We start from the raw sequence: 65,731 nt of genomic DNA, 5'->3' as shown, positions 1-65,731 counted from the left end.
GCTCTGCGGACCTGCGGCGGGTGTTCCAGTTCTGTTGGGCGTGTGAGAGAGAGTGGCCTAAAAACCGCTTGGGTCCCACCTGTCAGCTCAAAGACTGTGAGAAACTGGCCGCCCTGCTGTCCAAAGAGGTCATCACCGACCGCTGCAGCAGCGCAAGGGGCTGCCCCTTCTTCAGGGCGTGTCCCACCTGCTCCGCCCTGCTCACCCATAATGGTGAAGGCTGCCCCAGGATCGTCTGCCCAAACTGCAGAAGCCCATTCTGCTTCCGGTGCCTCCAGAGAAGCTGTCTAGGATTCAGGGGGCAATGTTGCATTGTGGTCAACAGACTGTCTGTGCATAACACTCAATAGGAGCAGTCGTGGCCCCGTAATCAGAAGGTTGCCGGTTCGAATCCCGATCTGCCGAGGTGCCACTGAGGAGCCACTGAGCAAAGTACTGAGCAAAGTCTCTTTCTCCTTTTTCTTCTTTTTGATGTTTGAATCTCTGCTTTCAACCTGGATTTGATCTCCCAGGATGAATTGTGAACAATTGTAATTTTCGCCCAGTCTTACAATGTGGTTCAGCAGTGTATACTGGAAAAGTCTTGTGAGAAATAAAAATTATTTTGGCAGTCCTAATCCAATTGTCAGTTTTAACATACTACTACTAATAATAATAACGAGGATAATAACATCAATAACAACCATAATTATTATTAATAGCGGATTTACTGATTTTATTTGTATTTCTAACACTAATAACGTAATTGCTGGTTTTTTAGTCTCATCAGCAGTTTAGCAAAAGGCAAAAATCACACCACCCAGAGCCCACGGACCCACGTCCACGTCCGCGGTACAAATGGAACATTTTCTGTATCTGATGGAAAACCTGCTAAATGAAGAAAAGCAGGGAAAACGAATACAGAGAAGAAGAAGGAGAAAAAAAGCGAAAGTAAAAGGTTTAATATTTTGTAGGGACTTTCCAGTCTATTCAGACACCGGTCGACTGCGGACGTTAGAAGCTTCTGTCTCGAAAGGTACTGACTTTCATCCTCTTTCAGCTCTCTTTTAACTTATTAAAATGCGGTGAAGCGGTAATTATAACACGATCGATAACACAATGAATGGCGTGAGTGAGTATAGTAAAAAAAAAAAAGATTGTTTTATGCCTTATTCTTCACAATTTCTCTAGGAAATAAGTACTGTTTTGATATCCTAAAGGATTGGGACCATGAGCTCCTGCCCCAAAGAGATTCAGGTAAACCACGTCATCGTGTCTCTTACGTCAGAGCCGCCGTGACGTCAGCAGCCTTTTTTTAGCGATCACCGTCGGAAGGAGTAATGCTATTAAATTCTATTTCTGGGCGTAAAGTTGCTTGTGATTTTTCCATCGGTCATCAATGTGAACCTTAGTAGAGGAAATGCCATGAACAAAAACAAAAAAAAAGTTTGCCATGTAATGTAATGTAACTGAATGTGAATTTCTGTCCCATGCCACAGTGTCCATCTTGTCTGCAGAGTGAGGTCAAAACGCTCGGTGGCCACCGCACCCTGTGCCGCCGCTGCTCTAAATTCAGACGGCGGGTGTTCCAGTTCTGCTGGGCGTGCGAGAGAGAGTGGCCTCGCAAGGGCTGTCCGGGCGACACCTGTCCCCTGCCAGGCTGCGAGCTGCGCGCCGCCCTGCTCTCTGGAGAGGTCATCACTGACCCCAGCAGCTCTGCGGTGGGCTGCCCCTTCTTCAGGGCATGTCCCACCTGCAAGGCCCTGCTCACCCACAATGGGGTCGGCTGCCCCAACATCTCGTGTCCCAGATGCTTCACTGAGTTCTGTTTCCGGTGCCTCCGGGAAGACTGTTACGATTCTGTCTATTACGATTCCGAGGATGAATACGAAGATGAAGACGTTGGTGAACTTGACCAGTCCCGTGACGTCTGCCGAATTGTGGATAACAGCGATGCAGTCCGGAGCCTTGGAAATTGAATAATACATCGATAATCCTACATAGTCAGTTTGCTCTTGACCACTCAACACTTCTGTATAATTTCAATTCCATTATCAGGCCTGTTGTGATATTTTTAAAATAATTATTAAAAACACAGATCTGGGTAAATATAGATATGTCCCAGAATATCTGATTATTCCTCATCCTTACTTACTTCATTAGAGTTAACTATCCTACTATCCTACTGATGCTCCTTGTGACACCTTATGACTGGTGGGTGGTAGTAGCCTAATGGGTAACACACTCGCCTATGAACCAGAAGACCCAGGTTCAAATCCCACTTACTACCATTGTGTCCCTGAGCAAGACACTTAACCCTAAATTGCTCCAGGGAGACTGTCCCTGTAACTACTGATTGTAAGTCACTCTGGATAAGGGCGTCTGATAAATGCTGTAAATGTAAATGCTGATTATACACTGAATTAAGAACAGTTCCATGGTAGAGATTAAGCTAAACTTTGCCCTTTTAAGACTAAATGTTAGACCTGAAATACTGTAATCCAGCAACAATGACAAATCTGTTTAAATGCTGTCCTCATCTGTCTTTTATTAAAGAAAGCACATTTGAACTTTTTCTTTTCATTAACAATGTCGCTAACAAGTAATGGATGCATATAGAGCCACTTCACAGTAAATCACCCATCATGCTGGTGAAGATTTGGGCAGGTGTGCAGTGTAGTTGTGCCGTTCAGCTCCACGCTGGCGAACAATGCGCCAGAGGAACGACTGTATTTCCGTAATGTACAGGCATGCTCAAATTTTACCTACATGCCCGCACTCCGCCTGAAACGGGCAACGGGGAGGAGGTTAATCTTTGGCGGCAGGCCATTGCCATGAATAAGCAGACGGTTTGCTCCCATGTTCTGAGGGTGTTGCACAAAGCTGCTATTTCGGGAAAGGGACTTACTTATCCGTTTGATTCAGCAGCACCAGTTGACTTATGGCCTACCCTACGCACACCTTATGGCAACCTTAATTCCTCACCAGCAACCGCATTACATCTGAAGCTTACACTGGTTCGAATTTAGCTCACTGTGGGCTCTTGACCACTCAGCACTCCTGGTTAGGCATACTTTGACTTTAATTATAAAGTCATAATGTCACAGCTACGGTAATATAGTTCTGGCGTGACTCCTGTCACATGGTCATTAATCAGGAATGCCTCGCATATCAGGTTAAAATCCCCTTCCCAGTGGGTGCATCTCCGCCCAGTCACCTGACGTCCAGGTGAACTGGAACAGGGGCAGAATTCTTGCTCCGCACTAAAGCTGATTTCATTATCTTACCTCAGGACTTCTTAGCCATGGCCAAATTAAGTAATTCACTTTGACTTAGAGGCTATAAGTAAGGAGATGTGGGGGTGGTGGGCAGAGGGAGACTTGGAGTAACAAAAGATGGAGAGAAAGTTTAAAAAAATAATTAATGGCCACAGGCTATAACAATACCTAAACATAAAAAAATAATTATCAGTACATAAATTATGTATAATTGTTTTTGGTGTTTTTTCACATCACAAAAACCTGGCACCGGGGTGTATATACGTTTCATATCCACTATTCATGTGCAACAAATAATAATAATAAAATATTGACAGTGCATGCTCTCTAACCCAGGCTTTCAACAAAGGTGCGCTCAAGACTCCTTGCTTCCTCCTTAATTCCATGCTGTGCACCTTAGCTACATGCTCAGGTGTGACCTTGCTGGGGCGGAGCCTTCGAGCCACTGCCCGGCTGTCACTGTGTCTCACATGCTGCTAAGAGGCTTGTGGGTAGTGGCTGAGTTTAGCATGTCCCAATCTCGCTAATCTGATTAGCCCAACTGGTCTCAATCAATTGCAAGACAGCGAGAAGGTTCAAGCGCACACACACACACACACACACACACACACACACACACACACACACACACACACACACACTCAAATGCATACATATAGAATCCCTGATATGACTGCACTGGTTGATGCTCTCATTTCAAATTCTACTGACAAGATACTGCATTTACTTTCTGTTATAGACCTCATGCATGGTCTTTAGAAGTCACCACCTCCCCTCTCCAATGGCCAGGCAGTGCAGTTGGTCTTAGCCCAGTTCTCTTCGCTCCCAGTACTTCTCCAACTGTTGCTGCCAGTGTCCTTGATTTCGCTGCTCCGGTCTTCTGCGCGCAACACCTGACACATGGGCACATTGTGCTGCCCCAAATAGCTAACAAGGAACTGGAAATGGGCAAATATTTACAGATCACACGAACAGCGCCAACAGATGTTCATCTGACTCACGCAACCTTTGGCCTCCACCACACTATTCTCTCTAAAGGCACGTGCAAATCCCAGGATGTTGACCATCTACCTTTACAGATGTCACTGTGGCTTCTTTTGGAGCACGATACGTTCGGATAATTTCTGAAATTCCGGTGATTCAGCACCAGGGAACAGTTTCCAAACACAGCAATTGTAGTTTAGAAAGCACACAGTCTCCATATACTAATCTCTGACTATTGTCCTGTCACAACATCTCAGCCTTCAACCTAAAGTGTTAAGAGCTTGTTTCTGTGCACAAAATACATGGTGTGTCACAAAATGAATTACATTAAAAGCTCATCTTGTTGTTCATAAAATGTCATTTAGCGTCCAAAATGACTTTTGTCGTGGAGGACACTGAAGATTTGTTGAGGAAAAATGTACACAACAGGAAATTATAGAAGGAAGAAGTTTATTGCAGTTCATGCAGTCAGCCAGAACCACTGTGAACCGATTATGGGGTTCATTCTTTTACATTTCTCTTATCTATTGATACACCCTTTGGTCATACGTTATCAACACATCTGGACCCAATAGGTAGTGGCAAAAAATATGTGTGTTTGCTTAACCTTTCTTCCTGTCTCAGGTTGTGTGTAGCTCAATCTATGTGCTCAGCATGTAAGGCTTATTAAAACTGAGTTTTAGAAGACTGATATTCACTCCCAAGATCCGTGTAAGTCAACTAAATGATAAAGAGTGGAAGCACTCTCATATGTCTCAAGGACATGCATGTGTACAACAATAATTGAGGCATAATACTTTTCAATAACTACAGTGTAAAAATTATATATTGGTGCTCAAACATACCGCATATATTTATATATTGTCCATTAAATATGTACCCAACAAATATCTTATGTATCTGTGCTTCTTCATGCAAGTATAAAGTCAGACCAGAAGAAAAAAGATTTTAGTTTTAATCGCCCAGCTGTCATCATAAATAATTTTTTGTCTGCGAATGACCATGAAGTATTTCAAGCTACCCAGCCATTATCATGTGAATTACCAATGGTCATGTGCAACTTCGAACTGTCCACATTCAGGTTTTGTTCACCTAGCTGCAACATTTGGGCATCCCAAGACTCCCATCATTTACTTCCCCACTTATTAGGCCTTGCTGGGCCCTGTTTTCCCACAACTTCTAGGTCTTGGTGGGTCCTGGTCGGACCCACTGCACATCTTTTGGTGTTTGGGTGAGCTCATTGCAAGTTCACATGGAGTTCTCTTTATAACTAAAGGTCAGAGTTCACTGGTGGACAGAATGATTTTCTTTAGCTTTACAAAATGACTTTTTTGATGACAGACTGCATTTCATTAACAAAAACAACATTCATAGGGCTGAAAAAAAAAATACACTCAGCCCTTTGTCTACAAAATTGCAGGTTCTGATGTCAATTCAGTGCACTAAATGAATAATAGCTTCTGTCAATGAAATAAGCACTTAACATGTGGTGCCCCATACCATCTCCAGTTCCACACTGATCTACAGATCTCTGGGCATACTGGCCTCTGGTACCCTACCTATCCTCAGAAATCACTGTCGTGTTGAAAATGTGCCACTGTCTGTGACACTGTGCCATTGCAATCTTAAAGTAATTAGTTTTGAAGGGTGTGCGCTTGCTGTAATTGGCAGTTTCTCTTGGGCTTAGCCATTCCTGGGAAATTTAATTTGCTTCCCCAGATTGGAGAAGGGAGGCCTTGCCAACACATACCAATGAGGCTGACACAGGAGGCCTAAAGTGGGCGGAGTAGACAGACAAAGGCATGATGAGGTGTTTTTTAGACCAATCAAACAGCACGCATCTTTCCTGGAGTATGTTCTTCCTCCTCTCTTCTTCTGTTGCTTTGTCACTTTTGTCAGCAAGGGTGAAATTTGGTTCGATTGGGTTCTCCTTATAGGTATCTATTTCTGAAGGTTTTCAAGGACAAAAATAACCTATGAAAAACCAGAAATCAGTTTAGATGGTTCTGATGATTGGTGACTTTTGTATTCTCTCCCATGGTTCCTGTGCCAAATTTTTCTCTCATCATCAGCTTCCAGATTTTTTGTTGTATGCTGCACACTTCAACACTTCTGTCCTCAGATTTATATACTCTCACTCTGCACATTCCCTCTCGCTCTGGCCCCAATACTCCTGCAAGGATTAAAGGCTAAAGAAGGGCGAGAAGTCAACGCTTGGACAGCTTGGCCTCCCGCCCCCCTCCTTTCCCCTCCTTCTGTTCCTCCATCAGTCAATCAGTCTTCCAGTAAGATCGCTGGCTTGGAGAAGCTCACCTGTTCTTCTGGCTTCCCTCCTTATGCTCCAGGGTCTGTGGATTGGGGAAGGTCCCAGTCCAATCTCCTAGGAACAAAACCATCACTTTCTCAAGAAATCTGTGGCAAACCAGTGGATTTTGGACCAGTGGATTTTTTTCATGTTTTTTTTTTCGTGCAATCTTTTCTTTGGAATTATTTTTTTGATTTCTCTTGGTTTATTGTTGATTAATCACCTTTGAGCAGAAGCGTGGAGGTCAACCCACTGCTGGAGCTGGATACATACCATGGACAAAGACTGGCAACATGGCCTTCCACTAGTCCTCTATTAACAACCTTCTGCAGGTCAGCATTTAGCCTTTAGCCATTAGCCTAGGGTCTTGGAGAACTGTCATGCAATCTGCAGACATCGTTTGGTGGGCTTTATGTGTTGCGGTAAAAGGATATTGGCCACCAGTTAGCTTTAGCATTTAGCAACTTGATACATATTTAAACATACTGATAGATCATTTTTCATTACTCCATACTCACAATGGAAAAGCATACACTTTGATTGTTGCTGTTTTCAGACATCCTTATGGCTTCTAGTGACTATGGGTCTCCAGCAGATTATCAGAAATTTTTTGAGACCACACTGAGACTGTGCAGCTTTATAAATCTCCCAAATTTCAACGTAGTTGTTCATTTAAATGAAAGAATGCTGGATGCAAGCTCTCTCAGCTTCCCTCTTTTAACTGTGTGTTGTAGTATTGGTATTGTCATAGTTTCCCCAGACAATTACTTTTATCTTCTAATAATACAATAGAAGATAAAAGACATGATTTAAAATGCTCCCACCGCCAAACCTAAAGCCATCCGTGTTAAGGCCTGCAGCCTGAAAGCCTGAGCAAATTCTACAAGAGACCTGACCTCAACATGCTTTATGGCTGCATTAATACCAGAGTACCCTTGGGTTACTTTTTTAGGGTATTGTTTTTTCTTTGTACACTCCATTCTCTCTGAAATTTTTTCCCCCCAATTTGAATTTGCACTGTAATGTAGAGCTGTAATGACTACTCTATCCAGTTGATATTTGAAAACATTAAACATTGTCACACAGGTAAAATAAAAAGTATAGTAAAAAGATGAATGAAATGCCACAAGGCATGGAACATTTTTAAAGTGAGGAGAGAAAGGAGAGCTGAAGATAAAAGAAGGGCTAAGCCTTGCGTTATTTGGCAGCATTAGAGCGAGGGTTAATGCACACAGCCTACCAGATCCAGTTAATCTGCTTGCCCCATGCATGCTGAGAGAGACCAGTGGCAGGACAAGGCACACAAGTTGGCACATCTCTTGTCACAGCAATGGGCATGACCTTGGAACACTGCCACCTTCACCCTGGAGGGACAGATAAATAGAAGGAATCGCTTGATTTGTGTGCAAAGGGTTTATATGTGACCTGGAAGTGTGTAAATCTACCAGCACCTTGTTGCTGTGGCTAATTTTGGGCTAGGAGGAGTGCTCGTGTATGCATCTGTTTGAAGTTTCTGAAAATAGAGTAGTAGAGTTTTATTGCGGTTACAAAGATTTGACATGGTCTCTCGCATTTCCTCCCTATTTTTTGCAACCCTCCTAACAGTGATGACTGGCGGATTCGCGGCACTTCTGGCAGCCCTGGGCTAAGGTCCAAGGAGTGTCCCCAGTGCAAATACAGTGGTTGGTTCCACAACACAGTTGTCCATAGGTCCCTGCCTCCGTCAGCAGCTGAAGTCAACACGACATGGTACCACAGAGAGACTCTAGCTTCCTGTTCAGCCTTTCACATCACCCACGATGGTGCAAGCAACGAAAGGGCAGAGAACAGAGACACAAAACCCAGACAAACAACTCAGGAACTACAGGTGGCTTGCTGAGGGATGTACACACGTCCTCCACACCAGTGCTGAGGACCCATACCTGGTGGGGGTGCTGGTTGATGGTGCCCCTCATGATGGTCTCCTACCTGCCCTGTGAAGCCTGGGGCGCCACCTTCAAGATAGCCATTGTGGGCCCTTGGTCATGCGATCCCATGTACGCCAAAGCTCTGCCAGACATGGCCGCTCGACTTGCGATGAGCCGCATCAACAAGGACCCCTACTTGAGCAAGGGCTACTGGTATGACTACACATTGGTGAGCGAGGAATGTCACACCTCTCGTGCTTTGTCCCGATTCACTGAGCTGGAGGGCTATGCCTCGGCATTCCTGGGCCCAGCAAACCCCGGATACTGCTCTTCAGCCGCTCTGATGGGGAAACTATGGAACAAGGGCGTCCTGTCATGGGGCTGCCTGAATGCCAACATGGATGAAGGGTTATACCCAACCTTCCTTCGCCCACTGCCTCTGTCATCAAGGGTGCTTTTTGCTGTGTTGCGTTTCTTCCGTTGGGCACACGTCAGCATCATTGCGGAGGAGGGTGACCTGTGGGAGGCCACTGGGCACGAGCTGGCAGCATCGCTACGCACCCTCGGCCTGCCGGTCAGCACCGTTGTGGTCATGGAGAAGGACCAGGAAGGCACCCGCAAAGCCCTGCAGACGATTCGGGATGCTGACCCTGCGCGAGGTGAGCCTTTCTGTCTCTAACAAACTCTGATAAGCAGTCTTAATTCAAAATGAACTGAGTTCTCACTTTCTCTTCACTCAGTGATCATCATGTGCATGCACTCAGTGCTGATTGGTGGTGAGGCTCAGTACAAAGTGCTGACCACTGCAATGGACATGCGTATGATAGACCGCGGATACATCTTCATACCTTACGACACGCTGCTCTATTCTCTGCCGTACACCGATGTGGAATACCCCATCTTATCCAATGACACCAAACTCCGTCGTGCCTATGACGGGGTGCTCACTGTCACCATGGACCAGGGTGATCGCAACTTCTACGAGGCCTTCAGAGATGCTCAGGAAAGCTATGAGATTCGCACCAGCACCTCAGCTGAGCAGGTGGGTCAGTCAACCCATTTTCTATCACAGGGTGAAACTAACAGGTTCTTCTTCAATAAAATTAGTGTTCTTCTTGAACACCTTGATTTTCTAAATCTCCAACAGGTGTCTCCATTCTTTGGCACAATCTACAACATGCTCTACTTCACGGCCATGGCGGTGGAGAAGCAGCGGACTAATGTTGGCCGTTGGGTTTCGGGTGACGTTCTGGCGAAGGCTGAGGGCGGTTTCGAGTTCCCTGGGTTCAACCAGCCGCTCTCTGCAGGCAGCGATGGTGAGGGCATGCAGGGCAAGTACGTGGTGCTGGACACCAACGGCAAGGATGGCAAGCTGCAGCCCACCCACGTCTTGGAGGCAGCGCACACCTACGGCAAATTTGGCGGGCTGAAGTACCTCGGCCGCTCCATCCACTTTGCTGGCTCCACACCAAGCAGTGACTCCAACTGCTGGTTTAGTCCATACATCTCCTGCGGTGGAGGTGAGAGTTTTGTTTGTTTTTGCTTTTCCATTCAGGAATATAGCGACTAAAGAGCCCATGTCAGGAAAGGCACTTCCTGCTATGTGCTGATTGGTTAGTTTCCAGGTTTCTGTAATCATCATGCAGGTGTCTTTCAATCTAAGAGGAAGGCTTGTCTTTTGTCGGCTGCTATAACCTTTTGCATCACAAAGTGTTGAATATCAGAAGTACCTTTTTAAGTATAATTTATGTAAATTATTTTCTATCTTGGAGAAGCTGCATTCTAGAAATTATTCCTTTGCAACAACAGCCATGTAAATTAAGGTTTTGTCTGTCCAAAAACAGAAGGACACATTTGTGAGATACATTTGAAGGACCCTCCGAATTGAAAATCTCTTGTTGAGACACTTCTGCCTAATACGTCCAAAGGATGTGGCAAGTCCCTATTTGAGTAATATTGAATGCGCCCACAACTCAGTAGTATATTAAGTAGTTTGTAAAATCTGAAGTAACTCAAATTATCCTCCCTAGCACTGAATGGCAGCCACTCCTGATTATGAATGAAGCAGAGTTTAATAAGCAAAGATAATAATCCCAGGTTGTCTATTCTATTGTTTCAGGTATAAGTGCATTGACTCTCTTCTTCCTGTTCCTCCTGTTGGTGGGGCTTGTTGGAGGATTCGTTCTGTACACGTAAGTAATACCTACATACAGGACTTGCAAGTAAATATAGGACAATTGTAATATTTAGTTTGAAGCCTGTCCTATGGACTAATTTGGTTGGCCTCGTGTGAGTAGTGTTTGCTATGTTTCTGCAGGAAAGGTGGGAAATTTGCCTTTGGGTTCGGTGGATTGGGTGGAGGGAGTTCGAAAATAGTCCTTACTCTGGATGACCTGGTCTTCATCAACACACAGATCAGCAGAAGGGTTTGCAGCCTTTATGTGTTCACCTGAGTCTGTTGTTCTTGATTTCATTATCACACTGGGTCATGCCTTCTCTATGTCTTTCTGCAGAAACTGAATGAGGAAAGTATCCTGAGAAGCCAGCTGGACATAAAGACCCCTCGCCATTCTGTATCGGGCCGCAGCTACATCACCTCCACCCCGGACAACTCCAATGTTGCTGTGTTTGAGGTATTTCTGAGGTTTTCATCAAATTTTTCAAAAAAAATTCCCATGATTCTCCACACCCTTTTCCAAACGTACTAGTATTCAAACACAGCTGACACTCCATCCAACTTGTAATGATGCTGAGGGCCCAATCTTTTCAGGGTGACTGGGTTTGGCTGAAGAAGTGTCCCAGTGGGATTTCTATAGCAAGTGTCAGTGAAGACACCCAGTCAGCTTTTGCCAGGGTAAGGATGTGTGTGTCTGTGTGGGGTGTGTTTAGCACTAAGTGAACCTTGCGGACTTCTGGTTTCAGCTGAGGGACATGCGACATGAGAACCTGAACCTCTTACTGGGTCTGTTCTTTGACTGCGGGATCTTCGGCATTGTGACGGAACACTGCACCAGGGGGAGCCTGGAGGACCTCCTTAACAATGAAGAGATGCGGCTGGACTGGATGTTCAAATCCTCCCTGCTGTTGGACCTCATCAGGGTAGGCGACAGAAAAACAGAGAAAAGAGAAACGATTTCCGGTACCGCTCCAGTCTCCTGAAGACCCGTTTCTCTCCCCAGGGAATGAAATATCTCCACAACAGAGGGATCATCCACGGGCGGCTAAAGTCTCGAAACTGTGTGGTGGACGGTCGCTTTGTGCTGAGGGTGACGGAGTACGGTTTCAACAATATCCTCACGGCACAGGGCATATCCCTGGATGACATGGAACCTGAGGGTGAGAGCCATGCATCGCCATGCATCCAATGGCAACAAGTTGCAGATGACAAATTCCCATTTTTATCATCTGCACGTTTATGCGCCATCCGATGGGAAATAAACGGTAGAAAAGTCTCAGACATGTCCATAATAGGTTAACAGTAGCCAACTCTCGCATTACAGACCTGCTGTGGACAGCACCTGAAATTCTGAGAGAACCTAAGTATTTGACTGGGACGTATCCTGGTGATGTGTTCAGCTTTTCCATCATCATGCAGGAAGTCATTACACGCTGCGCTCCCTTCTGCATGCTGGACATGCCCGCGAAAGGTAAAAGAGTGAGAGAGGGCCAGTGATTTGTGGGGAGAAAGCTGGATTGAGGCTGATTTGAGGTTTGTGTGTGTGAACAGAGATTATTGATAAATTGCGGTCGCCGCCACCACTCTGCCGCCCCACGGTGTCGGTGGACGAAGCTCCTTTGGAGATAATTCAGATCATGAAGCAGTGCTGGAGCGAGGAGGCTGAGAAAAGACCCACGTTTGAGGAGATCTTCAGACAGGTCCGAGCGATACCTCACACATACATTGTAGAATTTACAGCATAACACACACAAGCAGGCTGCAGGCCCCAGACTGGTATCTCATTTAACAAATCAGTTGGGTAGGTTGTGATCATTCTGCTCATTCTTCCACTGCCTGTCAATGTTCTTAATGATGATAGAGGAGACCAGTCAGGAAGGTATGAAAGCTCTGCATACGAAGCCCTACTGCTGATTTCTCTCTACAGTTTAAGAGCGTTAGTAAGGGCAAGAAGACGAACATCATCGACTCCATGCTGCGTATGTTGGAGCAGTACTCCTCCAACCTCGAGGACCTGATCAGAGAGCGGACGGAAGAGCTGGAGGTGGAGAGGCAGAAAACAGATGCACTGGTGGCACAGATGTTGCCCAAGTGAGTGCAAGTTTCCCCACTATTGTCTCTTATTGTATATATTTTTTGCAGCTTTTGGTCATTTTTACTTTTATTTTTCACACCCTGTTGATCAGGTCTGTAGCTCAGGCGCTGAAGACAGGGAAACCTGTGAAACCAGAGCATTTCAGCGACGTGACCCTGTACTTCAGCGATATCGTGGGCTTCACAACCATATCTGCTCTCAGCGAGCCCATAGAGGTAGTAGACCTCCTCAACGACCTCTACACATGTTTCGATGCCATCATTGGCCAGCACGATGTCTACAAGGTGGAAACCATAGGTGATGCATACATGGTGGCTTCAGGCGTGCCCAACCGTAATGGGAACCGCCATGCAGCAGAAGTGTCCAACATGTCTCTGGACATCCTGGCCTGCATCGGGGCCTTCAAGATGAGACACATGCCTGACGTCAAGGTCAAGATTCGCATTGGCCTGCACTCAGGTCAGTTCCCCTGACCCAATGACCAATAAGCGACACTCTAATGAGGCAAACCAGAATAGAAGAGCATGAACACAGAACATGAAGAACATGAACTATTGAGGCATTATTGTACTATTGTGTCAGAGAGTGGAAATCATGACCAGATGAAAAATGCTATTTTTGGGGGCATATATGAATCAGAATTTCTTTTTAAATGTACCCAGTTTTATGTACATTTTATTTCAATATTTTTTACAACCAGGGTCTGCAGGGTGTGTTTTTATAATGCATTTTGGCTAGCTACTTGTCTCAGTTAATTCCAAAAAATTGTAACTTATATTATTGTAAATAATACTTTTTTTACCCATCCTGGGAAAATAGTTGATCATACCTCCATGATTGAATTTAGTAAAAAAAAAATATTAATTGACAGCCCTAAAATGAATATATATGTACATGAACATTAATATATTTATGAAAATAAAGTATAAGTATAAGTTGTTGTGCAGAATAATACATTCCCATGCTATCAGATCCAGGTCTAAACATATTGCACATAATATCCATGACTTCACTGGGTATTATTGGCCTGTGCATTCAGGGTCTTGTACATTCTGTAATAAGTATTTATGCTTGATCCTTGGTGGCGACTGCATTCCAAGAACAAGTGAGATGTCAATCCCAAGCATATTCTGATCATCCAATTAACAGTCCCTATCCAATTAGTGACTGGCGTGCTGTCCTTGACGCCCGGCTAACTCATAGGCCATCTGCCTCATGACTCTGAGAGCGCTACATGCTATTCTGAGGCTTTTCTCTTTTTTTCGGGACAGACTTCACAGAGGTTTTGCATCACATCACAAAAGAACATCTTCTGAGATCTTTCTAAGTATTGTACAGGATTATTTAAAGCACTATTCTTAGCATTGTTCTAGATAAAAATAAATGCCTTGGGGGGTTGCTTTTGTTCTAATGTGCTTTTATTTGTGTATTGTGCATTTATATACTACGCTCTTAATTCTCCACTGTTGTGGACTGTGTGTTTTGACTAGGTCCCGTGGTGGCTGGAGTCGTGGGTCTGACGATGCCTAGGTACTGTCTGTTCGGAGACACTGTAAACACAGCTTCTCGAATGGAGTCCACAGGGTTGCGTAAGTTCAAAAAAAACTTTCTTTTGCAGACACACTAAAGATACAGCCTAGCAAGTAAGGAAGCGGACTCGTAACCAAAGGGTTCCGGGTTCAAATCCCAAACTGCCAGGGTGCCGCTGAGGTGCCCTTGACCAAGGTACCGTCACCACACACTGCTCCTCGGGCACCTTTCGTGGATGCCAACGGCTCACCAAGGGTGATGGGTTAAATGCAGAGGACACATTTTGTTGGGTCATTGTGTGCTGTACTATGATGTGTATCACAATGGCAAAAAACAATCACTTCCATGAGTGCATGGATAAATGTATCTACACTTGTGAACAGAGAGTGTGTGTGCACGCTTAAACGCAGAGGTAAGATGTATGTGTGAGTACGTGTGTGTGTGCGTGGCCGTACTGAGAGGCTCAGAGAGTTTTAAGGTGAGCTGCTCTCCTCTCGCCTCTAAGGCTATCAGCAGAATTAGACAGAATCTCTTCAGAATCTTTAACAGCAGCATTCTCCTAAAGCTGCTGGCTTCTCTCATCTCCCTCCACCAGCCAGAGAGGCACAGATGTCATAAACGACGGCTGGAAATACTACACGTTGACCCATTCTGGGCAAATGTTGTTATACTGTTTACTGAAACTACAAGATAAGAAATAGGATCCTGTGCTTCTGTGAGCCACATTCAGTACTGAGCAAAATGTTACAGGTTTTTTTTTTCTTCACTAACTCAAATAATAACGATTAAAAAATCGTTTAAATCGATTAAAATTAGTGAAATTGGTAATAATATTGATGTTGATAGGCAGAGATGTGCTAGAAGAACTGGGGGTTGGTCTCTCACAACTCTAAACTAATGACTGATCTCCTATAACCAAAGCTATACAGATGGAGAAAAATATTGTACTGCTGCTCAGAGAACATAGAAGGGCCGAGTCTCCTTCTCTACATGCATCATGTCATTGTTTCAAGAAAAATATGGACATGGCATTATCAGAAATCCTTATCCTGACAGGTCTAGCACACATACGCGATCGGTTCATACTGCCATCTAGTGTCTCATCACCAGCAGCACCAGACAATGGTGAGGAATAAAGGTTCACAAGCGCTGTCCTCCCAGCATGCCGCACCTGCTAATTACATAAATTAATCATTCAGCAAGTTGAGTCCATTTACACTTTTCACTGTATTTTTATGTTATGTATGTAAGTATTTATATTCATGTGTATGAGTGTGCATGTGTGTGTTGAGAAAAAAAAAGAATGAATTTAATTAATAATGAATATTTCCATTTTATATTGGCTGGTCTGCCCCCTGCAGCTTACAGAATCCATGTCAACCAGACCACTGTTGATGTCCTAAACGCTCTACAACTGGGCTACAGAATACATGTCAGAGGCAAGACAGAACTCAAGGTACCCCACACTTATACCCCACACATGACATTCGCTGACATTCACATTCATGTTAATACAGCTTTGTCTGTCCTGCTGTCCATTTTCCAATCTTCTGCATTCAGGGTAAAGGCTGTGAACAGACATACTGGTTGGTTGGTAGGGAGGATTTCACGAAGGCACTGCCCATACCGCCAGACCTTACTCCAGGGTGAGCACTGGATTCTGTGCAGAGAATGTGACTCTATGTCACATTGGCCACTGTTTGTTTTTATTGAAGGAGAGAAAATATATTATACACAACATACTTACAATTCTAAATAATTCATAACCACTTTCATGTTTTTATAGCCAAAAACTGTGAACACCAAAAAATCTTGTAGGTGGGCGGGACAGGAAGGAGCCACTTTCTTTTTACAGCCTTTTTACTCACAGTGAAAATGATTTGTACAAGGAGGAGTGTACAAAATGTACAAAAATGTACAAAATTATGTACTTATCTTGCACATTAATTATATTAATGAGTACGTGGATGACCTAGCATTTAAGGAAACAGACCTGTAATTAGAAGGTTGCCACTGAGCAAAGCACACTGCTCCCCGGCACCATTCAAGGCTGCCCACTGCTCACTAAGGGTGATGGGTTAAAAGCAGAGGACACGTTTTGTTGTGTTGCTTTCTGCTGTGCTGCAGTGTTTTACATTGACAATCACTTCACTTTCATCAAGTATAGAACATCAAATGCATAGGGGATCAGAAAGACTAGCGTGTATTTCCTGCCAGAAATTACGTTAATCTCACCAAAATTCCTCCAATATACAGAATCCTTTGAATCCTTCTTCTGAATGTTGTCACAGAAAAATAATTATTTTATTTTATCCAACAAAACTGCAGACATTAGAAAAAGTTGTTTCCCATTACACAATGCAAATGTGTTCCCACAATTCCACAGATATTTGTAGGTTGTATTCCCATTCCCATTTGTTTTTAATATAAAGTGAGGCCTTATTAGCCAAGAAAGCGCTGTCACATTTGGACACAACCTTAGAACAGCTATGAGATGCATAGGCCAAATTGGCTGCTGTTTAACCCCATGCCCGTTTCTCCCCATTCAGGGCCAGTAACCATGGCATTAGTTTGGATGAGATTCCAGCAGACAGAAGGCAGAAGTTCCTGGATCGGCAAAAGCAGATGGGCTGAGAGCCTGTGGTATGGTCCATTTCACACAAATCCTTTCAGCACAGAGGCTTCATGGGTCACCCCATTTATAAGGACACTGCACAAGACACTGCCTTTCTGTGGCATGAAGTACAAGAATGCATTTTTTTTTTTCAAACAGTTGAACTGTTTTTGTTTTGTAAGCAATACTTTCAGTGAACTGTGTGTATAGTATTCATTTTTGTTGAAATTCGCCATTCTGCCATTAGGTGGCAGTACATCTTACACACAGTCCCTTTAATGTTAATGCATTAGGCAGTGGGTGGAAACATGAGTACTAATATCACCTGCGTGAACTTCCTGGGGTGGGATACCCACTCCCCCCAGTGGTCATAAGTGTCAAGTAAGGAGAAAGGGGAGGCGGGGACCCCCACTGCCCTGTCCCTTGACTGAGTCTCCACGGGGCAAGAAGGGGCCATGACCACGACCCGCACCGATGCACCACTTCCGGCCAGCAGAATGAACATGGAACCTTGGAGATTTGCTCAAGGAATCCGACAAACAAGAGCAACACCAGAATATAAGGAAATAAAAAGAGCGAAAGGACACCTTCTTTAAGATGTGAATAAATGCCCATGTAGTTGAGAATTAATATTTACAGTATATACCTTTACAACAAAATATTCTGAAGCATTATTATTGTAAAATGACATCACAAAGATTTCTTAGCTACTCGAAACTGAATTTTATGATAGTAGATCACGGACCAACGATGAATTGAGTTTTGCTTCTGTTGCCTGCACTTGAATCGATTATCCCCAGTCTAACTTCACCTAAATTCAATCTACCATTCCATTTTCCAGAACTGCTCTTAAATTTTTCGAAATGTTCTAAATTTTCGAAAATATAAGTCCTCTAGCCATCTTAAAATTGCATGCATGGTTATTGGCAGAAATAGGTGACAGTTGAAAAAAAAAAAGAAGAAAGAAATTGAAGATGCTTTATGAAGTCAATATCAGTGTCGTCTGTCTTAAAGGGACGATGCACTCATCCTTTTTCTTTAACGTCTCCTTCACAGACAACCTGTCAAGCTACCATATCAAACCGGGATGATATATAGACGCGTTCCTATTTAAATACTTCACCTCTTTTTATAACGAATTGCATGTGTTCCTGGGAACCCTCTCCTTTTCGGGGCCATGGCTGGCTTGTATATATGTGTCGTTTACTGTGCACTGGGACATGTGCTGAAACTGGACCACCGCAGACAGTTATGTGAGCATGTGTGTAAGGAGGGCATGGGCGCCACCAGTGACACCCTTGGGGAAACAGTGTGCGCACCTTTGCTGCTGTGTGTGTGAAACACGTGTGGAGCATCCAGGTCCATGTGGCAGAAAATTTTGTATTCTAGCTAGAACTGAACCGTATTTCCTGTCCAGACATACTGTTACATCATTTGCTCTGTGTAAATAAATACATGAATAAATTATGGTTTTAGTGACATGTGTGCTTGTTTCCATGCTAATTCGACTTGTATCTGTTAATATATTAATTAGACAAAAACTGTGAACCTTGCGCAGCGGTGCATTACATTTGTGTTGGGTCCTTTTTTAACCAGATACTGTGTAAAATAAAAAAAAAAAAGTGAAGTGATTGTCACATGTGATACACAGCAGCACAGCACACGGTGCACACAGTGAAATTTGTCCTCTGCATTTAACCCATCACCCTGAGTGAGCAGTGGGCAGCCATGACCGGCGCCCGGGGAGCAGTGTGTGGGGACGGTGCTTTGCTCAGTGGCACCTCAGTGGTACCTTGGCGGATCGGGATTCGAACCGGCAACCTTCTGATTACGGGGCCGCTTCCTTAACCGCTAGGCCACCACTAGGCAATGTCCTAGTGCCCTGAGATGAAAGGGAACACCCCAATGGGTGATTACTTATATGACAATCATTAATCACTTAATTGTAAAAAAGAACAAGGCAGTGCTCACCCATCATCAGAGTATGGGTCCTTGGTAGAGATATTGATTAAGGGAATGACTGGGAACTACTGCATGATGTGCAGAATATTTACCTTATCATACGTTATCTTCTCGAGTCAATCAAAAAAGTTGTCGTCAGAAAAATCATAATAATACAATGAAATACTGTATGAAAAAATCTAATTAATCTGTGGTGGCCTAGTGGGTAAGGAAAGGGACCTGTAATTGGAAGGTTGTTGGTTCGAATCGCCGAGGTGCCACTGAGCACATTTCGTTGTCTGCACTATGTGCTGTGCTTTCTGTGTATCACAATGACAATCACTTCACTTTCACTTTATTGAATTAAGTCTCACATTTCCGTATGTCTCACACAGCACAAGGCTTGGTTTCAGAAATTCACATTTTATACACATTTTCACTTTTGCTCATTTTTAATGTCTAAGAAACATGTAGTGTCAAACCAATAATGTCCACAGTGAAATGTGTCATTTCAGTCATTGCTGATTCCCAAAACTCATAAGCCATAGTCGCTTTTAACAAAAGACATATTATACACATATTACAAAATAATGACATAAAGACCCAAATAATAAACATTGGTGAACTATCTGGTGGAATGGTTCTTTTTTCTTTTTTTACCAAAAACATTTGCCAGAGCAGTTGGGTAAGTGTGATCTTTTTAATTGTGCACGTGTCCACTCTGATGGTGACCTGTGATTAAAACGTCGGCGGATTTGATGGTGATTCATCACGTCAGACACACCGCAGACGCGCTGAATCGCAATTTGACTGGAAGTAGGACAGCGAGGCCCCGCCCCGTTCCCAGCTGCGATTCGCCGATTGGGCTGTTGCGCGGGCGGTGGGCGGGGCCAAGGAGTGGCACGAAGCCTTCGGACGCAGCGATTGGCCAGCGGCCCCGTCGCTCACAGCCGGAGAAGAGGCTTCCAGAGCCGAATCACATTTAACGCATTAAGCGACTGTTTCTCGGCGACGCGCAGTCGAACCGGCGAACGACGTTTCTCGTCTCCTCCGCCCCGCAGAAATGAGAACGTGCCCGCGCGCGCGTCCGCGCTGCGTGACCACTGCGTGAATGGCATCGCGACATTAGTTGTCTAACGCTATGAAGAGGGTGACAATCTCGCGCTCCACGCCCACGCAGGACCAGCGATAACAGGTAGGCAAACAGGTAACGGCGATAGCAAATTACAATAAGGATTGTAATTAATTAACACACAGTATGCTCTCTAACATGACGTGACGTTGAGGTAACGTTGAGGTAATGTTCTCGTATTGTTCTCTAACGTGCAATGCTTTGGATTCATTGTATGAGCAGCGTTGTTATTAAACGTTTTATTGTATATATATTTTTTGACAACCAGGGCGTGAACGTTGTCGCGCCGTAAACTGTTCCGCCGACAGTGGCGGTGATGACGGCCGCTCGGCGCGGGTCTCCGTCGGCGCCGCGGACGTTTCGTGCGTGTCTATCGCCGCGCCGCTCGACTCGCGGTTGTGGCGCGGAGGGCGGGGCCAGCCCCAATAAATAGGGGGGGGGGTGCGAGGAAGACAACAAACCCTGGAAATGTAGGCCACCGCGCGTGACCCAATTCCTGTCTCTCTCTCTCTCTCTCACACACACACACACACACTCACACACACACACACACACCCACACACCCAGCCTGAGTGTGAATGTGGAGCACGACTCCTGCCCGCCATCACGACTCGGCACGGTTCCAGGGCGAGTTCCTCTGTGTTTCACCGACTGCCAGGCCGTCTTCAGGAGATGCAGCAGCCCTGCACGAGGATGGTCACATGCATGATTCAGCACGGCCTCGGTGATGTGAATTTTTAACACCTACCTGAAAAAAAACAACTTAATTTTTCAATCCACTACCTCCCCTGACGTTTTTTTTTTTTTTTTTTTTTTACGTCTGCGCTACCCACACGCGTGACAAGTCTGCTTTTTGGTCTCGCACCTGTGGCTGAAAACCATGATCTGCATCGAATAAAGCACATCCGTTCGAGTGTGGGCGGCCGCGTCGGGTTTTTAAACGGTATCAAGGTTCCCCCGGGCCGTTTTTACTGCGCTGTGTGACTGATGTTTTGTATTTTTGGGCCTTTGGCAAATACGATCAGTTGGGTTCTGACCTACTTTCCTCCTTCGCTTCATACCTGCGACTCTATTTATATCCCTGACACAGGGGTGCGTAGAGCAGCTCGCCGCACCTCGCGCCGGTCTCAGTTTCGCCGTTCGAGCCCGGCGCTCTGGCCTGGTTGCGTTCCCACACGCTGGAGGATCCTCGTGGGAATACGAACAGAGACCATTCCGGTCCGTCTGACTCTTCGCCCCTGGATAAGGAGTCGGATTGCGGTGCCCTCCTTTCGGGGTTTTTCCTCTGTTCACTTGTTGAGTAAAAACACCCCTTCCTTTGTCTGCAGGAGTTGGACAACATGAACGACAGGAGCCGCCTCCCGTCGGGCGGGCGTGGCGAGCCGGCGCTCGCGCCTTCACCGGTCCAGCGGGACTCGGAGGCGCGCAGGGCCAGGGCTCGCGATCAGAGCGACGCGGTCAGCTCCACGCCCGTCAAGGTGAAGAGGGAAGACATCTCCGACGTGCCTCGCAAGGTGCCCAAGTTCCAGTACGTGGACTTCCCCTCCTTGCACCAGTGCATTCAGCAGCTCACCGTGCCGCCGTTAGAAAGCTGGCTGGCGGGCTGTCCCATGAGGCGGCCCTCCGGCCACGCCCCGGCCAGCCCCAAGGAGCGGGTGCCCAAGTTTCAGTATGTGGACTACCCCTCGCTGTACCACTGCATTCAGCAGCTGTCGGTGCCTCCGGTGGAGAGCTGGAGCCCTGGTCTGGCCGGGGGCGCCGCGGTGGGGGAGAGGCGACCCTCTCAGCACGGGTCGGCCAAAGAGGAACCAGAAGGTCAAAGGCGAAGGCGGGTTTCCGGCCAAAATCCAGGCCCTAACGCAACCTCCTTTAAACCACCGCCAACACGCCAGGGAGCACCTTCACAAACCACGACCACCAGAAGCACCAAGGACGAGGAGGCGGAGCCTCGGACACGCCTGGACACGGCGCCCGGTGCGAGGGACAGGCAGCGGGTGTCTGTCATCAGTCTGCACCCAGGCCTAAAGCCAAACCCAAGCCGGCCTCAGCCGCCGGCCAGGCGCTCTGGCGGCTCCTCACAGGCGGTCCGGAGCGCCGCGCTGGACCACGCCTGTCCGTTTTGCCAAAAGATGTTTGCCGATCCTGAAGAGTTGAAAATTCATCACAGGACCCATCGAGATCAGGCTTAAAACGATTGTTAATTGGCTGACATTTTTCCCGCAGTTTAGCAGTTCAGAGCAGGTTCCTCTCCTGTTGGTCGCTCGCTGTGTACCTAAACAAACATTTAAAAAAAAAAATTATTTTATAATTCCATGTAAATACTGTGCCTCGCACAGCGCATTTACATTTCGCAGTAGGTGTGTGAGACACTCTTAGCTTTTAATATTCCCCCTCCATGGATGGGATATATCTACTATCGTTTTTTTTTTTTTATAAAAGGGTGGGCGTGGTAGGCATTAACAAACGAAGTGCAGCTAACAGAGACGGCCGTGCGTTGTATTCCACTCATAGTCCAGCTCCAGGTGCCTAGAAACTGTGGCTGTCGCTCATGCTGCAAGAACACAGTGTTCTTTATCATCTTAAATCTTTTTTTTTTTTATTTTAATCCTTTGTATTCAGTTGTTTTCATGGTTTTATGCTTTTCTTTGGGGGGGGGGAGGGGTCCGTAGTTTTAAACTGGTACTTTTTTTCTTAATCTGGTTTTCAAATGTTTTAATAATGTTTAACCTATGACTGTATATTAAAGGTTTGATACAAAACTCCATGCGTGCTACATTTTTAAATAGAGTGAAGTGGTACGGAGGGGTACGCTTCGACACGTTCGGAGCTTCAGCAGGATAACTGCTAAATAATAAAAAAAAAAACAAGCAGCCCTTTTACTTTCAGTTGTACTCGTGGACGAAAGCCCAGAGGAAAAAGCTGAACGTTTGCTTTGCATTAAAATGTACTTTTTGGGGAGGCGCTGTGCATTAAAGATCGTGAAAATGTCGCTTAGCGAGATTTGTTTAAGATTAATACGGGTTTCCCTAGCTGGTCTGGTCCTGCAGGGGCGAGATAGAAATGGCGATAGGTGTAAAGAGCGCTTTGGTCATTCTGATTCACCGCTCAGGGAGCAGCAGCAGCTCAGACGGTCGGCTCTGGAATTTGTCCCCCTTATGTCTTCAAAAAGGGACGAATTTCTTCTGGAAAAAGGCCAAACTCTGTGGTTGGTGAATGGGGACCGTTATAAAAGCAAAATAATAAAAATTAATGTCAGGGGACCTTTAATATACAGCCGACAGGGATGACGATCTACATCATCCACCCATTTTCAGACCTTGCTTCTGAGGTCAGAGTCACATGGTCACAATACAAAAGAGGCAGTGGTAGCCTCGTAATTAGAAGGTTGCCGGTTTGAGTCCTGAGCAAGGCACCGTCCCCACGGACTGCTGCCCACTGCACATGCGGGTAAGGAAGCAGCCCTGTGATCACAAGGTTGCCGGTTCGAATCCCACACACTGCTGCCCGCTGCTCATTAAGGTGATGGTTAAAAGAAGAGGACACATTTTCGTTGTGTGCTGTGCTGCAGTGTTTCACAAACACTTCACTTTCAAAAACGATTTTCGATGATTGTCAACGTAAATCCTATAAAGCAGTTGTTAAAAGTTATGTGTCATGTTTAGTGAACAACATTGATTCTCTTTATAACCCCACTTAGTAGTTAAACATATTCTTCTTATTCACACATTCATAAACTGACGTAAAATCAGTGGAGTTTTATTTTCTCCTCGTGTGTACACTGTAAATATATTCTGGTAGCATGGAAATGGGTTAAGACACACCCCTTGGGTCCCATAATGCAATGTTTAACTGCATCACTACTACTAAACAAATTACATTTTACAACTATCACGAATAGAAAAGGGGAGCAATCATTTTTCATTCAATTTGCTTACGTTACTTCTGTACATATTAATATCTTAACGGGACAGTGGTGGCCTAGCGTTACAGGTTCGAATCCCAGTCTGCCAAGGTGCCACTGAGCAAATCACCGTCCCCACACACTGCTCCCCGGGCGCCTGTCATGGCTGCCAACTGCTCGCCAAGGGTGATGGTTAAAAGCAGAGGACACATTTTGTTGTGTCACCATGTGCTGTGCTGCACTCGCCTATGAGCCAGAAGACCCAGGTTCAAACCCCACTTACTACCATTGTGTCCCTGAGCAAGACACTTAACACTGGGTGTCTCCAGGAGGGGACTGTCCCTGTAACTACTGATTATAAGTCGCTCTGGATAAGGGCGTCTGGTAAATGCTGTAAATGTAAACAATGACAATCGCTTCACTTTCATCTTCTCACCCCAGCACACTAGAACAGCCCCAGTGTGACCGTTTGGAAAATTTGAATATGAAAAGGAGCGTTTTTTCAGGGGATTCCCGTGGCAGACTGGCCGAGCAAGGGGATTCCGTCGTGTTCCAAAGCAGCCGGGCAGAGCTCAGCCTCGGCACAGAGCAGAACATGTCGGTAACACGAGGCCAGGCGAGGGGACTCCTGCAAGGCGGCGCTCCGTTGGCCCAGCTGGCGTCCGAAGCGCCGAGCGCAGGCGCCACGGCAAGGACAAGCAAGAAAAGGGCGACGGGTAAGGCCACAACAGGTGTTCCACCATTTCATCCTACTTGTCGAAACGTCCTACCAAAGGCGCCTGCGCATGCGCACGCCCATAAACGCATGCTGCCATCGCACGTTTTTCAAAGTTTAGTTGGAGTAAATTAAAGGAAAACACGGTAAGTGCAGCACAAAATACTTGTGTTTCTGAGCTATCAGAACATACCTGTGGTTTTTGGACAGTAAAGTGTCAATTAATATTCAAACAGGTAAAACACTGGTGGTAGGAAAATCTCATGGGAGTCTTTGATCTATCACATAATTCTACTTGTGGTTTATGGACAGTATAATAGTATAATTATTATATAAACAAGTTGCACATCGGATTTGTACAGCTAACAGGAACAGTGGCTATAAAAGTATGTTGCGGTAGGGAATTTTGACAAGGTAGGACTATCCGACAGAACACCGGCGAGTTCTGTAATCGGCGGATTATTCACGGAACTTCGCTGGCAGCCACGTTGGTTTTTCAGTTGCTGGTAAACTGTGAAAACGCGAAATAATGCGGCTGCTCTTCCGCTCGCTGCGGTTTTGACCGTATTCAGCTTTTCAAAATAAAACCCTTACCCTGTTATCTACGGCTTTCAGAAGAATGAAAGTGCGCGATGTGCATGGGTCTGCACGTTTAGGTCTGACCCGAAGCTGAAAGGCACCATATTAATGTATATTAAACCATCCCCTGTTTTTTTTTTTGTCCAGCTTTTATTTTGAAACGCCTTCAATTGGAAGAGCGACTGAATTATTTCGCGTCTTCTCAGCGAATATAATTTGGATCTTAATTTAGTTTGCTTTGTGCGAATTTGGTGTCACCCCACGCAGGCCGAAGTAAGCCCACAGCCCAGATCTCAGAACAACATACGCTCAAGGATGTGAAGGTAGGAGACGATGATGATATTTTGGGTTTTTTTTGTTGTAACAAATCGTTTTTACGTCCTTCACCCTCAGTGGATCCCCATCCTCATTCAAGCTTTCCGGCCAGGGAGTAACGTCGTTCCCGAGGACCCCGAGTACCACAGAACGGTGAGCAGTGCACCCCATTTTAATAACCGTGAGTCAGGTCGTAATGGAAGCCTGTTGTCCCTCCAGTGTCCCTCCTGTTCCTCCAGCCTGCAGGAGACCCAGGACGGCCGCGGCCAGTGCCTGACGTGCCCCGGCGGCCCCGGGTTCTGCTGGCTCTGCCTCTGTCCCTGGCAGGGCCCTGCCGATGGTGGCGTCTGTCCCAACCAGTCCTGCCACCTGGTGAGCACCCTCCTGGGCTGCGGCGTGGTCACCGACCCGGCGAGCCGCGTGTGGGGCTGCCCCGTGTTCCGCGCCTGCCCCGGCTGCCGCGGTCTGATCGCCCACGGGTCCGGGTGCAAGTACGTCCGGTGCAGGGCGGAGGCGTGCCGCCACAGCTTCTGCTTCGTCTGCCTGAGGCCGAGCGGCGAGTGCAGGAAGGACGCGGCGCTGTACTGGTCCCTGAGCTGCTCTCGGCCACGCGCCGGCCGCCAGGTGTTCGCGGCGGGGCCCCGGGCCGACGAACCGTAACACAGGGTCACCTCATGTATCGTACGATACGTACAAAACCTCAGTTCCACAATCTTCCCTTTTCGTTACTTCTACCTTCAGGGAAATTGCTGGAATGTCAGTGAAGGAATTCCAGACATTTGGTCATTTGGGTGCCAAGTCAGGGAATTTTGTTAATAGCGTGTAGTGCAGTAGCCAGGACCTTCTGTGTATTTACGCGGTGAGTGTTTTAGTTTTGCTCGAAATGTCTCTTGACGTTTGTCCTTACACTTGCTCACTTACCAAACATGCCAGGGCCGAGTAAATTTCAAGATTTACAGGATTCGGCAAAAATGACGCGAATGCAGTTTTGAATCGTTTAACCCCTTTAAAAGCCCCCAAACATTATAATGGACATTTACGGAAATTCTGCTTTTTGGTCATTACAGACGTTACTGACATGGATGACAGACACGTCATAATGCACGTTACTTAATTAAAAAAACACCACACATCTGATTGTCTGAGCGTGTCCTTTTAAAAAAAGAATGTGGCCGGGGAGCATTCTGAAGGGGAGGCGGATTTATATATATATATTTTATGACAGAGTGCGATGTACAATGGCTTTATTTTATATAGATTTTTTTATTAAAAGCAATACTGTTAGCATTATAAGCTTCTTAATATGGCTCCTTTTATTATAAGATCAGATAATTTTTTTTTTTCATGTATTACTGCTGACACACCGGTTGTAGATCGCTGGGGTTTTCCTGCATTATTTTCTTCTTCTGTTCCCGCCCCGTGGGCCAAACCGCACTGCAGGCACGGACGCCGTTCAACCAACGCAACGTTCACTGCCCTAATGTGAACCTATCAGCAGGCAGGGATCTAACTTCTGTCACATTCCAGGACATAGAGTAAACAGAAGGGAGGGGCTCCGTCCGGTTTTCAAACGTTCCTTTCATTTTACACACCGCCGTTGTATTTGCATCAGGTCCGTCACTTCTGTCCTGCTCTGATAAAACAGAAGAAAAGTGTCAAATCGGGCCACAGCTTTCAGACGAGCGGCGTGGAAAGATAAATAATAATAATAATAACGCCCGAAAAACTAGTTTCTCTTTCACTTTAGTGGCTCAGCTACTTGTTCAGGTTTAGTTGGAAGCGCAAGTGGACGGTGTCTACTGACCTGCACACTGAGGACAGAGGACATCCCGGCACCCGAGGCGAGCTTGTCTTTGGCCTCTCCTGACGGTCAAGGAACCTTCGTCCCCTCTTCAAAATCATCTATCAAATGGGCTCAACCGCCACGAGAGGGACGCAAAACGTTCTTTCAAAAGTAAACCGTTCCCTTGGATCGTATAATGCAAGTTTAAGTGAAATGAAGCGATTGTTATTGTGATTGACTGCAGCACGTCACACGGTGACACAGCGAAACGTGTCCTCTGCTTTTAACCGTCACCCTTGGCGAGCAGTGGGCGGCCACGGGGCAGTGGTGGCCTAGCGGTCCGCCAAGGTGCCACTGAGCAAAGCACCGTCCCCACACACTGCTCCCCGGGCGCCTGTCCCCACTGCTCACCAAGGGCGACGGTTAAAAGCAGAGGACACATTTCGCTGTGCTGGGTATCACAATGACAGTCACTTCACTTTCACGACAGGCTTAGGATTTCAGTGGCACCTTGGCATTCAAACCGGCAACCTAAAGCACTAGGCCACCACTGCAAACACTGTTGTTTATTGCCGTCACTCCAGTGTTTATTATCCAGTTAGGCTTTGAAAATCAGGTTAAAGTAGATAAGGGGACCTTCCGGAATGTAGTGAATGATTCACTCGAGTTAAATTTGTTTAAAACTCACCAAGCGTTGCTGAACTACAGCCAGTCGAGCAGGATCAGTGCTCCTGTGGACGTATATGTGAAGAGGGTGAGTGATTGTGTCCCTTGTGACCGAAACAGCAGATAGTCGGTGACCTCGCCATGTCCCCTCTCCAGTGTCCTACGTGCCAGTCCCACCTTCAGAAGCTTCCCGACTGGAGCGGCCAGCACGACCTGTCCAAAATTCTGCTGGCTATGCCGGAGTCCCTGGAAAGGCCCCGGTGGTGTCTGCTGGAACAAGTTGTGTAATGTGGTGGATACGATCCGCTGTTCCGCACCTGTCCCAGGTGCCGCAGTGTCATGATGCACGGCTCAGGGTGCAAATATGTCTGCTGCATGTCATGCCTCATCTGTCTGCGCTCAACTGCTCAACCTGAGTCCCCTCCAAAAAAAACACTATCAACACACATTGTGGGGAAAAAAGCGAAAATCACAAAAACAGAATCCTAAGACATTTGTTAGGAATGACCTTCAAGTTATATCAGAAAGATTAAGCAGCCACACATATATTCACAACTGATATGTTACTCTTCTGCGTATTTGTAGAAAAGCTGTAGCAAGAACTTTAGAGTGGACTGAGCCTTATCTCACACACACTGATTTCTTTTTATATTCTTCACAATTTGCACAAATCAGTTTTATCTTTGGGCTCAAATTGCGAGTCGTTTATTCTAACATTTCTTACTTCAACAATCTGAACCAGCGGTTTCATTTTGTTTAATCAATGAAATTGTACTGTACTCAATGTAATTATAAATAAATATAATTATTTAAGGACTGCCTGCACTCTATATGGGTATATAATAAAGCAAAACTTACCATATATGAATTAAAGTAACTTGATTCAACCTAAGAGAAAGTGAAGTGATTGTCATTGTGATACACTGCAGCACAGCACACGGTGACACAACAAAATGTGTCCTCTGCTTTTAACCATCACCCTTGGTGAGCAGCGGGCAGCCATGACAGGCACCCGGGGAGCAGTGTGTGGGGACGGCACCTCAGTGGTTCGGGATTCGAACCGCCAACCTTCCGATTATGGGGCCGCTTCCACTGCCGTTTTACTGATAAATGCCGAAAACCCTAAAATGCCATGGACATTAAAATACATATTAATTTGACATATAATTAAAGCACACAGGCATAACAAACTATTAAAACGATTGCAAAATAGATTTTATTAAATATATTAACAGAATAAGATCTGCAGCAAGTGACATGGGGCAAAAAAATCCTTAAAGATATCAGTCTTAATATTCGGTTTTGGATGTCTGGAGAGTTCTGTGCTCTTGATTCTATTCAGTAGAACAGTCCACAGTTCAGGAGACCCCGCCCATGGTTCCTGCAGCATGGGATCGCTGATGGAAGCGCAGCCCACCACAGTTCCGGAACGTTTTCCCACACAGGCTGCAGGCGTACGGCTTCTCCCCGGTGTGGATGCGGAAATGCCTCGTCAGCGCCCACGAGTGGCGGAAGCGGGCGTTGCAGACCAAGCAGGCGTATGGCCGCTCCCCTGTGTGGATGCGCTGGTGGATCTTCAGGTGCTCCATGCGGTTGAAGTCCCGGCCGCACAGGGAGCAGTGGTAAGGGCTGCGGCCCGGTGGGAAAAGCCTCGTCTTGGGGCTCCGGTTCAGGTTCTTGGGGTGCGCCAGGCTGTGGTGCCGGTGCAGGTCCTCGGGAAGAAGAAAGGCCTCCCCACAGGCCTGGCACACATGCTGAGAAGCGGCGTTACTGGGGCCGCCTGGCAGAGGCATGTAGACCTCGGCTGCCAAGGCGTCATCGCTCTGGACAGGTTTCGGAAAGACAGCAGGCTGGCCTGGAGCGGAGGGGGACAGAAGGTCCAGGTCTGGGATTTCGGCACTGAATATGGGGGAATCGTCTAAACACAGAAACAAAAATGACATTTATCAGACAAACTTATCCAGAGTGACTTACAATCAGTAGTTAATAGGACAGTCCCCCTGGAGAGTCTTGCTCAGGGACACAATGGTAGTATTGGGGTGTGAACCTGTGACTTTGTGGTGTTCTTCTTCACAGGGGTGTGGATTTGTAACCCTTCCAGCCCTATTAAACTGTGGTTTCACATTTCATATGATCATGGTAAGAACTGTAAATCTATATAAGCAAAAACGCATTAAAACTCACCCAGAGAACGGCTTGCAGAAGCTACAAAAGCGTCCGAGTCACAATTCTGCAACTGCAGAGGCTCTGGCCTCCAGTCCTCCAGCAGTCTGGACTGCGCCAGGCTGAGACTGTCGGCCTCAAAGTCGGCAGGATCCTCCTCCCCGGGCCCGAAAGGGGCGGCGGCCGGGCTGCACTGCAGGGACGGCCCCTCCGTCTTCACCTCGATCTCAGACACCGTGACCTGCCCATCGAGGGGGGCCTGCGTTGCACGTGCTCGACTCGCGTGCTCGCCATCTCCCCTGTCACACGAGCGTGAGACGGGGCGCTCCTTCTTGGTCACTTCGGAAGAAAGTTGCACACGTTACTTTTTTGCCGGCATTATGATTCAAGCGTGCACAATTTTAACACTCTACTGCATGATGGCGATGGAAAGGAATAAACATTTAATTATTCATAACACTGACACTGAATGAAAACCTTTATATTAAAGTCCCCTGACATTAAATATATCGGTGTTATTGGTCCCCTAATACTGTATCTGAAGTCTCTTTCCGAAATTCAGCCATGGTGCAGAATTACAGCCACTTTTATCCAGTCCCACTATGAGATTTCCCCAGGACGCGCTGTTTCGGTCTCTGTAGCTGGTTCTTCAGAGTCTTGCACGACGGAACTAAAAAAATACTTTTAAGGGAAGGGTGGGAACTTCTCTGGGCGGGCAAAGCATGAGAAACGGGAGGTAACCTTTCCCCTTATGACGTCACAAGGGGGAGAAATTCTGGATCCGACCGTCTACCTAATCACAATTTCTAGCCACTGCAGGACCTTAGACAGGCGAGGGGAACTCGTATTAATGTTAAATCATCTCAAAAAGTGACTTTTTCTAGGATAGGGGACCTTTAAGTCTTGCACTTTATTCTAGAACAAGAGGCACAATTGCATTTCGCATTTCGTACCTGTACTACCCACAGCCTCAGGCGCGTCGCCTTTAACGTCCTGGGTTCGAATGCGTCCGTCCACGCTGATCTCGCGGAAGGATTCTGCGTCGCCGCTCGGGTACCTGCCACCACGGGTCGCCCGTTCCGAACACGCGTCGTCGTCACCGCCGCGAGCCCCGGGGACTTTGGCGCCCTCTGCCCGGCGGGACAGCCGCTTTGGCGACGTCTGCTGTGTCGCGGCCCGCAGCCGGAGCTTCAGGGACTCGTTGTCCCGCAGCGCTTCGTGCATCTGGTCCCGGACGTCGCGGAGGACCTGGCCCACCAGCTTGGTGACCTCGAGCACCGCGACCTCCACGGCCACCCCGAGCGCGCTGTGGATGGTGGCGGTCAGCTCGTCCCGAAAGGAGAGCGACAGCTCCGCGACGACGGCCGAACTGTCGCGCTCGGTCGCGGTCATTTTGGGTTTTTTAATTACACGCGTCAAGTAGATCGTTGCTGGTCGCCCGATACACGTGCTGCAGAAAAGCACGACAGGACGCTAGTTTAAAACACCGCCGTTCTCCATTCCCGAGTCCCGGCTACGCGGTACGTAGTTCTCACCGGCGACCCGATCCACGAATTAACAAAAACTACAGCAAACAGCGAAACTGCGGGATTTATTGTTTTTTTTACAAGGTTTTCTTACGCTGCTGCTTCCCCTGTTCCGGTTAAACCGCGGGCCAAACGAACGTATGACCCGAAAATCAGCAAATCAAATTTGACAAACGCACATTTAAACAGCATTACATTTTTTATATAACCGCACATTTATTAGCAAATGTCTAAATAAAACAGGCATTACAATTTTAGCTGCATTACGAGACAGATGTCTGTTATCTACGCCGTGTTCGTGTGCGAAACCCGGGTAAAACGTTCGGTTGGCCATCGGATTGCTCGTACTGGATGACGTCACGCATTGCGTTCGCGTTATAACTGGATTCAAATTGTTATTAAATGGGCAACAGTGGCCCAGATTCATGGGTTTGAATTATTTTAATCTTCACCAAAGTAATAAGTGAAAATTTATTAATAGTATTATGGATAATAATAATAATAATACGAATTTAATAACATATAAAACTGGCATATTTCTCAATCGGCGGATTGAGAGTATTTATGTTTCGAAAAGTCACACTTCATGTAATTAACAAGGACCACATCAAATCACTGTTAATAAATGAAATAATCGGGAAGAAAATATTAAATGTGGTGATCAGTCCAACCCAGTCAGTCTGTGTTGTTTAGAAGGCTCCATGGTGATCCCCTCTACAAATGCAACAGCCAACCACACGGTGGCGCAAGCAGCCAATTTCCAGCATACCTGAGCCCGTTACTGTGTGTGTGTTTGCAGTAAACTGTTTGTTCCAGGTATGTGCGACACAATAATACATTTATTCTGATTTATTCTGTTTTACTGTAATAACTGTGAAGAATAATTCTGTTTTCATAATAACATTAGGAACAAATATTAAGCACTTTTGGTATTTGAAATGCAAAAGTATGTATGGAGAACTTAAAAATATTTGTTGCAGTTGGTCTCTCACACACACACACACACACACACACACACACACACACACACACACACACACAGTCTGTCCACTATGGTCAGACCCAGTAGGTGGGCACAGCTAATCTGTAAGTCCCTATTCTCAGAGTCTAGACTATTAAATCACATCCCGCATTAAACTTCAGGTCATCTGATCCCCAAACAACAGACGCACAAAGAAAGAAAAAAAAGACACAGACACTTATGTCATTTGTTCTCATTCTCTTTTTTCCACTTTTATCCATAAACAAACTGATCACAGACAAGAATTACTAACTTATCCATAGTCATAAATGCCAGACCCCATTCCCCACCACCTTTATACACAAAATCATACAGAACCGCACTCGGCCCACGTCTTTCAGACACCTTTGTACATTATTGGCATTGTCATTCTTTATAGCATTAAAATAATTATACAGCAAATCACCCTTTTTCTAGGTAACTCTAGGCATTACCCTGATTGTACATATCAAACCCTTTTTTCCCCAACATCTATTTGCAGGTACTTTATGAAATAAAGATTTTTTTTGTTGGTTTGTTTGTTTCGGAGTATATATAGGCCTATGCCTTATTTCTACATCATGTGGTACCACGTTTGCGCTCCTTTAAACTACAGCCACAGAGGCGGCGAGGCCTCTGCACGTCACCAAACTAAGAACCCGCAGACTCAACAAAATTCGGATTATTCTAGAATGCAAAGCGTCATTTTTACAGCTGCCGTCTATCGAGTGAGAGCTAGTATGGAACGATAAGGCAATAAAAGAGCTTCAGAAAAAAAGTCGAGGACAGAGACAGAGAGGGAAACCTTCGCGCACAACCCATTCTCATATGCTGTTGTCGTCGGTTGGCTGATGTGACTGCGATTTTTCTTTTTAATGTATAGAGGACCTGTATGGATACCTGGAGATGATCCTGCTGTGAGGTACATGAATCGGAGCCTGCAGTTTAAATGAACACACACAGTGCATTCACTAAAACTACATAAAGCTTGTTTATTAAAATCCTTTAACATATAACTTCTGTATGTACAGTGGATGGTGCAGGAATCGGTTGACCTGGCCATCGGCTGTTGGCTACGGCTCAGAGCCAGCAGCCATTGGCCGGCAGCTATTGCACTTTGGAATGGAGTAAATCTGTGGTGTGTAATGCACTTGGAGATTTCACCGTATAAAGAACACGTGTGGAACGAGAGGTTAAAATGCTTCGGATCCTGCGCAGAACAGAGTATTACAGTTACAGTTACAATGTAGAGCACGACTGCCTCGCGTGATTGCATTAAAATGTACAATGGGACCATAAACGGACACCAGATCACATTTTGGCACTAAGATCTGGCTACTAGGTACCTAGGACTAGGTAACGATATAAAAATGAAACTGAACAGAATAAGAAGACTGGTTATACAGATGCCAAGGGACCTTACAAGTAATATGAGATTAAAAGTTCTGACCCTGTACAGATTTTTTTTTTTTTTTTTTAAAGTACACATTTCATAACAAGGCCTTGAGAAGCAAAATAAAACAAATTTTCTATGGCGGAACTGTTCATCTACAATTAGGGCGCGTCGGTTATTCACGGGCCAGAGAGCCCCGGACCCCCGCCGCAGAGAGCCACTGAGACTGCTGGTTTTTACACTGAACACCCTTTTAGAAAATTCAGCACCAGGATCCAACAGGGTCGCCGGTTCTCCCAACAGCGGCCGCTCTGAGGAGAGGGGGGCGGAGTCCCGTGCGAGGAGGAGAACCCCGTTAGGATACTCAGAGGATACAGTAGACGGGTGAGTTGATTGCTTTGCACTGCGGTAGGCGTGGCTCGCGGTGGGGTCACGCGGGACCTCTGGCCGACTGTACAAGAACGAGGGGAATTTCAAACACGCTTCCTCCTCTTCAACTCCGGTTCAGCCAATCAGCCGATGGACACCTCAAAACAGACAGAGCTGAAGGTGGGAAAGCGTGTTTGGGTTTTTTTGTGTCTGCTATTAAGAGAAGTGTAGTGATTACATGTGTGTCTGAGGGAACGTGCATGTGTGTGTGTGTGTGTAAGAGAGAATTACTGAAAGGCAGGCACTTGAGTGTGTTTCTGATGCTCACCGTAGATGTGTGGGGATTTACCCAACTGCGAGGTCTGACGGGTGGAGATGTTTGTGTAAACCTGTGTGTATGTGTGTGTAGAGTATGATAAGGAAATGACATTGGGGGTTTAATGTAACACTATCACATTACCCTGGTGTTTCATACTAATTGATGTGTGGAGGAAGTGATCAACTTCCGTTTCCAAAAAAATGCAAACGCGCGTGCACACACACACACACACACACACACACACACATTCGCACACACTCTTCAGCCAGCAATCTCTTATGTTATTGATCCAACATCCAGTAGGACATCTGATCCAGTTCTCTCAGCCTGTTGTTGTGATTGATGCAATGTGTTCTGAGGAACCTGATCCTCGCGGCGGTGGGTGAGTAACACCACAAACGCTCCAATGAGTGTATACTTCACAGAGGAGACTTTTGATGTACTGTGCGTGTATGAGTGTGTGTACATTGTTTAATTTCTTCGATGTGTTACTGTGTGTGTGTTTATTAATCTGCATGAATATGCACGTATATGTCCTTGTGTTCATGCACATGTCTGCAGTTGTGTTTCATATCTGTAAATGCAGTATATGAATGCCTGTATGTGTGTGTGTGTGTGTGTGTGTGTGTGTGTGTGTTAGGACTCGGTTGCGGCAGGCTGCAGCGGCATGCAGCCTTTTGGCTGACTGAAGCGAGAGGCACTGTATATAAGGTAAGAGAAGGCTGTTCTCAGTTCACTCCACACTGATGCAGTAAGGCAATCTGATGCTCATATACCCTTCACAAAGGATTTTCTTTCTTTTTTTCTTATCAGAACTATTAACATATTCACATAATTTTAAGACAAGATGACAAAAAGAAACATAAAGTAACTTTTCTCACACAGATCAGTTTGTTTTCTGTGTAAAATGGCTACAATCAAAAATGAGGCACTTTTTTAAAAAAGTCATATTTGTATATTTAGTATCTTATGTATATTTCATATAGCTTCTCTTCTATCATTAGACTATCTAACATCTGTATTACAATTTTTTTTTTTAAGTTTGTGGTTGGCTCTTTGTTGGCAGTCAGAGTCGCAAAATTGCCCTTCATGATTGGCTGAAGGGCGTTTCCATGTTCTCTGGTGGAGACGACATATTGTCTTTTGGCACATGTTTCAGTCGGGATCGAAATGAATGGAAAAGAATGGAGAAGAGTAAATATGAGGACGGGATTATCACAGCTGTGTGTCCACACCTGCGCAGCTCTCACCGCCACTGCCGCAAGTGTGTGTTCATGCGGCCGCCAAAGACACACACGCTGCTCCTCCACGATGGCCTGACAGGCAGCGGTGCATCAACACTCTGCAGAGGAGGAGACAGAGACAAATGTGACAAATTAACTATACAGACATGGATAAATAATTAGAAACTTGATTTTCTGGAAGAACTAAACAAAACAGGGCATTCAAAGCTATTTAAATTGAAATATCATGTAATTAAATTTAGTCCCATTTAGACACAAATAAAAACATAATTATGAATACTATAGTCAATTTGGGATAATAGAGCTGTGAAAAAATACATACGGCACCTTTAAACCTGAATCTAACCACAGCACAAGATAATATATCAGGTTCACACACACACACACACACACACACACACACACACACACACACACACACACACACTCAATCACAAAGTACTGACACATTTACACGTTATCTAAATTTCCATAATCTAGTCCTCACTCATACTCAGATTAGGTTCTGGGTTCTAACCGCTCCACCAGTGTCTCTTATCTTCTGGGTAAAGTTGTTTTTCTTACTGCCTTCTCTGGCACCTCAGTGGCACCTTTCGGGATTTGAACCCGCTTGGCCACCACTGTGCTAGAACAACTGGGGGTTGGTCTCTCCCAAATCTGCAAACAAACGATCCTACAAGAAAAAGTCTACAGATGGAGAACATTGTATTGCTGCTCAGAGAACAGACCCGAACGAGCAAAAGGTGCCACTGAGCAAAGCACCAAGGGTGATGGTCAAAAGCAGAGGACACATTTTGTTGTGTCAACGTGTGCAGTGCTCCAGTGTATTTCATTTAATACATTCCCAATAACTATGTGCATAAAATAACAAAAGTAGGTACGACTGCATGGTATGAGAAAAGAAAGTCTCAGCCCTCCCTTCCTTCATCAGCTTCCTTCCTCGGTTTCCATCAGTGCACGCGTAACTGAACAGCACCTCTGGGGACGTCTGTGTGTGTTGAAGCATCTGTGTTCTACCAGCTGATGTGTTTGTTAATCAGCTTCAAAGTTTTCTATTTTTGTATTTCAGTGTATGTGCTCTCTCTCACACACACACACACACACACACACAACTCTGCACGTAAAGCAGACAGGAAGTACAGATGATGTCTCGCATTGGAGAAGGAGACAGTGTGTGATCTCACTGTAGGCTCCAGGCAGGAGAGATGCACGTGTGTGTATTTGCGTAGGTGTGTGTGTGTGTTTGTGGCAGGGAGAAGAGGCGGTGCGGCGTCAGAAAAATGTGTGCGGTGCCTCGTACGGTGAGGTGAGGCTGGCACGCGGCCAGCGCTGCCCACACACACCGCCCACGGTCCTTACACTTCCTACAATCGACGCACTACTACGCTGAGTGTTTCCAGATCCCGTCCTCGCTCTGCGGGGAAGCCGTGTCTGTGCATAATCCCGGCGGAGGTAAAAAACATACCACACCTGGCCACATCTGCAGTGCGGCGGCGTCCCGTTTCTGCCAGCAACCCTGAGCGCGTGCAGGATTACAGATGGCGGATACATTCATACGGCGATGTAGCGTAATGAACGGTTGACTCTAAAAACAAAAAAAGTCTAGTGCACTTGCAAAATAGTTCCTACATTTATGACACAGTGTAAGGCAGATAAACACTTATGCACGTAATTATGCAATGTTTACATTTGTTATGATCTCAGCCCATAAAATCTCGCTCATTCAGAAAACACTACGCAAATACGCACAATTGCAAGGTTGCGCAAAATTTACATTAATTGGTGCGATCCAGCAATTGCCGTGAGTCTGAACGGCAGAGCAGCTTCAACTTTCATTCATGAAATAATCATTAGAAACTTCTGTTAATAATTTATATCAGCTGGTATAAATGTTTTTATCGTGATTGTGTTGTTGCCAAAACACCTCTGAGCACAAAACCACTTTATAAGCCCTGCAAAACGCACATTAACATTGAATATTGCAGCAATTAATGTAGTTGTGTCCTAAGTGGCTTGCTGTTGGATAACCTGTACATGAATGCAGTAGAATGCATTTCCTCCACATATACAATATTATTATTAAAGGATCTATATTTTTGCATATTTATGACTCTTCTACCCATGTGTTATATCATATCATATAAATCATAAAATATCCTAATCACAGTGTGTGAAAACATGGTATACGGTATCATTTGTAGGCCACCGTGCTTTTTTTCAGATTTGAACTAAAACAGCTTCAGTGACACAGATCGACGAACATGCTCTTCACCACCATCTGCCTGTGGCTCGGCGAGCATGTGACAGTGCGTGTATGTGTGTGCATGTTTAATGGCTCATTACCACCTGACAAATCAATTAGACCTGCTTTCTATACACCCACCTGTGTAGAGGATAAGCTCTCTGGAGGCACGTTTAAAGAAAATTTGCACATCCTGAGCTGCCAACACCAGTAAATCCACCCCCTGATGTCCCAGTCTTACCAGGGCTGTGGTCCCTTTGACCCCCAAACAACCAAATTTCATTATGGGAACTGTGAATTAAAAAAAAATATACTCCGGCGGCTGTGTCCCAATGGACAACGTTGGGAGACAGAAACAAACTGTGAGAGACAAAAAAACATTTGCAAGTGCAGTACAGTAATGTGGCACTGAAGTGATGGCTACAGAATATTCTAAACGATAAAGTGTAGAAGAGAAGTTTTCTGGACTTACATACATTTTTGTTTTCATAATGCCAAAGAACAGGAGTCAAATCAAGTGAAGCATCTTAGTGTATCACCTCTAATAAATGTTATTATCGTGTAAAACATTCGTGCGAGACATTTACAAAAAAAAAGACTAATGGGAGCTACAGAGAGACTTCGGCATTATGTGTAAATAGGTTCAGAAAAAATCAACACCTTTATTGGCATCACTAAGGAAACAAAGCAACTGAGACTTCCTCTGAACAATCAAATGTCCAAAAATACTCCCACCTCTTCCACCAACGACTGTGCTGCAGAGTGCCCCCCCCTCCAACCCCAGCTTCCCAACTATTATCCCCTCTATTGAGCGTCGGAGATGACGTGAGGGGCTGAGAGCATCACATCACTGCGGTGGTCCCCACCTTGCTGGTGTCACGATCAAATCCTGATAATTAATTCGGTGAGGGTTCTGGACCACACGATGTCAAGGAGAACATGATTCTCCAGACCAGCACACCGTCCACTGTCACAACCATGCTGGCATGACGCGGCAGGTGAACGGAAGCGATGACAAGGAGGTGACGAGATGACGAGGAAGGAAGGACGCAATCGTGCGACGTCACGAAACCGGGGTTTAACGGTGATGCACAAGACAGGGGAGACATCCGAGACACTGGTGACCATGGAACATAACTTCAAAGACCTGACGGCAAACAGAAACGAACAGGGCAGCTTTATACAATTGACACAGGTGAAAACGATTAGGGAACATTACACAGGACAACAATTAAACTCCGGTCCGGATCCCTTTCGGACCGGATCATGACATCCACTGCTCTTATTTTACATGCTTTTGGTGGTGGAGACAGATCAAGGATACTTTCTGCCTAAAATATTACTGAAAAAGATAACCAGAGCTATTCACTTCACATGTCAGTGGTCATAATTAATAATGCTGACGAGCATAAATGTACATTTTTTGTTTTGGTATTGTGTTATTAATATTAATATTATGGGTGAACGATTCAGAAAACGTCACATTTCAATTCGATTTTGATTCTTGGGCTCATGATTCGATTCAAAATCTTGATTAAAAATGATTCTCAAAAATGAGTTTTACCGAGCCAACGATGTTGCCATAATGTCTGCCTTAAATAAAAACGGGGCAGGTTGAACGCTCTTTTCCATTGCTTGTCCATCGATTACTATCTGAGCAGAAACGACAGTCTATACTGCGCTCCCCTAATAAACATGTCATCCTTTTTCCCCCCAACAGCATCCCATTCACCCCAGTACAAGGAAGTGAATGGTTTTGTGAACAGATCTGAACTGATGGTAATAGGAGGCGACGCACCTATTCCTCTAAACAGCAGCCGCTGCTTTAGCGCACGAAACGCGGGTTAATTTGTAATTTGTCTGATTTCAGACGGCACACAGACCCGAGAAGCAAGGGGAACCTTGTTTGACACCTACAAAAATGACAAACGGGCCTAATTCTGTAGGGCACATATTAACACCACAACACACCCCTGTCCCTTGTTTTTCTGTCCTCTATTGTAATCCAGAAAGGGATAAAGCAGGTTGTGTAAGGTAGACGTCTGTAATACGGCCGCCTACGTCCACCCACGGCCTCTGCTAATAGTCCTGGGAGCCGGCGCGCGCTGCGGAGCGCGTATTCGGCGGCCATTCGACAGGGGAGGGTGGATTACAGACTCCCTCGGCCTTCGCCACCTGCTTGTCTAGACACCTGTCGGCGTATCAGACGGCAGACTCTGCCGCATAATGACAGTGTCTGTCTTCGGCGTTTCCATCGCCTCTCACTTGCGGCGAGTAAAGTAAGAGTCTGTGGTGGACATGTGATCACAATAGTTTGCGCGGAATCGCCATCCAAATGCTGCTCCGAAACCAAAAAGCACCGATCCAGCATTCTCAGTGATGATGCAGACACCAATAGATCCGGAGTTCCAACCTGATTCCAGTACTTAATCAATAAAGGGTCTTACCCAGCAAAATGACTAAAATCACTCAGCATTCTTTTGCATGGATAGCTTTTCTATGTATAGTTCTCCAATCTTGCAGCTATTCTAATTATTATAATGAACACAAAAATTGATACATCATTGATACATCGTAAGCTGGTAATTACATGGTATAAATAAAATATGTATATTACATTGGACCCAAATGTTCTGTTCATTATTGATTCACTTGCACTTGTACTGTTACTAAGCAAAAAAAGAAGCCATTTTATAACGAATAATCATTACCTACTCTAACGCTACACCCAGTTATCACCCGGCTCACGTGGTGTGTGGCGCATAAGCAGTGATGGCACTTCATAAAAGTCACAGACGCATCCGTTACGGTGCAGCCATAGAGCCTTGCTCTAATGCACAGCCTTGACACTCTAATGGGACTGAACGCGCAGCGATCAGGATGCAGAGGTAGGCCATTTGTTAACGTTAACGTGGGGCTGGGCTTTTACTCATTCATCAGTGTGGCAGGAATATTTCTTCAGTGTCTAATCACAGCCGAATACCCAAAACGTCATAGCGAGCGGTGCGTGGTATTACACAGCTCAAAAGCAGATTGATGCTTCAGCAAGAGCCGAGCTGAAGTCTGTGCAGCAACTTCAGCCAACAGGATTCCCCAAAGATCCGTTCCATACAGTTGCATACAGGAGCCCAGTCGCCAGATGCCAGGTTGTCTGTTACAGGGCTGCATTAAATAACGCTCAATAATTTATGCAACGCTAATACTGAACGTTGCAGCATGTCCAGAAGCTCCTGTGCGAGCAAAAGATGGCCCATTCGATCTACAGGAACTACATTTACTATGACATGACAATGTGCCATGTGTCTGGTAGTTTGTTTTATACTCCAAAGAAATGAAATGTAATGCAAGAACACATCTTTGTATTCCCAGAGAAGAAAACATCTACAATATATTGCTGTCCCAGAAAGAGCTCCCTTGTTATCGCTGAACCTAAGAAGTACCCTTTTCCAAAGTTAACCATATGGTAGAACTGGAGATGAAAGGAACCCCATCTGGAACAAATTAATATTTTTTAAAGAGTGCAGAATTAAGTGCAAAGCTCAGATTTGTATTTTGCTCGCGGCTCAGGAGGGTTCATTATTTCACACGTCAAATCACGCGTCAGGCATTCGGCGAAGGTGACAGGAGGCGCGACGTCTGTTAAACTCTTACCTTTGCCTTCGGCCCTGCTGTTCTGGTGAACTCTGAGCTCCTCTGACTTGTAGAAGTCAATGCTGGCGTAGGTGTTGAGTTTGGAGCTGCCGCCGCTCCCCGCGCCTGTGCTGGCCAGACTGCTGACGGAGCTGCCCCCCAGGACTGAGGCGAAGAGCGAATGGGCTGGGGTCGAGCCGTTGTCCACCCCAGGCTGCGAGCTCTCCTTGGTGGCCAGGTCCAAATCAATATAGTTGAGGCCTTGCTCAAGGGGCGTTGATGACGCCTGGGCAGCGGGAACAGTGGACACCCCAGTGCTGACACACTGCGGGGCAACCTTCTGCCCGTTACTCCAAACACAGCTTTCAAGCCCATGGCGCCGGAACGTCGCAGCCTGGTTATTTTCAGGGTAGATGGAGGAGGTGGTACTAGGTGAAACTGAGGGAGGGGCCTGGAAAGTTTCAGACCGGTGTCGTCGCCTCCCAAGAGGTTCTGCCCACACCAGCCTAGCCCCTTGGTCAGGGCTGGTGAAGGACAGCGCCTGTCCAGCTTCCATGGATGAAGGCTGGGATGAACGTTTCGGGGTCTGAGACTGGGATGGTGAACCTTCCCTCGCGCCGTGGACCATTTCAGTATACTCTGTGAAAGGAGCGGCCGCCATCTCTTTTGGCATCTTGGATAGGCTGCCAGAGTTTCTGAGCCCTGCCTCAACCTCCTGGGCTGCTAGTTCCTCTCGGGTCTTGGGCGTGACTGCCGGAGCAGGAGCATGAGCCGGGGAAAAAGAGGAGAGGGGAGTGAGGGACAGTGGAGAGGAGCTCCCTAGGTCCATGTTGACGTACTCGGAGGAGATGGAGGAGGACAAGGGTGCAGAGAAGCTTCGTGGGAGGTTAGTGGAGCTACTGGGGCACGGTGGTGGTCTATGTAGTGGTCGGGGGGATCCAGTGGCCACGGACAGTTCCAATCCCTTGTGGCCGCCCCGTCTACCATTTCGGTCTCCTTGGTAGACGATGCTGACATACTCCCCGGGGCTCTGGGGCATGGGTGGTAGGACAGTCTCCCGCACCCTGGGTAAAGTATTGGCTTTGGACATGTCCACAAACAAACTGGAAGGACGGCCTTTCCTCTGCTGACCCTGTTTTGGAGCTCCTCCACGCTTCTGGTGGTGGGACCCTTCTTTGGCTCGTGCACCCCCTGACCGATACCCTCCCATCCCCATTCTGCCTACCCTGCCCCCACAGCCAAGAGGTAGGGACATTGGACGGTCCTCTAAACTCTCGCTACTGGCTGAACTGGATGAGAAAGAGGACGAGGAAAGGGAGAGATGGTACCTGCCTGTAGAAGCCACTGCGGCTTCCTCCTCGTGGTTAGAGTATTGGCCACGCCCTGCACACCCTCCAGCGCCATGTCCCCTTCCACCATCAGCAATTTCTCCCTGACTCAGGTCGTCCTCGAACCGTGTAGAGAGGGTATGTTTGTACGATCGGGGCAGAGAAAAGTAGGAATACACCATCTTAGGTTGCAGGGGATGCTGATCAGGATGGGAAGGGGGTGTGCTGCACGCAGATCGGGCACTAATAGGTGACATATTCATGTAGTCACTACCCGCCCTGCTCTCCATACTCCCCCTGCTTCCCCAAAGGCTGCTGCCCACAAGGCCGTGGAGGTCTGGAGAACAGCTGCTGTTGGGGGACATCATCATGTAGCCTTCAGAGACAGGCAAGCGGATGTGCTGCGGTGGTGACACGCTGTTGTTGGGGGTCATTGCCATGTATTCGTCGCCAGCTCCTTCTCCAGAACCACTTCCCTTCGAACCAGCATCCGTGACTGCAGCAGACAGCGCGAGAGAGGCAGGAGAAGCCGTAACCCCTGGCAACATTGACATGTAGGCACTATCTACCGACGGCCCACCTTCTCTTCCAGCTCCACTTGCCCCTCCCCCACTCACTCCCCCAGCAGTAACCGTCTCGCTCTTCTCTGACAAAATGTCACCCCCTGGTCCAACCGTGGAGCCTCCCGACCCTCGGCGCGTTGTGAAGGACTCCCTGCTGACACTCCGCGACATCACTGCGTAACTTTCTTCCTCGTCTTCTTCCTCCTCCCTGCGTCGTGGTACCAACCGCTCCTGGGTGGTTGACGGGGGCAAGGAGGCCCTCTTGCTGAGCAGCCTGCGCTCCGCCTCACACTCTCGGCTGGAGGAACGGCGCAGCACTCTCCTTCCCTGGGAGCGATGGTGGGGGCCAGACTTGCCATCTCGCTGCCCCATTACGATGTAGCGAGAGGCAGAGGCTGCCGGAAGTCCGGGACCCAGCAGGGAATGCTCCCCGGGGCTGGAGCCGTACTCATCAGAGGAGCCATAGTCACTTGGAGAGCCGGAGACAGACACTCTCTGTGGGACGCGGGCGTAAGTGCAAATAGACATGGTCCCAAATCCAGTTCCTGCTCCAACAAGACCACACTCCGAGCCGTGGCCCGAGCTGGACGACAGACTAGGTGCCGGTGAAGGGGCAGGGTTGGGGGTGTAACGGGCAAGGCTGAGGGTTATTTTGGCTGGAGTCGGTGCCCTGGTAGGCTTGGTTCTCAGAGTGGGCGTGGTTGAGCAGGAGGAGCCATTAAGGCTGGGGCTGGTGCTGGTCAGTGTGCCTCTTGCACCACCTTCATCTGTTCGAGTGCCGATGCTTGCCGTCCGCGATCGGGAGAAGCCATGTCTAGGAGTAGGTGAGGTGTTGGTGCTGCTAAGCCCACCAGCCCCTGGTGTCTCAGTACGAGCCCGACGGGAAAAGCCCACCTGCGAGGGGGGCAGATTTGGGTGGTGCCGGCGTGAGGGCACACTAATTGGGTTGGAGGCGGTGCCTCCACCGCAGGGCGCTCCGACAGCCTGGGACTTTGTGCGCTGCCGGAACTCCTCACTCAGGGCCTTCATGGCCTCCAGCAGGGTCTCGTGCATATTCTGTGCCACCACGGAGTCCTCCACTTGCATCCAGAACTCTCCTGGCCCCGTCATGGCGGAGCGGCCCACCTCGATGAAGAAGAAGTTCTCCGAGTGTCCACAGCGGCGCACGTTCATCAGCTGCAGGACCACTGCTGCCACGTCCGAGTTGAGCTTAACGAAGTTGACAGTCTTGTCAGTCATACAGAGGCGGTAGATGCCCACCAGGTTCCTGGCTTGACCCAAACCTTTAGGCCACACCTTCACCTGCCACACCTCTTTAAAGGCTGAGCCAGGTGAGGGGAGACCAGAATCTCCTCCACTTCCATTGTCATCTGGGGTCTTACCTACAAACAATTAAAGGCAGATGTTAAAAATCGAACAAACAGACTAAACATAGACGTTTCAGTGCAACGTCAGCCCAGACAAATACACATTAGTAAGACATTTCCATTCTCACTAAATTTATAGACAAAATACCATGAAGCAACGTGAAATATTTTATGCATTTTCTATACTGGAAAATAAATGGATGCGTGCTACATTTCTTTTTTTTTTTAGGATGCTCCACAGCTGCATCTGCGTGCAGGAATAAGCCATGCTGCATACTGATGCACAGTACTATGCTGATTAGGAGACATTTAGCATAATTATTCCGGGGGGGGCGAGAACGTGTCTGCGAACCCATCCGTAATTCTGACGGAGTTCGGAGAATCCGCCGTCGTCCTCGTTTTACGGGATTAAGAAAGCGGCGTGGCGGCACCGTCGGGACCCACGCCGAACGTCGGTAGTATGGGCGGAGGACACACACACACACACACACACACACACACGAGGCATCGCCCCCCCCCCCGGCAGCAGCGCTATAGCACAGAAATGTAGGTTAACGCAGCTCGACGCGCCTGGATGTGCGGAGGGAGAAATAAAAAAATAAAAATATTAAAAAAAAAACGCGCAACGCCTTCCGCCGCGGCACAATGCGGCGTAGCGCCCGCTGGCTCCCGCATCGCCCTCCCGTAACACTCGACGGGACCGCGCCGCCCGCACAGCCATTTTCCTGCCTCGGATGCCCTTTGCGGCGCGCTGCGCGGCGCCGCCGTCCCTCCTGCCCGATGGCGCACGCATCTCGCGGCGGGTGCGTGTGCGGGCGTGTAAATTTAGCCACAAGCACGGCACGATCCGTTCATTTTCTTTATGCTTTTTTTTATGCATTTAATCCCCACGTCGGTCGTGCATTCGCACGGCGACGCCAAGGTCCACCCTCGGTGGAACACGACGAGCTCGTCCGCTTACTTCGGCACTGGAGGTCCAGCATGGCCTGGTACCACTCGTTCTGGACGTCTTCGGTGTCCGCCGCGATGGCGAAGCTCTCGCCACGCGTGTACAGCACGATCATGTGCTTGTTCTTGGAGTCGGCGCGCTTGTTGATGTTGAAGCAGGAGTCCAGGCTCACGCTCTTCTTCGGGACGGGCGACTTGCTGCGGAATTTCTTCTCGTTCTCGTAGTACTCGAGTCGGGCCGGGCCGTGCTCCGAGGCCGCCCGGAGGACGAAGAAGCGCCGGTGCATGGACTTCTGCTTGCGGAGGTAGCCGCTTTTCCGCACGTCCTCGTAGCTCTGCTGTTCCAGCGCCGCCTGGTTCTCCATTGCTGGGCAGGTTCGCTCGGCCAAACACCCCCAGCCAGCCACCCACCCACCCGCCTCGGATGTTTTTCCACGAAGAAATCGGTTATATTGCGCGCTCGATCATGTCAGCATCCCGCCCCGGTGTCCTCCTCGCCACGAACACGCGCCGCGCCGCCGGCTGCCGTTAATTCATCTCAACGTGTGTTATTCCTGCGACCGAAGCAGCCCGTGTCGTGTGCGCCTGTCTGCGTATACGCACACGCACACGCACACACCGACAGGCGTGCACACGCGGCGTGCGTGTGTGCGTGCGTGCGCGCGCCCGGGCGCGCGCTCCGTCCGCGCTGCCCTTCTGCTCACAACTGCGTGGCGAGGAGCCTCGAACCCTGTTCGCGTCTCCCTCCAGCTCCGCACGCAAAAAAAAAAAAGGGCGCACGTACGATGCGCAGGCGGGCCGGGGAACGCCGCGTTCGGCACGGCGCGTCTGGCGCGTCTGGCGCGCCTGGGACCTTAACGCGCGATTCGCGCACTGCGGGCACCGCGAAACCAGACAGGCAGGCGAGGACGCCGAGACCTTAATATATTGCATTTATTCCAGGCTGTCTGCGAATATTGCCAATTTATTTGCCATTAGAGGCCAATTGGTGTCCACGAATTATAAAACGAGCGTCGTGCGACACCTATTGGTCACTGTGCGTAACTGCGCAAACGCTCTGAATTAAATCAATATTCATATATTACATGAATTAAATCATAATTTCATACATTACATGATACAGTAATCGTTCATTCAAGGTTGTTATTTGCATTTTAAAAAATGTCAATTTGCGCCACCAACTATTATGATTTGTCTAAACAATATAAGCTAATATAAACCTAATTAGGCCCATTCTGCAGTATTAAGTGCAACCCACACAATGCTGTGACTTTTTTTATATTAATCTTAGGTGCTGTTGTTCGATATCATGCCTGGACTTCAAAGTGGCTTTCCAAATGCTCACATGTCATATTAATCGTTTTAATAGTTTTCTCATTAATATAATGATATACTACTGATTAATTGTTTGCATTTTGGTCCACTCTGCTGTCAGCAGTATGTCATGTCATTATTTGTTGTGTTGTGACCTGGGCTTGTTGCCAGGAGATCCTTTGAATGGGCTTTTCAAGTAGTCACATGTCATTATAATTGGGGTTTCATGTTAATTTATGGAAATTGATTAATTAGATGAATGTAGTGGTGATGAGGTGTTTTGTTATGTTATTGTCCAGTGAACTGTAAGCATTATGTCATGCTGTCGGAAAGTGTTGTGACTCGGGCTTATTACCAGGAGGTCAGTATATCCTTTAGGCTACTTACAGTTGTCCCTGAGGCATTTTTATACCACAGAGAGCTTTTAGGCAGCAGGAAATGTGAGAACTCCTGATTTATCTTATCTGACAAGTGGTTGCTGGGAGAAGTAGCTGTGAGTCTGATTCACTGAGAGGCCAGAATTCCATGGCGTTTTTGTGTTTTTATTATGGTATCTAATGCATTTTTCTATTTTTTTTTTTATTGTTATGGTTTATTAAAATGAATGAAAGCAAAAACTAAATATTTGGTATGTAGCAATTGCCACTCACTCATTGCTCCCCATTCAAATTTCGAAATGTAAATGCATAATATTCAAATTTATTTGAAACGCAATGTTCAGTCATGTTGATTAATGCTTTATTGTTGGCCAATATTGTGACCCGGCTAAGGCGAATACATTCTTTAGACTTCTACTGATCAAAAAATATTACTATTTCATAAGTACTCATTTTACACATACTCAGATACTGAACGGATGAAGTGAATAACACTAATTTGCTTGAAAAATAGCATCCGGGCATTTTGTGGGATATGTTAGACAGCAAGTGAAGTTGCTGTGTTGAAAGCAGAAAAATAGCCAATCTTCAGGACTTGACAAGGGACTGCTGTTGCTCAAAATGCTGAAAAAGGTCACATCTTTTCTGATTGGAAGGTGCCAGAACACACTGCGCATCACAGTTTGTTCTGTGTGGGGCTATGAAGTCATAGAGGTGCCCGTGCTGACCTCTGGCCTGTGTTCGAGGTGTTGACCTGGCTTGCAAATTCTCAAGATTTCAATCCAATCTGCCCCGCAGGGTCTCCTCCTACCACTCCAGGCCTTGGCATGCCTCCTGGTAAGCGAACAGAAATGTTCATTCTCAGTAATGAGCTGCAGCATATTTACTATCAAAATAAAAAATTACACTATGAATTATCACTGCAAAGTTGACTTCTTATACCTTCAGTGGCCCTGGGCAGGTCCTGCTCAATCCTCCCCATAATATCATAAAAAAACATTATAAAACCGCTACACTTTGCCATGCGTTTTTAGGGGTGATGCCAGTTTCTTACTGTGATCACTAGGAATGCCTCCATCATGTATGCCTCGCCACCTAGCAACTCCAAATGATGCCCATCATGGTCCATTCATTTTCTAACAGGACAGCCGACTGAGACACTAAAATTATAGAGCAGAATTTATTCAGTTGATAAGGCATGGAACTCTACAGAGAGAGGTACCCGAGGAAAGAAGATGATGTGTGGGTGTGTCTGTGTTTACCAAGGCTGTGCAGCTGCACTCTCTGTGGTGTATGCGTGTGTAGGGAAAGGAATAATTTCACAGGGTTATACAAGCTCATTTACATCACAGTCTACATCTCAGCAGGGACCACCAGGGGTTCTAGGATTCGGGCAAGGCTGGGAGCAGGACTGGCACAGAGGAAAATGGCGTTTTTTGGCTGGAGATGGGGCAGGGTTGACAGATTTCAGGGTTTTAAAAACTAGCCTAAGAAGGATGAGTGGCGCAAGAGAAAGAGGTGGAAATAGGACATAGACAGAGAGAAAGAGTGGAGAATGGCGAGGAATGCCATCAGCAGTCTGAGAGAACCCGAGAACGGAGGACGCTGCGATACAGGGATGACTGAAACCAGCGAAATTCCACAAGACTCTTCCCAAGACCTGCCTCCCACCAAATTAGAAGCACCTCCTCACCTGCTGAACCTGCTGCAGAGAAACGTATAGCTGAAACCTCACTGGAAGAAGCTTAATGGGCGTTGGCATGGCTGACTGAAAGTATTCTTGACTGATTATGGAAAGTTGTGCATTAAAAAGCTGTAAAACTTTACTGTTCTTTTTATGGAAAATAATCTATAACAAAAAGAAACTGCTGTTTAACATGCTTAAGCTTGCCAAATGTAGGCGTTTATGTGTTAATAACAGTACATAACTAATTATTGTGCATAACACTAAATATGAAAAGGAAGACTCTTTCATATTTTTAACTCCAAGGAACATTTCAACAACATTCCAATCAGTTCTATATAACACAGCATTGAAATTATGTGCTTTCTGCGTCACTACTTTTAATACTACTTAGCAGAAAACCTAATTGATTTCTTGCTTCTATAGTAATTTAGCCTTAGAACCAATTCATTTTATCAAGCATTTAAAAAAACAACACTTACATTATTCAAAAAGTTAAATAACACTACCATATTCCAAATGATATGCATTAAATTGATTTACCATGAAAGATGTGTACTCCTGTATTTATTCACTGATGATGGTCTCTGCATGTTTCGGTTTCTTGACCTTCTTTGGCGCATTCATAAAATTAGAAGAATCTGTGTTTATGCTGCTTCCCTGAGTCACTTGCACATGGTCCATGGACACAATGTGTACATTATAACTTTATAACTGGGTTTTATAAGTCTATTCCTACCATGACCATGACATAGCAAAAAAAAGCTGTATAAGCTGTATATATATATATATTTTTAATACATTTTTGATTATTGGGCTTTGCTCATTGTTCAAATGTGTTATTGTTATTTTTTACTTATAGATTCATAAAATATTTAGAGCAAACAGTTCACAGTTTGGGAAATTATTTAACCTTTATTTGTCCTTTATTTCAAGAAAACATTACAAACACTTGTAACTGTCAGGAAACAACAACACACAGTGTGTATTGTGATGTTTGTGAAGGCTTATGCACGTCTCTCATCAAAATGATCACCCTCGGATTTATCGCAGATTCACTTTTATGAAAGTAATTTTTTGCATTTGGACGTTTGGACGCACTCCTGCCGCTTCGCGGCGCACGTACGTCACCTGACGCGTGACGTCACGACGCCGCCGGGGCCACGCCCACTCGGCTCGGCCTTGACCGCCTCTCTCCATTGGCTGCGACGAAGCCGCCTCGCCTGTCGGCGCGTATTTAAGAGCGGATCCGGGCCCGGACGTGGTTCGTCGTTCTCCCGTCACTCGGTCGGCATGGCGCACAAGGCGGTCTGCGTGCTGAAAGGCGCCGGCGAGGTGACCGGCACCGTGTACTTCGAGCAGCAGGTGAAAGCGCGGGTCCGCCGTCGTTGCTTTTAGCCGCGCTGCTAACTCGGCTGCCCGTCGGGCCGCAGCCCGCCACCGTCCTGCCATGTTTTCTGCGTGCGAAGAAAAAGCGAACTCTTGCACTGGATTAGCGTCGTCCGATGCAACGTGGCCTGCGCTTGCAAGCTTGCGCCGCAAATTTAGTTTGCGGGGATTTCGACCCGCCGTCGACCTTTGCCCCGTTCCAGCCCCGCGGGGTGGCGTCGTCGGCGAAATGGACGTGCTTCTCGCTCTCCGTGTGCAACCCGACGCCTGTTCGTGACCCGCAGGGGTGGAATTGCGCTCTGGCCGCCACGCTGTAGCGTTTTGCTTCGTCATGGTTGCATCACGTCCACGTATGGAAGCTTTTAAGCACGACAATTCTGTTGGCATTGCAATATTCAGTCATTGCATGTAATTTGATTCTACATTTTGCAATTGGCAATTCAATGTGCACGTTGCCGATGTTATGCGTAATTCATCTCAGTCGTTTGGATAAATAAATAGAACCATTCACTCAAGTGCATTGCGTTTTGAGATCTTATTTATGCCATTTGAATGGGGGTGGGGGAAACATGGCAAACCTCTAATGCAAATCAGTGAATTGCAATTCTAATTTATCCAAAAATACTTTGAAATTAACTGTTGGTGACGTCAGCATTTTGCACATTGATTTGCCAATTGCAAAATGTAATATCAAATTACATGCTCCCATTGAATATTGCTTTGCCAGAGCTTAAAATCTTCCGTAGTCCATGTATTGACACAAAATGTTGTGCAAGAACTCACGCTTGTTTCCCAGACCAAATGAGTTTTCTTTTGAACGTTTACGGTCACTTAGTTTTCCTTCAATCTGTGTAACTTGCATCTTACCTTAAAGGAATCTTTTGGAATCTCTACAGTGCGGTTCATACTTTCTAGTTAAGCTGTTAGAACTTATCGATACAATAATATATCGTGATATTTTATGTGGGGTGGTGCTGTCGCATATTCTTTAGTGAGGTGAGCAGAAAGTCAGCGTGCTACTACACCCTCCACTCCTGTAGATGGTGCTGTACTGCTGGGTGCCTTGCCTGAAATGCCAAGCAGTAAATCAGAGTGAGAACCGTAAAACATGACTGACCGATCACAGCGTCTTGTATATAAGCTCTGTTTAATTTAAGTTTATTTGGATATAATCGTATTGTGATACGGATTCGTGAGATCCTTGCCAATGCACACCCCTATTTTTATTTTTTATTTTTTTTTAAACTGCATCGATAGATTAAAGTTAGTGAAGTGATTGTCATATGTGATGCACAGCACACGGTGCACACAGTGAAATTTGTCCTCTGCATTTAACCCATCACCCTGAGTGAGCAGTGGGCAGCCATGACAGGCGCCCGGGGAGCAGTGTGTGGGGACGGTGCTTTGCTCAGTGGCACCTTGGCAGATTGGGATTTGAACCGGCAACCTTGTGATTACGGGGCTGCTTCCTTAACCGCTAGGCCACCCTGAAACCCAGGATTGAACCAGCGATCTTTAGATCTCCCAACTGTGCTATTTCGGCTCATATAGGAAGGGAGGGAGGAAAAAAGTGGTTCAGCTTTCATTCCGCTGCACATGTATTATATCTACACACATGGCTAATAAAAATACCTCTGCTTTTACTTAATCTTTTTTTTTTTTTTTTTTACAACCGTGGTTCTCTTTGCCAGGGCGACTCTGCTTCAGTGAAGCTGTCCGGAGAGATCAGTGGCCTTGCGCCTGGAGAACATGGCTTCCATGTCCATGCCTTTGGCGATAACACTAACGGTGAGCTGCAACCCTGCAGATTTCCTCTTCCTAGTACTGATTAACTACACTTGCTGCATAGAAATTGGTTATGCATTACTGGTATGGTTTGTCTTTATCGGCACATGAGATGTCATTTGTGAAGGGTCTGTAGTTACAGGGTTTTTTTTTTTTTTTTTTTTTTTTAATAGGCTGCATCAGTGCAGGTCCACACTTCAATCCTTTCAACAAGACCCACGGTGGGCCGACAGATGAAGTCCGGTGGGTTAATCACTCTATATTGGCTTTCAAGATGGCACCTTCAATTATTGTTTGCATAGGGGAATATTAGCATTTGATTTTCAGTGGAGAACCGGTAATGGATTTTATGATTGAATGACTGTTATGTGCAATTTAAATTTGGAAAGGAAATTGTGTATTTATTATTTAATAGATTGTGCTCATTGTTCCAGACATGTTGGTGACCTCGGTAATGTTACCGCTGGGGCCAATAACATTGCCAAAATTAAAATAGAGGACAAGCAAATCTCCCTGACTGGGCCAAACTCCATTATTGGAAGAACCATGGTGGTGAGTAGAAGCGCCCCTCCTTACCGTCTTCCAGCGTGGTGTTCCATGTTTGTCTTCTATTCTCGCTAGATCCACGAGAAAGCTGATGACCTGGGAAAAGGCGGTGATGAGGAGAGCCTGAAGACTGGGAATGCTGGGGGTCGTCTTGCCTGCGGGGTCATTGGCATCGCCCAGTGAGAACCGCTGGTGACCATCGTGGCTGCCCCAACAATGACCTAGCTCTTCAGACATGAAATCGTGTCTTAACATTAACAAGTCTTGTGTTAAGCAGCTTTTTTTTTTATTCTCTGTAGTTCTTAACTTTTCCAAAAGTTCTCTTCTGTGTTACCAGTGTGTGGCACTGGTGCAGCTTTGTTCTCCGCATTCATGTATCCAGTAAATTGTCATTGTTATCTGGACCTGAGCAGTTTCAGTGTGGCTTCATTCCGTATTCTTGCCATGTCCACTGCAATGCAGTTCTTGATGTTCAACGTTGCTTTTTGAGTGTGAAGCCATTCTTTTTTTTTTTTTTTTTAAATACATTGGTGTACATGCCACAAGCGACTCTTCCCTCTTATGAGTACGTTTTTAATTATATATTTTAGATATAAAACTGATCAGCAGTGAGACTCACCCATCACTGCCTACCCTTTTATTCCAAGTCGGCTTGTGGGACTCTAAGCAGGATTCCACGTTTTGGGAAGGAACACGGTTTCTGAATTGCAACTTGTGCCCTCTAGTCGTGTGGAACATAAAAGCCACTTTCCCGTTACGAGGCTGCCCAAAAACTACAACTTAAAACGCGCCAACGAACAAATAGTATTAATTGTCCCTCCGTATATTCGTTCTCATTTGCAGCCGTCTGTAATTCTCCCAGTCGTGTGGTTTCCTTATCGGTCACCTTTGTGTTTTATATATGTTTATGAACGTAGTCTCCGGTTATGACTGCAGCTGTAATTCGAGACATGGCAAGATGAAACGAGAAGCGGTTTGTACTTTCACAGAAAACGAAAAAAAGCCTATTGTGGTCGACCGGTGCTTGACGTTTAAGGTTAAATCGGTCCTGAAACAAAACTCGCGGTGGCGAATTAGATTTTTGTTTATTTTTTGCTCACGATCTACACCCTCGTTGGCAGGTGCGGTCGATGCATGAAACAACGTAGTTCGTTTTAATCAGGTTCTTCCTTATTTTTGCCCCATTCCCGGCAGTGTTGCGGGCATAATTCTCGCTTCTTTAAATTCGGTTTTCTGCGGCGACGTCATCTTAACACTAGATGTCGCTGTTGGCGCATTTACTTTTAAACGTCCAGTCACCACTCGCGGTGGCGGGACATTTTTAGATGGTTTTTTACACCCTCGTGGGAGGCGAAGTCGGTACATGGAAAAAAAGGTTCGTTTTAATCAGGTTCTTCCTGGTTTTTACCCCCTTGCCTGTAGTGTTGCGGTCCGCCGCCACGATTCTCACGTCTTAAAATTCGGTTTTCTGCGGCGACGTCATCCTGACACTAGGTGTCGCTGTTCTACTTTAAATCATCCAGTCAGGGGCGCTCAGACGCTGAGCTGCAGGCACCTGATGGAAAGCCCACGGAGGCATGGTGAAATCCTCGGATTTACAACCAGATCCTCACATGATTCCCATTGTTCTGTAAAAGCACAAGCTCGGTGTGTTTGGCTTGCAAGTTTAACTTGCGGTCATCTAATCTGAATAGGGCACAACTCCTTGGCCATTATGAGCGTGATTCTAATTCGGATGGCATGTGGAATGAAAGATGTTGCCTGGTGGGCCTAATTCAATTTAAAGTGGGTGGTTGCACCCCTAAATCTGACTTGTGTGAGTGATACTGTTATTACACAGCTGCGCCCGGCACTTCAGCGCTGCTCAGTTAGCACAGATGGCCACTGCGCTTTTTGATCAGTGGCAAAAGCTCTAATGTGAAGACAGATGGAGATGTGATTGTCTCCTTTGCATTCAAAAATGGGTCTGCATTCGAATTTAAAGGCATTTAAGGCATTCAGAATTCCATACATTCGTACACCCTTGATATTAATTTAAAGTTCCTTCTTATCATGATCACTCTGCTGCGTTGTTCATTTCAGTGCCAACAAATGCTTTGAATTGCTTGTGTGTGAACGGCCAAATGTCTAGTGGCTGGGACAAGCATTTAGGCGTGGAGACTCAAAAAGCCGGTATAAATAGGCCCTGCTAGAGAGGACATGAATAATGAAGGAGATGCGCCCGCTGGAGCCAGAGTGGAACAAGCCTCCGCAGCAGGGTAAAGCCAACATGATGCCAAAGCACCTGAATCCTGTGCAACCGTTTTAACTTCTTGCCAGCGACCATCCATACGTTGCAAAAGGGGGCTGAAGGCTCAGATAAAACCAGCAGTTTTAAATAATAAAAATAAGTTGCAACATGAGCACATATGATGAACCGGTTTGTCAAGAAACGTACATAACGCGCTATGAGTTCCACCCATAAACTAATGATAATCACAAAGTCTCTTTTTCATGTTTTTTCCAAATGTTCAGGGTCTTAAAGTGTAAAACATAGATAATAATGATCAAAAAGTGAACGTGTCAATAATGTTGATGTAAAAATGCAGATATGTGCTAGATGAATTGGGGGTTGCTCTCTTTCAATTCTGAATGATCTCCTACAAGCAAAAGTCTACAGATGGAGACTTTTCAAATCAGTATTTGATTTCAGGGATTTCAGTAACGTTAACAAAATTGCTTGCAGCTTAGATAAACAGTGGTTTTGTTAGTATCTTTTCCACAGTACTGTATGTGTTCAGACACCAGGCTATGAACAATGGGGCTTGAGGGAATAATCTCATTCTCCCGCGCGTGTATATGGGGGATGTACCGCCTCATCGTAAAAAACCTTTTCTTAACCTCTTCTTACCACCCTTCTCACCTCCCCCTCTTCTCTTTTTGATTTTTTTTTCTGTCACCCGTTGGGACGTCATGATGTGGAGCACCTTGTCTCCACTCTTTTGTACTGTTCCTCTCCAACACAACTCTGCAACAGTTTTTCCGACAGTAAAAGTCCGAGACTGGCTTTTCCTCGATCCACTGCAAGAGTTGGGATCGTCCCGGTTGTTGCAGATATTTCTGCTGTTGTGTCACCTGACGGCTGACACGCGTTGCCCCTTTTTTTGTTCTCGGTGTCAGTGAAACAGGGTTGTTAACCCTACCTGAGTGAGCGGCCAGACCTCGGTTACCTAGCAACAGAAGTCTGACCTCCCCGGGTGGGTCTGTAGGCTGGGGGGTGGGTTAGCTGTTTTAGTTACATAAGAAGAACCCACGCTTCACAGCACTTGTGGCCGACCCACACTGAGAGGCCTGCTGTGGTGGGAGAGCTGAAGCCGCTCGCTGTTCATTAAACATAGAGAGCGAGAGACACGTACGCCAGCGCTATGTCAGGGATGTCCAGGAAGTTATATTGTTCCTGGACGCATGTCTCCTGTGGCCGTACCAGAGGTGGAGCTTTGAGAGTTTAAAGGTCAGGAGGTGGGTCGGGCCAAGGTAGCACCTTCACATCGGCATTCCTCATGTAATAGGTGGCCACGGTGGCTGTGTGTGGCCATTGTCCCACTGCAGGGTCAGGTTCTGTTGGATTGGTGTCTCGTTCCAAGGAACAGATCCCTTTTAAGGCGTAATGGAGCAGACAGGAAACTGACTGAGCGTGCCTGTTTACTTGTGACCTACGCATTTTTGTTGTGATACCACACTGCCCAAACTGTTCTGCTCATCAGGGCCTGTGACAAGATGTTGTGCTCTCCACACAGATAACAGGCAGTGGTGGTGGCCTTGCGGTTAAGGAAGCGGCCCTGTAATCAGAAGGTTGCCGGTTCGAATCCCAGACCGTCAAGGTGCCACTGAGGTGCCACTGAACAAAGCACCGTCCCCACACACTGCTCCCCGGCCGCCTGTCATGGCTGCCCACTGCTCACCAAGGGTGATGGTCAAAAGCAGAGGACACATTTCTTTGTGTCACCGTGTGCTGTGCTGTGTATGACAATCACTTTACCTTTAAAAAAAGGCCTTCTTTTTATGTGGGTGTACTTGGAAGTGAGCATTGACTTCAGCCAGGCCCATGTTTTTTTTTTTTAATCACATAATTCAAATTTATCCACTTGCTGAAGATGTTCAAAGTGAAGTAAATGAGAACTATGCAGAGGATCATAGACCACATGATTTCATGAATAGTGATTAAACTGTTCATGGACAAATTCCAAAGGCCTTTTGCCAAAAACATGTTTATTTTCTGTTTGTATGAATCAGAATGGGACGTTTGGATGCGCTCACCTTTAATTTTACGGTCTGTTTTTTGTCTCATTTTTATCTCAACCGGTTTGAATGCCCACACATTTATATGCGCTGATTTTAGCTGATTCAGGGTGCATGGTTAACCCCCGGTGGATGTAATCATTTTTATTCTTATAATATTTGATCTTCTCCCCTGCGTTCTACTTTTTCGTCAAGCACGTCTCAGCCTTTCACTGATGTTCTGCATACGGCACTCGTGGAAGCGTGGAGATAATTTTACACTCGAACGAGAGGTCTAGGTCAGAGGACACATGCCCTGCTGTGAACTGAGAGACAGTGAATGGGCTCCTACAAATTTCTGGAAGCCATTTGACACGACCTCTTACTTGTGGCATGCTTGATATTTGCTCAGCTTCTCTCTGGATATAGCAAAGCGCACACGGCAGGTCAAACGCACAGGAGAGATCTGAGTTGCCCGGTCAGCGTGCGCCACATTCCAGGGGCGAAACTCTTTCAACGGCCTTCATGTCTGCTTGGAAGTCAGTCGGTAAAATGTATGGCACAGGAGGAGGTGAATGACATCACAGAGCCACCATCCGGCGCGGAGCCTTTCCTGGAGCCCTGCGTGCATCTGTAGAAAACCTCGCCGAACCCTTCACACGTGCTGATGTAATGCTGGTTCAATATGGCTGACATTTCATCTTGATTGCTCTTATTCCACTTGATTTTGCAGCTTAAAGTAGACTATGAGGCGAAGAAAAAAGTCAAACTGAGTGCTGGATGGAAGTAAGCATGTTCATTATTTAAAAGGCCATCTGGAGGCGTCTCGCTGTGGGTTAAAGGGTCACTTTATGCTTCTAATTTTATAAAGCAAGTCATTGCAGCTGGTGGGTCAGCAGACAGTCAGTGGGAGCTTCCTGTTTCCTGTTTAGAGCTTGGTGTGGAGGGAGCTGCTGTGAAGAATGGACCTTTAAACTGCATACTGGCGCTGCGATCGTGCTTCAGCCAACACAGGGGTGACTGGACGGGCAGATGCTTTGTCCATTACATTTTATCAAGCTGGTAAAGGCTGCATTTTGTATGGTTCAGCCCTGGCTTGTGCAAGGGTGGAGAATGGGTGAATATGTGTGTGAAGAATGGCACATGAAAGTACCCCGGGGCCGAGGGAAATTGAAGGGAGAATCTGTAAAAGGGGTGGAAGAAGACCACCTCCCTGTTTTTAAAGACAGCTCAGGGCAGCACCATCCCTCGTAAACGGGGGGATGAAAGATTCCATGTCCACCTGCCAAATATCTGCCTTCCGGTGACTTCAGTTCAGTGGACCGGCAGGAAGTGGAATTTTTAAATGCTGCCCCAGACCCATTAAAAAGATAACAGGTCCATGGTGGACTTGGCACATGGAGCAGCTGGTGTCTGGCCTAACAGTTGGCTGAGGGGAGGGTGGGTTCCAAGCAGATGTGAACAACAGTTATTATTTAAAACCTTTATTTAAATGTTTTTGTCAACGCAAATATTTTTTTTTTCTGATGCACACACTGCCGAGTTATTTTGGTACCCCGTTGAGGTGGGAAGGGGCGAGGAAAAATGGAGAAAACATCACACATTCAGCTCTATTGAGGAAAATTCCTTTCAGTTTTATTTCTGTTCTTAGAAAAAAAAATAGTAGCCAATAGTAAAAGACTAACAAATAATTATAATAGTCTAATACTTACTCTTTAAGGAGATTTTTTTTAATGAGTCTTAATAAAAAGTCAAAGTATTATTATTATACATTGTAATGTATTCTTTGGGTGAATTAACACTGGGTAATAATTAGTGATATGTGAAGTGGTGTGTGTGTGTGTGTGTGTGTGTGTGTGTTAGTCTACAAATGGTCATACTGCACGTTGTGTGGCCTTTTCTTTCTTTTTTCCAAGAACGCTGTTGTGGTACGTGTGTGAGAGATACCCTGCTCATGTGTTAAGTGCTCCGCAGAGGACAGTGTCTCGCTGTGTCTCCCTCCACCTTTTCGTCTCTCGTTACACCCCAGCAGCTTGGAAAGGGACGTAGGAGAATATCACTTTCACTCGTTCTCTCCCTCTTTTTCCCTCCTTTTTCAGACACCTTATCTTGCCGCCTCTGTTGGATGTGTGTTCAGCAGGATCCTCCTCATCTTGTCTGTTTAATTTTGGTATTTGATGTGAGAAAAAAGGAGTGAATATGCACATATTTTACATCCCTCTCATTACACCTCATGAAATGATGCCGCCTCGCGCTCTGAATTTGTTTAAAAGTCTCGTTCATTTACAACACGACGACTTGTGAAGGAGAAGCTGACCCCAGTTGTGCTGACGGAGAGAGAAGCTCTTCAAAGCGCCGGCTTCGTCATATTCACACCCAACCCAGATCATCTTCTGAGACAGAATTGAGGCCTGCAGGGAGGGTGTACATGGTACATTTGGATCTATCACTGACTGTGAACGTATTTTAAAAATCGTGTATCATTAACGGAGCCTCATCTAAGAGCTTTTTTTGGGGCTTTTTTCGTTAGGTTTTTTTCGTTGAAATCACGGTCAGTGCGTGTGGTCATTTGTTTTGCGTGAGTGTTAATTTTCATGAACCTGTAACAGCGGGTGTTGCAGAAGGAATAGGAGATTTCATTTTTACATTATGTGGTGCACCATACATCCACATTACTAGTACCAGCCAACACAGGAACAGTTTCAATACCTTCGCCATCACCTTCCTAAACACGCTGCTAAATGCTAAACATTGCAACTGCACTTTATGAACACTTGTATTATTTCTGTCATCTGTAATCTTTGTTTTTTTCTCTATGTAAGATTTTGTCTATATTGTATATTGTGTTGTTCCATCAAAGATAAATCTCAGCCAACACTTGAGATTTGCAGGCCATGTGACCCCTTTTTTTGCTGATGCACAGCAGCAGCAGCAGCAGCAGCAGCGCAGTAATCTTGTAGTGTGCATGCAGGCCCGCTGCCTGCACTACACTCTGTGGGTATGTGGGCTCTGCCGGGGAAGTGTGTGAACCTGCTGATGCGATGCTGTGGAGGGGGGGCATCGTGCAGACGGGAGAAGGTAAACAGCTTTGTGGGTGGCGGTCCTGCGCCGCCGCTCCAGAGGGGGGAGGGATAATGTTCTCCGCCCTCCTTTGGGACGAGCTGTTCTTCTCACATAAGAGTTTACCTTCTGATGTCTTAATCCCCCTCCTCCCCGATCCCACAAGCGCTCATCTAAAGTGATGCTTAAGCACTTTTTCAGGTTCTGCTGGGTGTGTGTTGAAGTCCTCCATATGTTAGTGCACTGTGTGTGTGTGCATGAATGTATGAAGCCATTGTACAACCAGAGCTGCAATCTGATGACGCTGTTGCTGCTTGACCTGGAAATAAATTCAGGAGGGGGATTAGATGCCAGGGGCTGACTTTTCTAACACTGGCACGCCAGCCTCCATTTACATGCTCTACATACGCCGGCGTGGCGTCTGCTCGGTGGCTGCCGGGAAGGCTCTGGAGTGCATCCTGCTCCGATGGTGGGGGGGTGGACGGTTTGTGTTTTAGCTGAGCTGTCTTCACGAGTGAGTAACTCTCACCAACTCTCGCATTCTGACTGCAGAAGCAGTCGGTAAAAATGTAAAAAAAAAGTGAACGAGAGAGAAAGCAAAAAATTATGCAAAATTATATAATGAGCTAAAAAACAAAGAAAGACAGTGTAACATTCAGTGAGGGAAGAGGGGTTATTCATTAACCAAGATGCAACCCCCCTGCAGGGGTTTCGTTGGAACCTCAGGTAAACAAATCACTCACAAGAGGAAGTAGGATTGGGGACATCAGTTTCACGCACAACAATGCAGCCAAATACAAATTTTTTAAATTTAGATTAATGCGTGATGGATCCACTGATAATAAGATTTATTGACTTTTCCGATCACATTCTGGTATGGCTCGGACCAACCTGCCCATCATTTACATGAGAAGCCTTAAAATCATTCTGGCTTTTTGAATCATAATAACATTTTTAAATTATTAGAAGTGGTTTTACATGTAATTCTGTAAATTCTGTATTAATGTTCATGTCACTGAATAATAATAGTGAGCTGTTGTCTTTGGAGTGGATTTGGTGTATAGAGGTGGATGTACATGTTCTTGGTAAAAAGGGTAGCCTAGTGGGTTGGACACTCACCTATGAACCTGAAGACCCAGGTTCAAATCCCACTTACCACCATTATGTCCTTAAACAAGAACTGTCCCTGTAACTACTGATAAAACTACAAACAAAACGTTTGGCAATTGCTGTTGGTTGTAAAGTAGGTTTGTAAATTGAGATAGATTAAATAAAAGCAAAATAAAAGCCCAGTAAGGAAAACCTCTTATTAATCTCATTCTGTGTAAATTGGTATATTCCCAGCCAGACAGTTGTCATGAGTCAAGTTCATCTTGACGCTCGTCCTTTAAAAAAAAACAAAAAAACGCTCCAGCTGACGCACGGAGACGGGCGTGACAGGTTTTCTGATGCAGTTAAAGAGCAGGGATGCGCCGTCATCACATCCGACTACATTCCCTCCTCCTGAGGGACAGCCCGCCGCTCTGCCCGCATCGCTTCTTTAAAAAGCACTCCGGATTAAGGAATGCGCAGCCATCCGCTGACCCTTATAAGGGCCGAGCCTGGCGGTTTGTATGGGCTGATAAAGCACATCGCTGCACAATGCATATTTGTCATAGCTGGTGCCGGCTATTTGAGGAAATTGTGGCTTTTCTGTCTGCCTTTGGTGAGTCAGAAGAGTCTGACCTGGTTGCTTTTAGTTGTAGTGCATCGTTGTCTGTGCTTGAGGTTAAAAGATAAAAACTACGGCCAATGGGACTGTAGCTGTGCAAGCACAATTGCCATAATAGGATGTGTAAATTTTTTTTTTGTTTTTTTTTGGAGGACATACTTTAATTAACAAATATTTGCTGTTTGTTGTATGATAACTGGTACGAGAGCAAGGCCGGCGCTGCAACACTCTACTACTTATTTGTTGCGAATGTTAAGTATGTCTTTGGCCGTTCAGTTAGCAGCATCTAATGCAAATGAAATTTGAAAAGGTCTGAGTTCAAATATTGGGAGAATCCCCACCAACTGGCTCAGCAAGGTCAGTGTTTACAGTCCAGTGCCAACATTCACACAGGTCACATGGGGCGGCTCACATCAGATCAGACCGAGAAGTGCATGCTGACACATTGTAGCTCCACCCAACTCTGGTAAATGTGAAAAGGTGTGTGTGTGTGTGGGAAAAACTTTGACAAAGGAACTTCGAGTGGCACTGAATGAAAAAATAAACCATTGCAATACAGGCATACAGTACAGGCCACAAGTTTGGACACACCTTCTCGTTCAATGTGTTTTCTTTATTTTCATTTACGTTGGTAGATTCTCACTGAAGGCATCAAAACTATGAATGAACACATGTGGAGTTCTGTACTTAACAAAAAAAGGTGAAATAAGTGAAAACATGTTTTATATTCTAGTTTCTTTGCTCTGATTACTGCTTTGCACACTCTTGGCATTCTCTCCATGAGCTTCAAGAGGTCGTCACTTGAAATGGTTTTCCAACAGTCTTGAAGGAGTTCCCAGAGGTGTTTACCACTTGTTGACCCCGAATCCTAGAGGTGTTTAGCACTCCAGCTCACCCCAAACCATCTGGATTGGGTTCATGTCCGGTGACTGTGGAGGCCAGGTCTCCACTTTTTGTTAAGTACACAACTCCACATGTGTTCATTCATAGTTTTGATGCCTTCAGTGAGAATCTACCATGTATATTCATTTCTACCATGTAAATGAAAATAAAGAAAACACATTGAATGAGACAATGTGTCCAAACTTTTGGCCTGTACTGTACATAATTTAAATAACTGTAGTTATTGTCATCTTGCAAGTCTTGACTAAATTGGACAAAACATTGTTATTACTGTCCCAAATTTCTTTTTGTTCTGCACCGAGCAGAACAATAAATTAATTACTTCCTTATTACTAATTAATAAGTTAACCTTAAATTAAAGATGGTTTAAAGATCACTGGGCTATCCTGACTCAGAAATGGAAGACTAAAATCATTTGTGTTGAAAAGACCCAGAATGCCTTTTCTGACGTTTTTCTGTGTTTTATTTTTGGTGCCATAAACTCTCAGGATAAGAGAAGCTCAAATAAACTGGTGGACTGAAGGCGGATTCTATTATTAGCTCGTCCTGACACTCACCAGAGATTGGGATGCAGCAACTGATTTAAAAAGAGAGAGAGAGATTTTGCTGCGAAGGACATTCTCTTTATCTGTCCTGTAATAACTTACATAAAGGTTTCATACGTTTTTTGGGCACTATGCATAAGACAGATAAAGATTTAGATCTCCTGTGTGATTTGTCAATGTTGTGGATTAGATTTTAAAGGAGGAATTCCCTTCAGCCTACAGGAGCATTTATTTATTCCCAACTCATCTCTGACCCATATTTGTCACTATTGATGGTGTTCAGACATTAGTTCCTATCCCTCAGACCGAGCTGGAGTGACTTTACTTCTGCTCAATGAATGGATTACTGGCGGTCTCCAGCGGTCCGTGATGACCAGGAAGCATGCTTTCTACTGTCTGACATTAGCAAGGATGTTAAAAGGGCCGCAGGGCTCGCTTAGTGACAGTGGGACTTGTGAAGCCTACTGTACCATAGTGTGCAGCTTAATGGCTATTTGCATGTTAAAATGTGAATGTATTTCATGTAACATATATATGGTGTATATGTCTAAACACATCAGTCAGTGTGTTTTTCAGACCTTAGAAACAGTACATCAACACATATCAGTACTGGTTATTTCTTTTGTTGTAAATGAATTCATGGCCCATATAGAAAATAATGTGGCAAAATGTACTTTGGTGATACAATCTTGATAAACTGCAACAATCCTGCATGTTAGAAAGGATTTTATTGCAGAACCAAGTACTGGCAGTATTGGCATATCATTATTATCATGGACAACATTTTCAAACTACATCTGTATCATAGAATGTTCTGCGATTGTCCTTATACACGTGCTATCAAAAGATGATTGTGATCTGCGTCTTGGCTGTTTTATTAACTGGATGGGCTTCAGGGTTCAAATAAAGTTATTCAAATTATTGCCGAAGTGCCAAAATGAACGTGTGTTTGTCTGTATGAGTATTTATAGTGCAGGTGGAGAGACACAACACACTGTTGTAAAAATAGGCTTTTTATTAGAGAGACATATCAGTTCCTCTGTGGTTTGATGTCTTTTTAACAGCAACTGAACACACAAACACACACACACACAGATCCACTTGCACACACAGCGTTTTTCCACTACATTCTCCAGTCGTTGTCCTCAGTGCGCATAGAGTTGCTGGAACATTTTTAGTGCTTTCATTTATTTTTATCTTGCTGCTGACAGCAGAACATCAGCAAAACAGATACAACCTACTTGTGTGTGTGTGTCTGTGTGTGTGTATACGTCCTCAGACATATACACTGTTACGGGCTGACCTTGGTGCGCTCTGCTACCGCGCTCTCCCAGAGCTCCAGTTACAGGAACTGTGTGGAGCACAGGATGGAGCGTGGACGAGGGTCGAGTCTCTGTTTTATGTCCAACTACACTTCCTCCTGCTGGAACTCCCCCCCAACACAGTTTTAATGGTTTGTGACATGATGACCGTCATTCCATTACATATAGAACTATATATATAACAATACATCTATGTTCATGTAGGAGCTTTATAGCATGATGGTGGCCAGCAGAGATGTTGGTCCCATCAGCAGTATATGAGAACTTGTGTATGTGTATAAGGGTGTGTATGTATGTGTGTGAGAGTGGCAGAGCTCTTTTTAAAGCTTGTAATGGTGCCTGGGAGGGACAGTTTTTTTTACTCCGTGCTATGACAAGGATGCCCTTCCTTGAAACACTCCTGCTGTCAAGTCCGCGAACCAAGCGGTCTCAGAAGTCTAGAAGCCTGTGATGCCTGGAGCACCAGCGTGTGGGCTTCTCTCTGCACTCTGGACACTCACCTGTCATGTCGCCTCCACACTTCCTCACTCTCTCCGCTCTCGCGGCATGATGACGCAGTGCACCAGAATGCAGCATTCCTCGGAATGAAGGAAAACGCGCGTTTCTGGAAGGAAGGAAGAGGAACATATTTTTTACAAGCTACGCGCTCACTGGAAAAGAAATGACAGGAGAGATGAAACTTATGATCCTCAATCCTGCGATCTTTTTTCCCCATTAAAAAACCTGGACCATCATTAGGAAGCTGTCAGGCCGCGAGTGGCAGGCGATGTCTCGGTGACATTAACCTGCATTCTGGGACAGACAGCCTCCATGACAGCCCCTCTTCTTCTCACTCTGCTAAATGTC

General features: G+C 46.0%; 6 protein-coding genes across 8 annotated transcripts; 4 read left to right on the top strand and 2 right to left on the bottom strand.

Annotated features, from left to right (window-relative positions):
- Positions 1-6,508: 6,508 nt before the first annotated feature.
- On the top strand, positions 6,509-18,349 carry gucy2d (guanylate cyclase 2D, retinal). The gene is made up of 18 exons (XM_028983947.1): positions 6,509-6,878; positions 8,152-9,112; positions 9,194-9,495; positions 9,601-9,973; positions 10,573-10,645; positions 10,771-10,879; positions 10,967-11,086; positions 11,224-11,307; positions 11,376-11,552; positions 11,633-11,789; positions 11,954-12,100; positions 12,181-12,329; positions 12,557-12,720; positions 12,816-13,183; positions 14,215-14,313; positions 15,616-15,710; positions 15,815-15,900; positions 16,804-18,349. The coding sequence occupies exons 2-18, from the start codon at positions 8,293-8,295 to the stop codon at positions 16,886-16,888; spliced, it is 3,408 nt and encodes a 1,135-aa protein (XP_028839780.1). The 5' UTR covers positions 6,509-6,878; positions 8,152-8,292; the 3' UTR covers positions 16,889-18,349.
- Positions 18,350-19,766: 1,417 nt separating this feature from the next.
- Positions 19,767-22,562, top strand: si:ch211-284e13.6 (zinc finger protein 219). The gene is made up of 2 exons (XM_028984352.1): positions 19,767-20,004; positions 21,270-22,562. Exon 2 carries the CDS (start codon positions 21,282-21,284, stop codon positions 22,128-22,130), a length of 849 nt encoding a protein of 282 aa, XP_028840185.1. The 5' UTR covers positions 19,767-20,004; positions 21,270-21,281; the 3' UTR covers positions 22,131-22,562.
- A 1,807-nt stretch (positions 22,563-24,369) lies between these two features.
- LOC114792705 (ankyrin repeat and IBR domain-containing protein 1-like) lies at positions 24,370-28,711 on the top strand. Of its 3 annotated transcripts, none has more exons than XM_028984064.1 (4): positions 24,370-24,558; positions 25,404-25,459; positions 25,530-25,823; positions 28,057-28,711. In XM_028984064.1, exons 1-4 carry the CDS (start codon positions 24,438-24,440, stop codon positions 28,186-28,188), a joined length of 603 nt encoding a protein of 200 aa, XP_028839897.1. In that variant the 5' UTR covers positions 24,370-24,437; the 3' UTR covers positions 28,189-28,711. The 3 variants fall into 3 exon arrangements, with proteins under 3 accessions (XP_028839897.1, XP_028839896.1, XP_028839895.1); XM_028984063.1 differs by lacking the exon at positions 28,057-28,711 and having other exon boundaries at positions 25,530-25,604; positions 25,671-27,547; XM_028984062.1 differs by lacking the exon at positions 28,057-28,711 and having other exon boundaries at positions 25,530-27,547.
- A 382-nt stretch (positions 28,712-29,093) lies between these two features.
- On the bottom strand, positions 29,094-31,950 carry LOC114792533 (zinc finger and BTB domain-containing protein 49). Its single transcript, XM_028983772.1, has 3 exons — positions 31,017-31,950; positions 30,085-30,402; positions 29,094-29,818 (listed from the first exon to the last, which is right to left on the bottom strand). Exons 1-3 carry the CDS (start codon positions 31,453-31,455, stop codon positions 29,259-29,261), a joined length of 1,317 nt encoding a protein of 438 aa, XP_028839605.1. The 5' UTR covers positions 31,456-31,950; the 3' UTR covers positions 29,094-29,258.
- Positions 31,951-32,793: 843 nt separating this feature from the next.
- On the bottom strand, positions 32,794-46,382 carry LOC114792532 (insulin receptor substrate 1-B). The gene is made up of 3 exons (XM_028983770.1): positions 46,006-46,382; positions 41,808-45,059; positions 32,794-36,012 (listed from the first exon to the last, which is right to left on the bottom strand). Exons 1-3 carry the CDS (start codon positions 46,355-46,357, stop codon positions 36,005-36,007), a joined length of 3,612 nt encoding a protein of 1,203 aa, XP_028839603.1. The 5' UTR covers positions 46,358-46,382; the 3' UTR covers positions 32,794-36,004.
- Positions 46,383-50,521: 4,139 nt separating this feature from the next.
- On the top strand, positions 50,522-53,496 carry sod1 (superoxide dismutase 1, soluble). The gene is made up of 5 exons (XM_028982781.1): positions 50,522-50,732; positions 52,448-52,544; positions 52,715-52,784; positions 52,976-53,093; positions 53,163-53,496. The coding sequence occupies exons 1-5, from the start codon at positions 50,661-50,663 to the stop codon at positions 53,268-53,270; spliced, it is 465 nt and encodes a 154-aa protein (XP_028838614.1). The 5' UTR covers positions 50,522-50,660; the 3' UTR covers positions 53,271-53,496.
- The last annotated feature ends 12,235 nt before the right edge of the window (positions 53,497-65,731 follow it).

The sequence above is a fragment of the Denticeps clupeoides genome, chromosome 6 (genome assembly GCF_900700375.1).
Source record: "Denticeps clupeoides chromosome 6, fDenClu1.1, whole genome shotgun sequence".
NCBI classification, from domain to species: domain Eukaryota; kingdom Metazoa; phylum Chordata; class Actinopteri; order Clupeiformes; family Denticipitidae; genus Denticeps; species Denticeps clupeoides.
This window is presented reverse-complemented; position numbering and strand designations above follow the sequence as displayed.

What these genes read in the sequence shown, in the direction of transcription:
- gucy2d (XM_028983947.1), top strand. Translation starts at nt 8,293, where the DNA reads ATGGTACCACAGAGAGACTCTAGCTTCCTGTTCAGCCTTTCACATCAC. An exon ending in GGATGACATGGAACCTGAGG is followed by an intron (nt 11,790 to 11,953) that starts GTGAGAGCCATG and finishes CTCGCATTACAG; the next exon opens with ACCTGCTGTGGACAGCACCT. An exon ending in GTGGCACAGATGTTGCCCAA is followed by an intron (nt 12,721 to 12,815) that starts GTGAGTGCAAGT and finishes CCTGTTGATCAG; the next exon opens with GTCTGTAGCTCAGGCGCTGA.
- si:ch211-284e13.6 (XM_028984352.1), top strand. Translation starts at nt 21,282, where the DNA reads ATGAACGACAGGAGCCGCCTCCCGTCGGGCGGGCGTGGCGAGCCGGCG.
- LOC114792705 (XM_028984062.1), top strand. Translation starts at nt 24,438, where the DNA reads ATGTCGGTAACACGAGGCCAGGCGAGGGGACTCCTGCAAGGCGGCGCT. An exon ending in AAGCAAGAAAAGGGCGACGG is followed by an intron (nt 24,559 to 25,403) that starts GTAAGGCCACAA and finishes CACCCCACGCAG; the next exon opens with GCCGAAGTAAGCCCACAGCC. An exon ending in ATACGCTCAAGGATGTGAAG is followed by an intron (nt 25,460 to 25,529) that starts GTAGGAGACGAT and finishes CTTCACCCTCAG; the next exon opens with TGGATCCCCATCCTCATTCA.
- LOC114792533 (XM_028983772.1), bottom strand. Translation starts at nt 31,455, where the DNA reads ATGACCGCGACCGAGCGCGACAGTTCGGCCGTCGTCGCGGAGCTGTCG. An exon ending in TGAGGCTGTGGGTAGTACAG is followed by an intron (nt 30,403 to 31,016) that starts GTACGAAATGCG and finishes TTTCTTCCGAAG; the next exon opens with TGACCAAGAAGGAGCGCCCC. An exon ending in TTCTGCAAGCCGTTCTCTGG is followed by an intron (nt 29,819 to 30,084) that starts GTGAGTTTTAAT and finishes TTCTGTGTTTAG; the next exon opens with ACGATTCCCCCATATTCAGT.
- LOC114792532 (XM_028983770.1), bottom strand. Translation starts at nt 46,357, where the DNA reads ATGGAGAACCAGGCGGCGCTGGAACAGCAGAGCTACGAGGACGTGCGG. An exon ending in GCTGGACCTCCAGTGCCGAA is followed by an intron (nt 45,060 to 46,005) that starts GTAAGCGGACGA and finishes AATTGTTTGTAG; the next exon opens with GTAAGACCCCAGATGACAAT.
- sod1 (XM_028982781.1), top strand. Translation starts at nt 50,661, where the DNA reads ATGGCGCACAAGGCGGTCTGCGTGCTGAAAGGCGCCGGCGAGGTGACC. An exon ending in CTTTGGCGATAACACTAACG is followed by an intron (nt 52,545 to 52,714) that starts GTGAGCTGCAAC and finishes TTTTTTTAATAG; the next exon opens with GCTGCATCAGTGCAGGTCCA. An exon ending in GGGCCGACAGATGAAGTCCG is followed by an intron (nt 52,785 to 52,975) that starts GTGGGTTAATCA and finishes TCATTGTTCCAG; the next exon opens with ACATGTTGGTGACCTCGGTA.